Source organism: Mercenaria mercenaria, unplaced genomic scaffold (assembly GCF_021730395.1).
Source record: "Mercenaria mercenaria strain notata unplaced genomic scaffold, MADL_Memer_1 contig_2848, whole genome shotgun sequence".
NCBI lineage: Eukaryota > Metazoa > Mollusca > Bivalvia > Venerida > Veneridae > Mercenaria > Mercenaria mercenaria.
Genome location: NW_026460932.1, coordinates 57 through 72,145, shown reverse-complemented (window position 1 = coordinate 72,145; position 72,089 = coordinate 57). Strand labels below are relative to the sequence as shown.

Below are 72,089 nucleotides of genomic sequence, written 5' to 3'. Positions count from 1 at the left end.
AAAAATGTATATTTGTTTAGCACTCACAAGATAGCTTTTGTGTGCGGTTGCATTAGCTTTATAATGTACGTGTTTGCTTTTCTAAGCGGAACAGGTAGGTTGGAGCCTAGAATCCAAGGGAACGCTACCCCAAAATCCGTAGCTGAACGTAATAGACTGACATGGGCAAACGTGAAACTAAAAAATAGAGTACGCAAACCTTCTGTGTCCGTCGTCTCAAACTATTGCGGGCGTTCTGGAAAGAGACCTCATCATCAATGTAACTTTTCGGGATAACGTTCTATGATATAACCTTTCAGTTTAACTATTTGATCAAAAGAAATGTAGTACTACACCTTTCATGTTATCTTCATGAATTTATTTCGTACTATATATTGACATTCCTGTTATAATTAGATGGCATTTGTAAAACTGTTGGAAACCAACTTTAATTAAAAAAAGTAAGAAACATTTCGGCATGCAAACGTGTACTAGGATTGTTTGTGATTATCTTAATTTCGATATGCTTAGAGGTTTATGTCTCTGCTTTAAGACACAAAGTACCCAAAATGCGGTAAAGACCGGTCCAATATCCTTAGTATCAATAAACATGCAATTGATGTCATACCGTATACAAACATTTTATCACAGATGACTCAATGTACACATACAATGACTATCTTACACTAACTTCACTTCTTAAGTAACTTAAAGAATGAACGATGACTCATATAATGGTAAAGGTAATATCATCTACAAAGGTGTGCTACATTATACACTACAAATCATCATTTTCATAATAGTGAACTTGGGAGTGCCTCTTATATAAACTTTTATAAAATCTACCTCAAAAGAAAGTTGCGACAGCAGGTGTACCCAAACTAAAGATATTGAGGATTAACCCTTTTTTGTAGTTTTAGTAAAAAAAACTCCAAATACAACACAAAACCAGTTTTATTTAAGCTAACTATAAATCAAGTTTATTACAGTAAAAAATAAAATCCTTAATAAAGTTATAAACTGGAACCACCTTTTATTGATCACGGTGAAAAAATATATTTAAGTAACTGTGACTTTGATTTTGAACCAATGACATTAAAGTGATCAATATCTCAAAAATGTTCAGCCTTGACTTGGATTTGATCCGAGACCTATACGTTCCACAGTGCAAAAGGTAACATTGGCCCGACGATATAGACCACTGCGCCATGATGGATTGTTTTCAAGTACACAGGTTTATTAAGACATAATGTTCTGGTGGATTGTTTTCAATTATACAGGCTTATTAAGTCATGATGTCCTTCAACTTGGTCCCACTGACCTCAGGTGTAATCACAACCTTGATTTATATAAGCTACCTACAGGTCAATTTGAATGTCAGTATACCAATGCTAGTTAAAGTTATTGGGCGGAAACTGTTTTTATTTTTAGCAACAGTGACATTAGCCTTAACCCTAGTAACCCCAAGTGCAAACTAAAACTCTTATCTTCTGGCAAAATTTCAATGCAATTGGTCATTCCTAACTCGAGTTATTTAACGAAAACGGATGTCATCCGACCGGCCGCCATAAGACATTCGCCACCATAGAAACTACCTCGTAATGTTAAATAATTTTCTGAACAGAATTCTTTGTCCTTAAATTCAATATGTTGAAGTGTTTTATTCGTTAAACATGATAGGTAGTCTAGAGAATACTTATCCATATTCAGAAATCAAATTATCTGTGCCTGGATTAGTTGTGAAATACCTTTAAATCGATAAGGTTATTCTTTTTGAAAAAAAAAAAAAAATGCTTACCGAAAATTTATGAATTTTAAAAGCTGGCTGAACTTCTTAAAGGTTACAGAGATACCCAGACATGTTTTATTAATCAATATGGTTATCAAGACCTAGTTACAAAATGTACAGATTACTGTATAGAAAAAATAACTTTTGATTATGATATCCAAATGCCTATTACCATTTATTTAATTTATTTTTTAAGTCGACATTGATGCCCTTCGTCAAAAGAAGCTAAAGAGTACAATCATTCAATTTGACTATCTACTTCTCTCTGATCTATTTTCTTGTCATTTTGACTCATTATGCCCCTCACTGGGTTCAAACATCTCTTTGGGCGTTGAATTATATGGGAAAGCAATTCAGCAGGCTAACGGAAGGATTATGCCGTTGATTATACTAATGTGCCCGCCCATGATAAAATAAAAAAGGGCAGGTACCTAGAGTCTTCCTCCGCCGTCGAAACCTTGAATTTCGCCTAATGACCTATGATTGTGCCAGCGTGAATTATTTAATGTGAGATATATTGCACGAGTGAAGTAATGTCAATCTAACAATCGGTTGACTCGCAAATGCGCTAAAAATTAAAAAAATAGAATCTATTTATCAGAGACATATCGACTATACCTCGGAATTATATTTTTGTCCGAGTTGTTGTTATATAATATGTAGCACTGTGGCTTCGCGGTTTCGATTTTTTAATAAAGTTGATGCAACTTGATTTATCATTTCCGAGAATTCTGGAACACTTAGTGGGTAAAGGTACACTCCTGTGTCACATCATTCGAACAATTACTGTGTAAGTATACACTTCTGTGTCAATTACTGAAAAAATAACAAAAACTGTGTAAGTGTACACTTCTGTGTTACATCATTTGAAGCATTACTTCGTAAGTATACACTTCTGTATCACATCACTTGAAAAAATACTCTGTTTAAAGTACTCATTTGAGTGTCACATCACTGGAGCAGTTACTGTGTAAGTGTACACTTCTGTGTCACTTCACTGGAAAACTAACTGTGTAAATATACACTTCTGCGTCACATCACTGGAAAAATACTGTGTAAGTGAAAATTTCAGTGTCACATCATTGGAACGATAACTATGTAAGAGAACACTCCTGCGTCTTATCATTGGAGTAATAACCGTGTAAATGTACACTTCTGTGTCAAATCATTGGTGCAATAACTGTGTATGTATACACTTCTGTGTCACATCACTGGAAAATTTACTTTGTAAGTGAACACTTCAGCCTCACATCATTGGAACGATTACTGTATAAGTGTACACGTCTGTGTCACGTGACTAGAGCATTTACAATGTAAGTGTACACTTCTGTGTCGCATCAATGGAAAACGTACTGTTTAAATGTACACTTCTGTGTCGCATCACTGGAAAAATTACTGTGTAAGTGAACACTTCTGTGTAACATCAATGGAAAACGTATTGTGTAACTGCACACTTCTGTGTCACAACACTGGAAAAAATACTGTGTAAGCGAACATTTCAGCGTCACCTCATTGGTGCGATAATTCTGTAAGTATACACTTCTGCGTCAGATCAGTGGAACAATTACTGTGTAAGTGTATACTTCTGTGTCACATCTCTGTACACTTATGCATCACATCCCTGGAAAAATTACTGTGCAAGTAGACATACCGTTCACTAGAACGATAACTGTATAAGTGTATGCGTTACGTCAACTGAATAAATACTGTGCAAGTTAACATTCTGCTTTACATCGCTGGAACAATTACTGTGTAAGTGTACACTTCTGCACCACATCACTTAAGCAGGTACTTTGCAAGTTAACATTTCTGCGTCACATCACTGGAGCACACTACTGGATGTACATGCCATTAAAAGGCTCAAGAAATTGGCCTTAATATTTTCAAACATTTTCAACAGAGTTTTAACAGGTCACCATTAAAATTCACCACTTACTTTTTACTATTTAATGGCATTTTCATGACCATAGCTTTAATGCCATATATTAAAAAGCCATGAAATAAGTCAATTAAAACCCTGGTAAATTATACCTTGTTAAAATGACCTTGAGGGCCATGAAAAGCTGCTAAACATAAACCATTAAATTGATTTAAAACCCCATAGAAATTTCTTAATTGGCATTAAATTAATGAGCCATTAAAAAGTACCCCTTAATTTCACATTAAATAGTACAAACTAAGAGGGCCATTATTTTTTTAAATACTCTATTAATGGCTATTAATTATTAAGAATTAGTTAATTGTTTCGTTAAATATGTCAGATTCAATTTTAATGAGTTTGTAATATTGTTATGTAATATCAAATTAAGGGCCATGAAAATTTACAACAAGAACTAGACATCATTAATATAATCAACTTCATATTGAGGTTGGCTTTATAGATTTAAACTACGTATTACTACACATGTAATAGTATCTATACTGTACTGTTTTGTAAAATAATAGAAAGAATATTTGATTCATTTGTTCTCATTACTTTGTTATTTAAATACGTGAAAAAGCCTTGAAAAAAAAAAAGCATTTGTCATATTGTATCCTCATTCTGTCATATGTTCATATGAAATGAGAAAATAAATGGATAATGTAATGTATTGTGTCGTACTGAGAAGGGTATACATGTACCGGTTTAAAGGTTTGAGTTTAAAGATCAAGTGACCATGTGGGTAGTTTTAACTAACCAGCATTTCTATTTTGACAAACATTCTGACCAAGTTTTTATTGTTACAGACATTAGGCGTCATTCGCATTCAAAAAGCCACTGTTGATGACAATGCCAGCACACAACGGGCGATCACAATTTAGGTCTCCATCAGTACTTAGTGCTCAGGTACGTGCACTTAAACAGCTTAGAAATGTTTGAGGGATTGCATCACAAGTAGCTTCCATAAATCAAGCGTACCACAATCTTTGATTAATTGAAACGAAGAAGCCATTGGTCTTAAGGGGGCGCATACTGCTACATTCACAGTTCATGCAGAAATGAGGAAAGGTGCTTATTTAAGAAATTGATGGTTTGAAGATAAAAAACATATTCTTAAATTGATATAAAACTGATGGACACCTGTAACATTCAGTACTTTGTGAATACGTATGTTGTACTATAAATGTAACAAGTAAAAAGGCCTTTGTAAAAGCACATTCAACACATATAAAGCTTTTGTATAAGGAAAAACAGGCTTTTTACAGTACCACAAATAATGTTGTAGGGATGAGTTTTTCTTTCTAAAGCACTAGGTTTGATTAAACATATAAAAGTTTAACGTCCCGTGATCTCAACTCGGGATGGACGCCATCTTTCTCATTGATAAGAAATGTAAACGAAACAATCGGAGTGGGGTCAGCATTGCAAGGGCATAACATGACATTCTACATAATGAATACCTTAGTACAGATATCTAAGATGCTACACAGGTCTGGTGGGTTAAAAGCATAACGTTGTTCACTTGAAATTGATCTTGAAACACTGGTTAATTAATTTAGTATATTTACATGGTTTTTAATTTTCCCACGGCTTCTCGGCGATTCACTGTAAAAGGAATTACTGCGCTGGACAAACGGTAACTCTAGTAATCGACGGAAGACAACTTAGGTGTCAAAACGTGTATGACTTTTTAAAATACCGGCGTTATTTATAATTTATCAAAAAACAAATCCTATTAAGAAAATTCGTCTTTAAAATCTGAAAATCATTAATTTCTATGGACATTTATCAAAATATATTACTTACAGTGGACTATTTTGCGAATCGAACTCATTTCCGCTTTCAATTGTAAGGCACTTCTGTTATACTTTTTGACAACAATAACAAAACACAAAATTAATTAATAAAGTCACATGTAAACCGACTGCTACTCAGATCAGTGTAATTGTAGTTGTTATTACAGTATCATACTTGTTCATTATACGTTATGAGATAAAGTTTTTCTTGAACTGCAATATCAATTGATTACGTTTAGATGGTATAGCATTTACAACTTGTCTGATCCCCTTTTTACGTGAATGACAGCAGTCTCGTGCAACTCATGCAAACAGAGTTATGAAAAGTATGGTGGAAAATTCAAGAACACATTATAAATGACATTAAAATGAGGATAATTGTATATTCGTCGAGCTTTGATCATTGACATTCTTGCTGTGTATTATAAGTATCATAGTAAGTTTTGTGAGTGAGATAAGAAAGTTACTTTTGCACATATACACATTGATGCGACTTCTCAACCAAATTCACACAATTTTTAAGGACTCTTAAGACAATAGCTTATCAAAAGTTTGTTGAATGTGTTTTGATATTTAAGTGCACTATAGTTCATGAATACCAAGTTCGAAATTAATATTAATAATTGAACCATCTTTAGTCCATTATTGCAAGCCACTCGACTTCTGTAAAAATAACTGTTCAATGTATTAAGGGGAATATACACTTTTAGTTTTGGGATATGGCCTTCCTTGACCACCATATCTTTTCATATCCACTACTTTGTAAACAAACTAAATACTGTGTTTAAGCTTACACATGCAAAATGAAAATAAAAACGGTGAACATATTTCACTTTGTTTTCTTTAAATTAGAATCTCTAGGATATTAAAAATGTTTTTGCACAAAAATATTAATTCTCATACCCCACCTACTTTTTTCTAATTTCAAAGTCTGCGTCCCCTTAAGTGAAATTTTACAAATCGCAAACATATATTATTTCTATTATTTTAGCTTGAAAATGTCATTTTGACTATAGTGAGAACAGAATTTCCTTCTTTATTTAAAACCGCACTGTTTGTAAATAACAATATTATGGCCTCTTGTGTTCTGTGCTTCCGGGAAATCTACCCTTACCTTTTACCTTTTGTGTTTAGCTAATATGAAATAAGGCAATGCCTCAATCGGGAATCGTTACAGTCCATCAGCTTGCCCAGAAATATGCATTTGTATCCATATAAAGGTAGATTTTGGAATAAAAAACAATACTTGCCCATATTTGTACTGATGTGCAAAACGTTGTGGTTTGGACTAGTTATGTGGACGCTTATTACGCACCATCTTATTTCTTTTGTAACTATTTAACCGGGAATTGACAATTAAGATAATGTGATAAGCTTTCACATTCAAACTGTATTAATTAGTGTTAAACTGCAACTGTAAGTGTCATTATGTTAATGGATATACCGATAGACGATAACACTCGCTCATTAGTACAATCCATTTCATTTCAAAGTTTATAAATGAAATGTACGGGTTTTTTTTAAATGTTTGTATTCGGCAAAATATTTAACTCGTAATGGTGTGGAGAATACGAGCTGTTTAATTAGTTTTTCGCTAAGAGATATATTAAAATTACCTTCAACGTCGTTTACAATTCATTTAACATTCTAAATATTTAGGATACAATCAGCTCGTGGAAGATATCAAGAGAAAGAGATGAAAGATCATCATGTTAAAAAAACAACAGGAACAGGAAGAGAAATAATTTCTGAAATCATACGGTCTATAGATGTGAAAATATCTAATGCCGAAAAAGAAATTAAAAGTAGAGAGAAGGAAAGATAGATTAACATAGGAATGGTAATACGTATAGGAACGACTGTGTTTCCTAATGATATATTAGCGGTAAACATGTCTTCCCTTTTGAAATACACTATATGTATCATATGACACTTTTTTCCCTCTTTCCACTATTATCAATTTTATATTCATCTTTGACATTCCTTATTCCATCTAGTACCTTAAGATTTATTTTCAATCAATGACCCGATCTGGTCAGTTCGAACAGATACGATATAATATTAGAAAATATTCCGCAGAAACTATATAAATGTCGTCTTACTGAATGAATCAGCCCACCAGCCGACGCGTACGGTTTTCTGTATATTAGTCTATTGGATAGTTTAACTAAAATTGTCGACCAGATGAAAAGAAATAAATGGTAGAAATTTTATCAAGGCTAGTGTTACGGTGCATGCTATAAGAATTTTTTTCCTAGTTTATTAAGCTATTGACAATGTTTGATTACATCACATGATTTTGAAAGAGACAAAAAACTACTTTTTAAAATAGTTTGTAAGATTTTTCTAATTTGAACTTAAGACGTCAATTTCTCCAAAGGCTTAATATTTTGCATTCTTTTTGATAGCAATGCAGCTTATGTGTGCAAACTCGAGCGCACATTTTTGTCAATTATTTCAGAATTAAGATAATAACATTTATTGTTACTTTAAATACAGTTTTATTCTGTAACAAAGCAGGTATGTTTTAGCGATATCATCGTAAAGCAACATTTTTACGTTAAACAGAGCATATCACTGTACCGAATTTGTTCGAGAACCAAACTATACATATATTATCCGAAAATTTCGTGACGTCATCCCAGTTGAGATAATGCTAACCTCTATGAAACAACATAATTCTTTTAATTTTCCAACCCGCCATTATTCAACTATCGTTTTATTAACATTGTTAAAAGTTATATATCAGATCAATTGTTAAAGGCATTTCTAATTATACACCGAGAAATGTGTTGTTTTTTTACAATCTACTTGCTCTTTGAAGTCGTTGTGTTATAGATACTGTTCAATGGAAGTGATTTGATATGACCAGACATCATTGATCCAGCTGCATGTCATAAGTTGTCGTTTTGAGATCAAGGTCTCGTTGCATCGGAGTCACTGCAATAAATAAAAGCAAAGAAAGTATACCAAACGTAAGACAGATGGGATAAACGTTATTGATAGAGGAAGTACGGTGCTCGGAATTGTGCTTTGCTTAAGATTAATATGGTGTCAGACTTTTATGATATTACGAATCCTTTCAACGAACTATAAAATAGCAGACAAACTCGTTAAATGCTGGCAAAAGCAGCAGTTTGTGCTTTTCTGTGTTTCTGCATTAATTCCTATGTTTTAGAACCTTTTCCATATTTGTGATATAACTTGCTACAGGCACACCTTATAAAATTTATGTTATAGTGTGATAGCTGAACCTTCGTTAAAAGTCATTTCGGGTATCTTTGAACAACATAACTTGTCTGCATTTGCTTAATTATGATAAAGTCAACTTAAGAGGATATTAAAACCTGATGCCCTTATGATTATCCAGGAGAAAATATTAATCAAAATCATCACTGAAGACCATTTTAACGTGATAAGATTCAACAGCTAAACTGATAGACTTTATTAATTGAATCAAGGCCTTCCGGATTAAAAAAGGAAATTCCATTTGTCCTTTTTCCGTGGGAACACTGTAACTAAGAAGAACATTACTTAATCTCCAACTAGTATTACTAAGTCTTTTGAAACATAGAGGAACATTCCTCTATGTACAACATATGAAAGATAGAGGGACATTATCCTCTTCAGCTAATAGTGTTTTGTAACATAAAGAAGCATTCCTCTGTCTGCAACATATGACATATAGAGGGACATTAAGTCCATCTATAGGTGTTTTTGTAACATAGAGGAACATTCCTTTATTTTTATGGTCCAGTACTTCTAATAAAGTTAGTGCTTCTCTATATCAAGCGGTTGTGTCTTTGTGTTATTCTAATAAAAAAGAACATTTGAACTGTTTTCTATATCAAGCTTGAATATAACATCAGTGTGAACCAGCGATTGATTTTAATGAATACCACTTCATTTAAACAGTAGGGTAAATTGATATGCAGTATCCAGTCTTATCACAAATACTTTAACAAGTTCATTACTTTTGGAAAATTGAAAGGAAAATTACCAATATTGCACTAGAAACGGTATGGAACCATAACTAATCAACCAAAATTAAACAAGGCAGTCTGAATGACAGCTATATCCCCCGCTATTGTTATGGAAAGTGAAAGAGTTTATGGTATTGAGTGGAACCATTAAGCAATCCAGTTGTGACCTTGACCTTAAGCTGGCAGGGGTGAATTTCACATTCTGCACACTGTCATGATGAGGGAAATATTACAGCCAAGTAATATTAAAATCTTTCAGGGGTTCAAGAGATACAGAGCAGACATAAAATGGAAGGTTCAAACCTTTGACCGTTAGTTGTGACCTTGACCTCGAGACCTTATAGCTGTCTTGATGAGGTGATTAATAGACCCAATTTACTTGAAAATCCTTCAAGGGTTTTAGGACATGCTGAGCGGACACAAAATAGAAGGCTCAAACATTTGACCTTGAGTTGTGACCTTGACCTATAGCCGACATGGCTGACACATGGGTTCTGCACATCGTCACATCGACTTGATATGGTGATCATTTGACCCAAGTTTCATGAAAATCCTTCGAGGGTATTAAGAGATACAGAGCGGACTTTAAATGTTACGTGTGTTTGGGGTGTTCTGTGCTTCGGGGAAATCTACCCTTACTTTTTTGATGATCGTGTTTTAAATTTCTCACGATGCAGAAAAAAAAACTTTTTGCATATTTCCCATTTTTTTCGAGATTTTTTAAGAAGTTGCGTCTCAAATAGTTCTTTGCAAGAAACTGCGTAGACCATATACGGTCACGGTCAATGAAATCAAAAGTAAGCATGTGATACAGTTAACAAAAAAGTAAACATGATCCAACATTAATTAAAGTGAATTCAAAAACAAGAACAAATATGAAATAACATGACAAAAAATATCAAAAATTTGCCAATGATACAATGTATTTAAAAATTCAAGTCATTTTTTTCAACCAAAGACAGTAGATTGAGCTCGGCTTGGCAGTGAAAACGCATGCTCACGCCGAAAGTCTCGCTTTTTTTACCTATGCTCGCGGAAATTAATGTCGATTTCATTGCCAAGCCGGATTCAAACAATGTCAATTGGTTGACAAAATGGTTTGAGGACAACATTGTTTTGAATATCATCGGCAAATCCCGGAGATAATTTAAAAAAATTTTTAAATCGAAAGTTGTTGGTTATTTGGTGACTATAAATTAATGAACTTCAAATAGGAGAAATAACGGACAAATCACGACGGATAGTAAACACTCCGGCTTTCTGTCCAGCCGCAGAGTACCTGTGATTGAAATGACAAGAAACGAAATACAAATTAGAACTGTATTTTATTTTGCGTTCCCCAGTGAACACCATATGTTACAGTTTCACCTTTTACTATGGTAGTCTTGAAACTATTGCATATGTTATTCACTAAGGTATTTCGAGCTTAGTAATACACACAAATATCCCTGTTTTATTATAACCCAATAGAAGTGTCATGTTTGCTATATACTAATGCACACAAACTCAGCTCAGTCCAGTAAAATTAAAAAATGTTTAACTAGACGGCATTATGACAAATGACAGTTGCTTGAGTCCAAATTTATCAAACTTAGTGTAATTATGTCATTGCCAAAAATCAGACAGTTTAACATTTTCATCTCTTTTTCGGTAACAATTTATATCTTCGATTTTTGTCATGATTAATCAAAGATCAGGCATTTTTGTACCGATTAAACGATGTGGAAATGTCGACTGATTCCCAACACTACACTACGCTCGCCAATGCAAACTATTTTTGATAAACATGTGTACCACCCTACTGCCGAGATGATCCACTTTGATGATGGATCGTATAATATTCTATTTAAAGCCTCTCACAACATCGAGCGATAGAGCAGATACCGATAGCTTTAACTTTGGGTCATATGAAACATAAAATCATAATTATATCCAAACTTGATAAAGGTTCGTATCATGTAGCAATTAGGTTTTACGTGTTATAAAGACTAATTCAATATTCGCAATTTTGAATAATAATAACTCAAAGGCCATAAGACACTGGTCAAAACAGGCCGTTGGTCAAATGTTCACATTTACTTCAATTTTGTATAAACATGTCAAACTTATTTCTACCCTTTTTCACCCTTTTTATTAGAAGACTACAAACTTGTAAACACAACTTGTGAAATAGTTGTGGAATGAAAATAACGTAGACAAGAATTTTCAACTTTCGCAAAAGTGAGGAGCGTTCCACCCTTTTTATTTATTTAGTAGACTGTAACTTTATTTGTTACAAAATATATATTGTTGAAAGGGAGGGATATTCTCAAAATTGTCAGAAGGGAGGAACGTTCCACCCTTTGCATACAGCTTAATAGATTATACACAATATTTGTAAAAATAATTCATTGAAAAGACTTTTTAAAAACCTTTAATCGTAAAGGAAACGTGTTGTTGAAAGGCCCTTTAAAAATAGTTGTGGAATGAAAATAACGTAGGCAAGAAATTTCATTTTTCGCAAATGAGAGGAACGTTCCACCCTTTCTATTAGTAAACTATAGACTTTATTTGTTACAAAACATTTTTTGTTGAAAAGGAGGAATATTCCTCCCTTTGAGTGTCTATTATGTTAACAGAATTTACAAGAATTTTTAAGTTTTGTGGAAGGGAGGGACGTTCCACCCTTTTCGTTGATATAGATTTTAAGAAAAATCATACTGTTGAAAGGCAGGGATGATCCTCCCTCTAAATAAGTTACGTAGGTATGAATTTTTTCAAGAAAGGGAGGAGCGTTCCATCCATTTTTAGCTCACTTTTTTGTAAAAACATTTCAGCTTATGTTCAGTGTTTTTATGTAAACAAATTTGACATGAATATGTTTGTGAAAGGGAGACATTGTTTAAAGGGATAAATATTACTCCCTTTATATGTAAAACAGAATCAACATGAATTCTCAAATTTTGCAGAAGGGAGGAACGTTCCACCCTTTGCATTCGGTTTAATAGATACTACACAATATTTCTAAAAACAAATCATGCTATCAAAAGGAGGAATATTCCTCCCTTGAAAATAGTTTGTGAAATAAAAACTACAAAGATAAGAGAAAATTGTCTTAATTATGTCTTGGACATCCACAGACCAGAATGACTTTTTCCAGTAGTATGACAATTACACCATAAAGTGAGATGGAAAATCCTTGATAACCGGCCCAGAAAAAAAAAGAACTTGATGGGAAAGTATTAAATTATATTGGACGCTGTTATATTTACTTTGTACATTACTTCAATTCTGTTTCAATAAATAACACTCTAGTCATTGAGCGAAAACTGTGAATGTCGTATTTTTGAGACCAATCTGGCCTGCTTATTATCTCTTAAACAGCACCCTCGCATATCAAAATAAGATGTTTGAAATCATATATGCGTATCCATTTACATGTTGAAAACTTAAAAGAATAGTTTTTAGCGCAGACTGTATCCTGAAATTGATTTGATACAATAAATATCTATAAGCTTTATACCTCTCTCATTTAATTAAGTAAAGAAAAGTAATTTATTTGTTCGGACGTTGTATTGTCGAAACTCCTTAAATGAAAAACAGTTGATTTTTTTCATAATTTGAATATTCTGGTGTGTGGTGGGGGTGGGAGGGATGGGGGACGCGGGGGGGGGGGGGGTCGATAAATATAACTTTATAAAGATGTTCATTATGGAAATTTTCAACCTTTAATGATGAAAATTGCACAGACGACCTTTGAAATCGTTAAGGTATCAAATGTCTAGCAAGTCAATACTCAAAACAGAGCGTTAAAATCAATAATAACAACTACATACAAAACCGGTTTATTAACTGTTATTGGTAAATGATAATACATAGACTGACGTGTATGTTACAAATAAACAAAAAGGAATTTACATACTATTAGCTTCTTCATTTAAAATTGCAAATTTATCTGTATAGCCTAGCCTAGAATTGTAGTTACTGACAATTTCAGTGTTAACAATTGGGCCACATGCTATTAACATATTTTTATGTATACGTTTGAGAGGAGACAAATGCTCATCTATACATTATCACTCTCATTACACATTTACACATTTCCTATGATAGCATCAGTTCTGTAGAATGTCTTGGGATTCATTTGTATCCTAATGGGTTTCTGAAGATGTTATAATAGGCATTTCTAGCCTATCCCGATGCTGACTTGGATATCGTATGCCGACTTGGGGATTTTCTCAAATGCATCATGTAAGTATACGCAAGTAAAGATTACAGGGCTGTAGCTAGCGGTAATTTATTTCCAATTATCATTAACCATTGTTTTAGAAAAAAAGTCAAATAGATTTGTTACTATATCTAGCTGAAAATATAGCATTTTTACTTTTTTTAATCGTTCGTGTCTGAAAATAAGAGACACTAGTATGTTCTCTGTTTGTAAGGTTCCTCAACCCATGTTTTAAGCTCAGTGCTTTGCAATACTTTTGTACATAATATTTTTGCGTTTTATCTAATTAGAACAAATTTATGTTTAAATGAATTCAGTTGTTGGTATTATTACCGACATTTTAGGATTTTTATATTTATTAATCGAAAAAAATGACGTGAAATTAAATATAATGATTGATTTGTGATATTTCGTTATTTCGATCTGTCGCAGCGATACAACGACACACGTAGTCCTGCCAAACGTCGCCACGCATAATGTCACCCTGCCGAAAGTCGTTATGGGGCCCCGCCGAACGTCGCCATGCAAAACGTCGCCCCGCCAAACGTCGTTATGGCGCCTTGACAAACCAAATGTCAATCCCGGTAAAACGTCGGTATGGCGCACCGCCGAACGTCGGCCCGCCAAATGTCGTCCAGTCAACCATTGTTTCCGCCTTCAGGAGTGGCATGAAAGTATTAATTATATTGGAAATAAAAGATTGTAAGATTTTAATTTTGATGGAATATGTGCATGTCATTTATGAAGTGTTACCAGAGAATATTGCGCAATCTCACCACATACCCCTCCCCAAACTTTTCCACCACCACGCTCTTAAATTACACAATTTTTCCTTGAATAAAGATAGAGGGAAATATGCTTGCGTTCGCGCGTTTGTCTGCCCAATCGTCAGACAAGACTGGAACTGATCTCCACCAGGATAGAATTTGAGTGATGTAAAATTAAATTTTAAATAATAAAATAGTGATTATTCGTCACTTCCAAAGTGCTGAAATTGGAAATTACAATGGACTATTATACCATGGTACAAAACCTGTCTTTTAACAAATGTTTAACTTTCGATAAAGTAGTTTTAAACTGATAATATTTTTAATTAACACATGTATATTGGACATTCGTGTTCACTACCCGTAACACAATCCATCGGTCTCTATATTGGTATATTTGCACGTGAATTCCGCCCTATATATACTGCCACTGTGTGAAAAGAAAAACTACGGAAGTATCTGGGATATATTCATAAATTCTGAAAATGGCTATAGTCAAATCAGTGCTCATTGCTTGTACGGAACTTATTTTTATTTGCCATGTTGTAAACAGTTTCACGTTCGGTCAACACTGTCGTAATCAAATAGATACTGGAGCGTTTGTAATAAACTGTAGCAAACATTGTGAGTATCTTTCAGTTAGTGGACTATTGATCACACAATCCCAATATATTACCATAGATCGTCACCACTATGATCAAGATGCACACTCCGTGAAACTTTACGCTAGCTTTCGTCCAAATATAAGTAGTGTTTTTGTTCTGTGCCTTCTCAAATGTGGTGACATACAGTCAAACACAAGACCTGCAGCGGAAACCGTTACTTCTTATAGACAGCGACAAGCAAAGCATCCATGCACTGTCTGCAAGAAAGGAGTCATAGCTACCAGCAAAGCAGTGTCTTGTAATTCTTGCCAGCTGGATACATCACACCAAAATACCTTGATAGACTGCCAAGGAAAAATACTGATTTATGTTTTTACTGCGATATGTGTTTATTTAAGTTCCTTCCAGGAGAAAATATATTCAATGACATAAGATCAGAACTTCACTACTTTACCTTCAAATACAAATAATGACAACCTTCAGTGTTTCGGTAGGAACGGCTTGCATTTTATCCACTAGAACGTTAGATCGTTGATACCAAATGTCTGAAATTAAACTTCTTGCACAAAAAGTAAAGCTGCAATTATTTCACTTACAAAGACATGGCTAGATAATTCAATTCAGATGGAGAGCTTGCTGTTGACGGATATTGCATTGTTCGGAATGACAGGAAACGCAATGGAGGCGGAGTATGTGTGTATATCCGAAATGATTACGCATTTAATGTTCGAAACGATGTACGTGAACAGTCTGAAGAATTTTATGGATAGAACTGTTTTACCGAAAACAAAACCAATTGTTGTTGGAACATGTTATAGGTCTCCTAAGCAAACTAATTTTACAGAAAGATTTGAGGAAAACTTGTTAAATCTCCACTCAGATTGTGAAACAATAATTTTAGGAGACATTAACATTTGTTTTTTCCAGAAACGAAGTATTTTATATAAATCATATTCCAATATTTTGAAAATTTTCAATCTAGATCAAATTATTATCGATGCCACTCGGGTCTCACAGAATTCTTCATCACTTATCGACCACATTCTATGTAACAACAAAGAAAAGATTTTTCAGTCTGTGTTATACCTATAGGAGTAAGTGCCCCTTTTATGACTTTCTGCACTAGGAAAGTGTCGAAAGGACTTTTTAATAAGCAGAAAACTGTTAAAGTCAGGTCCATGTGAAATTATACTAAACAGAAATTTATACAAAATTTGACGAAAGCTGACTGGAGTATTTGTTTTTTTTGTTTTTGTATTTGTTGTTTTTTTTTTTTTTGTTTTTTTTTGCAACAAACGTGAATGACGCATGGTCGGGTTTTTAGACTGTTTTTCTAAAAGTAATGAATAACATAGCGCCTATTGAAGAGGTGCGACTAAAAAATAGAATAGAACCATGGATGGAATCAGAAATACTTGAACTTATCAAATAAAGAGATGTTGCTTTATATAAATTTAGGAAACATAATTCTATTGAATGCTACAAAGAATTTTGTAAATATCGTAATAAAGTACAATATTCAATCAGATCTGCATAATCCAATTATTTTGCAAATAATGTTTAAGAATATAAATTTGACTCAAAAGGTCTATGACATCATTTGAAAAAGCTAGGTTACAAATCAAAGTCGATAAATAGTTCAAACATTGTTTTAAATATTGACAATGAAGTTTGTCATGATTTTGTCAAGATAGCAGATCATTTTAACATTTTTTTTTCACTACTGTCGCGTCAAACTTAGTGAGCAAGCTTCCAAGTCCTGCAAATTTGTATAATACATCCTCGCAAATTTTTAGATCATTTTATGGAAATACGGGTGAACCTACTTGCTTTAGAATTAACCATGTCTCAGAAAAATGTATCCATAAAGCATTAACTTAGCTTAATGCACTGAAGAGCACCGGTTTAGATGGTATTCCGTCTAAGTTTATTAAAGATGGGGCATATGTCCTTAAGATTCCTATCACTTACATTGTATATATGTCTATGGATTCCGGTATTATCCCTGATGACATGAAAACAGCTAGGGTTTGTCCTATATGTAACAAGGCAGTCTGAAGGACAGCTAAATCCCCCGCCACTATTATGGATAGTGAAAGGGTAAAACTTTGATTTTAGCTGTGACCTTGACCTTGAACTGACATGGCTGACTCATGAATTCTGCACAACGTCTTGATGAGGTGATCATTTGACCCAAGTTTCATGAAAATCCTTCGAGGAATTTAGAAGATACAGAACGGACACAAAATTGCAGGCTCAAAACCTTTGACCCTTAGTTGTGACCTTGACCTTGAGCTGGCATGGTTGACTCATAATTTCTGCACATCGTTTTGATGAGGTAATCATTTTACCCAAGTTTTATAAAATTCCTTCAAGGGGTTTAGCGGACACGAAATGGAAGGCTCAAACCTTTGACCTTCATTTGTGACCTTGACCTTGAGCCGACATGGCTGACTCATAAGTTCTGCACATCGCCTTGATGAGGTGATCGTTTGACCCAAGTTTGATGACAATCCTTCAAGGAGTTTAAGAGATATAGAGCGGACACAAAATGGAAGGCTCAAACCTTTGACCCTAAGTTGTGACCTTGACCTTGAGCCGGCATGACTGACTAATGGGTTCTGCACATCGTCTTGATGAGGTGATCATTTGACCCAAGTTTGATGAAATTCCTTCAAGGGGTTTAGGAGATATAGAGCAGACACAAAATGGAAGGCTCAAACCTTTGACCTTGAGTTGTGACCTTGACCTTGAGCCGACAAGGCTGACCCATGGGTTCTGCACATCGTCTTGATGAGGTGATCATTTGACCCAAGTTTCATGAAAATCCTCCGAGGAATTTAGAAGATACAGAGCGGACACAAAATTGCAGGCTCAAAACCTTTGACCCTAAGTTGTGACCTTGACCTTGAGCCGGCATGGCTGACTCATGGGTTCTGCACATCGTCTTGATGAAGTGATCATTTGACCCAAGTTTTATAAAATTCCTTCAAGGGGTTTATGAGATATAGAGCGGACACCAAATGGAAGGCTCAAACATTTGACCTTGAGTTGTGACCTTGACCTTGAACCGACAAGGCTGACTCATGGGTTCTGCACATCGTCTTGGTGAGGTGATCATTTGACCCAAGTTTCGTGAAAATCCTTCAAGGGGTTTAGGAGATATGGACCGGACACGATTTTGTTACGGACGGAAGGACAGATGGAAGGACGGACGGAAGGACGGACGCAGACTATTCCTATAATCCCTCCGCCACGGCGGGGGATTAAAAAGTCTTCCCCGCTTGAAGTAGGTAACTATAGACCTGTAAGTATTCTTATGGTTGTTTCTAAAATTCTGGAGCCTTCTGTATACAATCAGTGTTCTGAATACTTACATTAGAATTCCCTTTTATACCAGTTTCAATCAGGTTTCAGATCCAAATACTCTACCAATACCTGCCTTATACATCTGTTGGATTATATCAAACAGAATAATTCTGAAGGTTTATACACTGGCATGATTTTACTTGATCTACAAAAGGCGTTTGATACCGTCGATCATACCATCCTTTGTAACAAGCTAACAGCTACGGGTGTTCGGTCAATAAATTGGTTTAAATCTTATCTGACTGACCGAACTCAGATAGTTAATATTAACAAAGTTTCATCCGAATCTGCCGAGGTCACATGTGGAGTCCCCCAGGGAAGTATCCTTGGGCCTTTACTCTTTCTTTGTTACGTAAATGACATGCCAACGTGTGTAGATTAAGACTGCAAGCTTATATTATATGCCGATGACAGTGCGATATTGTTTGCCCATAAAGATCCCCATATTATTTTAGAAAAATTAAGCAGAGTTATGGGAAATTGTTCAAAATGGTTAATTGATAATAAATTGTCCCTACATCTAGGTAAAACGGAGTGTATGTTGTTTGGTTCTATTAGGAAGCTCAAGAAAATTTCCTCATTTAAAGTTGTGTGTAACGGTCATGTAATACCTTCTCAAAGTAATGTTAAATATCTTGGTTTACGTATTGACAATTTTTTACACGGGGAGAAAATAGTAGACTCAATAGTGAGTACGGTCAATGCATGGGTAAAATTTTTATACAGACACTATAGTAATTTTAGTATTCAAACAAAGAAAACGTTGACAAGTGCATTAATACAGTGTCCTGTTCGGCGATATGTTGAAAGAAGTCAAACTCTTAAGGGTCGAAGATAGGGCTAAACAATTACGACTGAATCATGTTTACAACATTTTTCACCGCATTGAACCGAAATATCTTAATCAAAATTTTTGCAAAGTTTCATCAATTAACAACCGTACCAGATTTAGTAAATTTAACTTTGTTGTTCCAAAAGTAAAAAGTTTTGGTGCTGATACTTTTTATTTCAACGCAAGAATAATCTTCCTGATTTTACTAAGGCGAAGACAAATAAGCATAGCATTAAACAGGAAGTGAGGAAGCATTTATTCAAGTGTGCACTTTTAGGAGAAACCTCTGATACCATCTCGTACTGAGACATTCCTGAAGATAAATATCTGTATTTTTTCCTGTTTTAATGTTCAAATATTGAAGTCATTACTGTGATATTATTCGGGTCATAAGTTTTTTAGAAAACGTTATGTGTTTTAATTATATACGAATTTCTTACCAATTTATTTGTAATGGTCACACATTTTAGTAGTGGAGATAATGATTAAAAGTATATCTACCTTTTAAATAAGTAATTAATTTTACTTTGATGGGTCATCCCAGGTATTAAGATCATACCTTTTTCTATTTAGTAAATCATAAAATATACTGACGTAATCTTTCATGTACCAATTATGAAGTAGAAATCTGTTTTAACATGTATATTATGTTCTAATCAAAACATCTTTCAATCTATATGGGCTATTGTTTACATATATTTGAATGCATTAGTTTTATTTAATGTTTTATGATCTTATGCCTGAATAAATTTGAATTGAATTGAATTATCTTAATCCAGATTAATAATATCTGACATGTGTTTACGAATCGAAAAAAAATATTCGTCCCGAAGGTACCTGCGGGGTAATGAGGCTTGCAAAATTACCGCCCATGCGCAGGTGGCCGAGGGACGGGTATTTCCATCCGATTTGTAAACATATAACTGATATTTTTTCATGCCTATCGTATACATGTTAGCATTTTATTCTAGCAGATTGTTTTTCTTGCATACCGTATTTTACAAATAGCAGGTAGAAATACTTTCATTGTAGCACTCTTTCTTATAGTAGAGAATGAAAACAAAGCGCCGAAAATTAACGTCGGTACGCAGAAGTGACGTCATGATGTTTTGCGTTACGCACAATTACAAAGTTTCACTTTAGTTTTATCGTTTGTAGCGTAACGTTATGTTCTTACGGTAAACTAACGTATTTTGAATCAAAAAATATACTATAAGGAACGCAGAGAAACTATCAAGGTACCTGCTTTTTCGTATTTTACATAAACAACATATTATCAGTGCATTAACCACTAGTTGTCATTAACATCACGAGAGTCATCTGACAGGGGGGGGGGGGGGGGGGTGCCAGATGGGTTTTGCCGGCATAGGTAATATCACCGGAAACGCCAGCCCGGAGTGCAAGAATATAAATTTGACTAACATTGGAAGAACACATCACCCTTTACTCACCGAGATGAATTGTCGTGCGAGCGCTAGATCCCTCTCCGAAAGGTCAATGCTACACTTGAGTGTGTGGGTTTGGCAAAGATTACGGAAAGCATTATCCGAACAGCAACTTTAGCACTCGTAGAGAATATCTGTTTTACGTCCTTAATGATACGTCTAGAGCTTTGCAAAACACAGGCCCTGAAGTCAGGCGGGGCGACGTTTACTAAATCGACGTTCTAAAGTGAGATATTCATCGGGGTGGCAGTCGACGAGGTATTAAAACGACGTTTGGCAGAGCGACGTTTGATGGGGAAACATTCATAGGGGCACATTTGGCGGATGAGACGTTCCGAGAGGCGACATTTGACTGGGCGCCATAACGATGTTCTCCGGGGTGACTTTTGGCATGGTGACATAAATACGTATATTGTTAAGCCGCTGCGACAGAGCAAACACGATACAAAAAGAATGGTAGCAGAAAATACAATGATATACACTAATACAGTGATTCCACTGTCCTTATGTGCTAATACGGAAATGATATACGGTCGGCGCATGATACGAAATATTTAGCATGGGTTTGAGCTATATGACTTGCGAATGTTGGTCGATCGGCCTGTCATGTGACTTCACCATATGGCTAAGTGGCATTTTGCTTAGACAGTACGAAATCTGGAGATGGAAGGTGCAATGCATGTTATCGCAATCCAGTTTTGTCATAGAATTGTTAGATGAAATCTCGAGATACTAAATCGAAATTTTGAGTATTAGATATTAGAAAATCCAATTTTCGAGTTATTTAATTTGAAATGTCGAAGTAGTAAGACGAAATTTCGAGTAAGGTATATCAATGTCTTCAAAATATAGGATAAGAAATGTACGCAACTCGAAATTAATCAAGAGTTACATACTTTATGAAATAATACGTAGCTGGCATTAATGCCCTTTCGTGTAATACAGCCTTTTCAATAAGCCTGAAATTCTATTGTTTATTTATTTATTCTACGTTTCTCCGTTATTTCACATTAGTTTTTGATTGTTTTACCTTTATCTTTGTTGAAAACATGGTTACAAAAGTCAACATTCAAAACGAACCCCTATTGATATCTAATATCACTAAAATGCTCGGGAAATTCATATACGAGGGCAACTTCACTCTAAAACGTTTAAAAAACTAAGCGATGACAGATCCAGACTAAAATATTAACCACCAGATTGGTATGAAATAAATGAATAAAGTCGTGGCATTTATGGTACTCTTACACTACGTTATATCACTTGAATATTTTGAGATGTCCCCTTACACAGGTAAACAGGTAAATACGTCCTTGATCCGGTATTATACAACTCACCAAAAGAGATAAAATATCTATTTTTAACCTATTGAAAATTATCGATTGCAAATGGGTTATTGCGTCTTTATTGCTTAAGTTTCGGTTTTAAATATTGACGACTTGTTTTACCTGTCTTTTATTTTGATAGTGAATCACAAATAAACAATTAAAATGATTGATGAAGAGGATATTAATTTCATTAAAGTGTTTCTGTTTCTTATGAAAGGTGGAACACTTTTATTTCGAAAACTTGTTCTAGCTTTAGTTGCTAAATCTGGAAAACCTTTAGAGGATATATTACAAGGACACCGTCAGTCTTTCACTGAGACATCTGTTCATGGACATTTGACAAAGGTACAATTTGAAAAATTGTTTCCAAGAAACAATCAAGCAATAGACATCTATCAGTGGGATATTTCATTGCTTACTTTCGTTTTATTAAATGTGTTTAGTGGATCGTTTACATCCCCGGAAATAGCAGCGATAAAAGTAATACGGGATAAGAGAAACAATGTCGTAGGACATGGGTCTGATTCAAAAATATCAAAAGTTGATTTTGAGTGTATTTGGCCTCGTATAACAATGGCCATGAGACAGTTGTTAAGAATGCTAACACCCGGTGATCAAATGGAATACATAACAGCAGAGTCCAGCATAATGCTTCATCCTTTTCAACCAGATACCATCAACCAACTGAAGGAGATTCCGTTTACAGATACATTCACTCAAAGTGTAGTAAAGAGTATTTTGCCAAAGGTCATTGAAAAGTTAAGAATAGAATCAGATGCAGAAAACCGTAAAAGTAAGTTCATTAAATCTAAAATATTAGTAGTGTGTCTTGAACCTTCTACTGAAAAAAAAAACTAAATGTATTTCTCAATAGGTAGTCTAGACTATTAGAATAGCTTCACTGTACGAAAATGTGTTTATTGTGTTATTTATAGCTTTGAAAGCGTTTACAGATTTGAACCGAATAATGTTACATGTATATCAATATATATTTTCATATCAGCGAACTCTATATCAAAACTGATAAACTTACCATATCATACCAAATGCAAAACATATTACAACACAAATGAATACACGTGTTGTACGAATGCTTAAATGCTTCAGGCATAAATTATATCTGAAGAAAATCATACCTTTAAGGAGCTAAATTCTAACTGGTTTATATACATAACCCCTTTGTAGAGAAAATCAAAATATGATAAAAATAGATTTCAACACTTGTTCTCATACTTACATGACTTGTACATAGTTAATAGTTACGATAACACACAACTTGATACACACTTAAAGATTAGAAAAACTAACTAAACAAATCAAAATTGCGGAAGTACATCACCCGAACATAACTAATGCATTTATCTACTTTACGCAAAATCGAGTAAAAACTTTAAAATACAAGTTCCGTACTATGTAACAGCACAAACCTGAGTAAGACTGATATTTAGATCTTCTTAATTTATGGGTAATTATACAGAAATCACAAGAACTGTATACCATGTTTTTTGATGTCTTTGGGAAAGCTTCCAACAAAAGACACTGATTTGGAAACAGCACTTAGATGCATGAGACTATATCTGCCAAATTATTACATCTCCAGATTTTTATTACAACAGTTCCATTATAGAAGGTAGGAAATGCTCGCGTTTCGCATAAACGTCATATAACCGAACTATCTCAATGGAAAACGGAGAAGTTTTCTTAATCCAGTTAAGGAGGTAGGTTACCTTTATATTTGTATGTGCGCATGTCCAACCGGAAGCTAACGTGACGATTTACGACGACGTTTACGACAAACTAAATGTGTTTGTTTATTCATTCTTCTGAAAACAAATCATAGACCTGTCTTCGATCTGACGCTTTATGGTTTAATAATGCAGAAATAATGAATAAATTGCCGCAGAAACGCTTCAAAACAATGTTGCCTTAAAATGACGTCATTGACGTCATGACGTTACGTGTCAGTTACCGCGCAAAATTAATAGCTTTTATCTTGAAAGTACGTAATTCTGTGCATTTTCTTTATTCAAACTATTTTCAAATAACCATTATTTGCTGAAATATTTTTTATGAGTCGTTTGCTCTGAAAAATAATCAATATTTTGCTTCTTTTATGTAGTTATATTGAAATGTTATGCGGAATGTAAGAAAATGGATAATGGTAACCAATGTTATTTGGAATATAGTTGGGTGAGAGGTTACTTGTTACGGCCATTTTCAAATAAAAAATCTAGCAGTTTGATTTGTGATACCTATTTTTCAGGTTCCGTTGATAATTTGTTACTTATGTACTAAAACTGAGATCTAAAAGTGTTCAAATTTCAGTAGAAAATTGTGGTTTCTTGAATTGAATTGATGTTACCATGGAAACGAAGCCCGTGACCTATGTATCTAAATGTAAAATTCAAAAGCGTTGACACTAGTCTATTTAAGAAACACAGCTTCGGCTTTTTATTTTCATTTCAACAATATCCATGAGAATAATAGTAGCATGCTGAACGATTTTTCCATGAAAAATGCCAGACGATGGGTACTGCTGTAAGTATTCTAAGCTTTGAAATTTGTTTGAATAAATGCAGATAACACGAAAATATAACTAACGTTAGAAATAATATGTTTTAAAGCTACCTCAACTAGAAAGATAATCTTATTCAATATTATTTTATAAGAAATTACGAAAAAAAGCAAGATATAAGCCATTTTAAACATCTATGTTGCCATGGTTACTTTAAACTTTAAGTAAAATAGGGTACCATGTATAGTGCTTGGTATTTTGCTAATAATATTACCCAGATATTCCATGTTGGTCATTAACAGAATGGCACTTAAGCCGTCGAAAACCCCTATTTTTATACATAATTGTTCAAAAATGAGAGAAAATGCGTTACCATGGAAACACGAGCCCCGCGACATATACATTTTAAGCTTATATTAGAAAGCTAACGTGCATGCTAGTAAAATTATAGATTATGCTGACGTGTACGGATATCAATGAAACTAAAATACACTGAAAAGTGTAAAATATCCGTATTTTCCTTCTTCTTTCAATATGAAATACCTTTGGAGGGTCATGTTCTTCAAACCTAGATAAAAATTAAACTTGAAGGGACAGAGACAAACGAAACTGAGATTTTAGCAGTTAAAACTTCATATTACACGAAATACAAAAAGATGCTGCGGTTCAACTAATTTGAATTTACCCTTGTAACAAGGTAACCTACCTCCTTAAGCTAACTTTAGCATTATCAATAATTCATAGTTAATGTTTTAAGAACAATAACGCATAACCGTACATAATTGTTGATAATTAATAGCTGATTGCACTCAGGAATTTCAAAACTAGTTAAAGTTCTCCATTTTCATGAACTTAAAATATGCTCGATTTCAAACTGTGAAATTTATGTAAAGTTTTCGTTTTCCTTTGTTCCAAGATTGACCAGATTTGTTTTAAGTGCATGGTGACAAGAACTGTTGACAGGGCATAGACACTTTAACATAAACAGCCGGAAAGAACCAAAATAATTTTCATAGCACTTCCATATACTGCAGTTGCCCGAACTATGCACGAATAGCTTTTTTCCTGTGTTTCAATTAAAGAAACATTTGAAATTACATTAATGTGGACTCATACTTATGTTTACGTTAATATGTTTTAAATTATAAAAGCCTGTATTCGTTTTAAACAATGGTTCACGAACGACATTGGGAAGAGAGCTATGCTGTCATATTCTGTCATATCCTGAATTCATTGACCAACTACTGCATCATTTGGAGAAAAAGTATATACGTAAATGAAGATTGTTAATATCATTTTATGAAATAGTTGCCCGGTAACAGATTTGAACTCGTGATGACAAGATTAAATAATTACTCGTTCAAACCTTCAGGAAATGAAAATTTATTCCGAAGACTTGAACAGATTGAGAAAAGGCAAGATGAACAAGGACAGCTACAACATACACACGGAAATAAGATAGGTATATCTTTACTAGCTATGTTTTAATTACATTACTTCATTACGCCATTTAGTTGAGATTTTAAACACTTATAAGGCACAATGAAACACGATCAAATGAGTGTGTTCAGACGTATTTACTAAATCAGTTTATATGGATATCTTTTAACCTTGTAATATAGTAAATAAGATATGTTGACAGGTTTTGCTTTTTAAAAAAATACAATTCGCCATTTAATTGCGATTTATAACTCTTATTGCGATTTATAACTCTTACTAGACACAACAAAATACAGTCTACTGAAAAAAAAAACAATGTGTGTTCAAACTAAATCAGGCCTACTGAAGAATTTGGTAAAAATCGACATTATCATCTTTCCTTGTTTATCGAGATCAACTCTGTACATCAGTCAGAGTTACTTAAACACGTGATCAAAATATCACTTTACGAAGTGATTATCTGAAATTTATAACTAAAGGAAAAATTAACCCATATATATTGCCAATTCAAATGCGGCTACTTTTGAATTCCACTCTGTTTTGAGTCATCAGAGAGTCATAAGAATTAACGAGAGTAATCATGATAAAAAGAACAGTTGCACGTCGGGGAATTCGAAGGAAAACGTTGCAAAACTGGGTATTTTTCGGTATTTTCAGCAACTTTTATGGACATTTTTCAAATGCTTATGAAGTTTTGAGCCAAGTGGTTGAGGTTTTCCCAGTAAGTTGGATTTTTCAACTTTGCAAAAATGGAGAGAAATATACTACGCGCGGGGGAAAAACCCCCTACGCGCAGTTGCTTGAAAATCATGGGGTCATTTGGAAAAAAATACCGGTTCGTGTGAGTTTATCATCGGAATTGATCTCAATCACGAATCTGAGTGATATATGTCAGAATGAAAAATATATAAGGGAGATTACTAAAGATAGCTTGTTGTCATCTCCGTTGTAGGTTTCGGATGGTCGAACCTTGACCAGATTATTTTTAAAGGCACTGACCGATTTGGCTAAAATACTCTTTCGTTCAGACTGAAGTTTTATCATATAATGAACATTCAGAATATGAGTTGTTTTTCTCTAAACTATATTAAAATATCCAATCAATAGAAATAAAACGATGACCGCGCCGGGAATCAAACACTCGACCGCCCGCGGCAACAAAGACATTTCCCCGTCGTCGTAACAAATAGAGCTATAGTGGATGTAGATCTAGACTAAGTCAATTATGATTTCAAAATATAGCTATTTATAATCGAGACAGCTGACTAGGAATAAAAGTGTAGCAAATGCTTTTCGATTTTCATCATGAAAAGTTACTACAGTAAAAAAACATTCATGTGTTTCCGGAACATATAGTTTGTCAGTAATTAAGTTTTAAAACCATCTTGGTAAATTTAGCATTTATTTCCAGATATCAAAAAATATTTTATTTGTTGTTGAACAATCAGTCCCTTCGCATCATCGCGATTTCGTCATCCTGCAATCGCGTTTACATCGCACCATCGTTGTTTCATCATCGTTCCATCGCACCGTCACGTTTTCGCCATCGTGCATCGCGGTTTAGTATTAATTGTCCAAACGGGACACTGACGTAGCCGCTCAGCCAACGGAGAATCATTGACAAAATCAAAACGCTACTGTATTTACTTGATTTTATGTTTTTTCTTGTTTGATTTTTTCTTCTTTCTTCACTTCTTAACGTCATTATACTGTGCGCTAACTATAGCTTGGTTTACAGATGCACTTTTAATGATGGAATGGTGCGTTATTTAGGTAGTATTATTCAGTACGAAAGTGGTTCTTACCTAACTAAGGCAAAGTAAATTATGTTGATTTCCCTGACGAGCTTATAGATCGAAACATCAAACTAGATTGCTGCCCATGTGATCGTTCTATGTTTATCAATGTTTACAAAATATAGCTTGTAACGGTTTATCAACTGAAAAAAATATCACGTGTTCCCGTAATTCTAAAATGTATAAACTGATCAACTATTATGTTTCGTGTTAATATATGAAACAGTTGCGGCATTTTGCCTTTCGGGTAATGTGATAAATTATTTTACAAATCACAATATGCGAGTTGGTCGCTGTAATGAACTAGGCTGATCATTTATTAATGATTTAATAATGATACGTTTGAATGTATTGCCTAAATTAATTGATTGCAGTTTATGCTTATTCCAAGACAACATACGACCTGTACACTTTTAACAATAAGTATAAATGTATTTATAATTGATTAAACCTTTGTATACGATATAAGAAGTCACTTTGGGATATTGAAATATTCTCGACTCTGCTCGTCTACCTGATTTGGACAAATCACTTCTCTACAAGTGATTTAATCAGCTAAGCTGAGCATTTATTAAGCTGATTTGATAACAATGATTATGAATGCATCACCTTTTGAAGTGATTACAGTTCATACTTGGTGCACTTTTGGATTGTGAAAGGGTCAAACAACGACCCTTGTAAAGAAGGACAAAACGACCTTGAGCAGATAATTTGTTTAGCTGATTTAATAATAATATCATCTTTTTAAAGTGATTGCAGTTCATGCTTATTCCAACATATTCACTGGAACATTTTAAACAGTACCAAGTATACATGTATTTATAATGAATAACCATTGTATACCGTATAGAATGTAATGTTGACAGTTTGTCGACTTTGCTCATTTACCTGATTTGGACAAATTACTTGTTTAGAGATCGTAAGAGATATTAAGTCAACTAAGCTGATCATATATTTAGCTTGTATAATGATGATAATGCATCACCTATTTAAGTGATTGCAGTACATATTTGCTTGAACATATCACATGAACACGTTTTGCAATGATTCAACCCTTGTATACTGTATAAGAAGTTATTCATTTGTCGTGTTTAACGTCGCACCGACACAATAGTAGGTCAAATGGCGTCTTTCCAGCTTTTTATGGGGTTTATAACCCCAGTTGTACCTCCCTGCATTATTTCATCACGAGCGGGCACCTAGGTAGAGCCAACAGCCTTCCGTAAGCCAGCTGGATGGCTTATAAGAAGTAACTTCTGGGGATGTTGCAATATCTTTGACCTGTTAGGTCTAAAACAATTTTAGACTTATCACTCATCTGACTGATTAAATCAAATAAGCTAATCATTTATTTGGCTGATTTATTAGCGAAGATAATGAACGAAGCATATACTTAAAACAATAACTGATTACAGTTTTTAACCTTACATATGAACTGAACACTATTATCGACCATGCGCGGATCCAGCCAGTTTTCTCTGACGGTGTCTGACCGAACCCTGACTAAGACAAACATGTGTCTTTATACACCTAATAATTTGGTGTACCTTTTTTGGATGCTAGTCGTTAACAAGTATAGGGTTGTCCATAAGATTTTGTTGAATTAGCTGGAAAAGAAAAATAGCCGACATGCTAGGGGGTGCGGTAAAAAATTTTTTTTTTATTCAGCTGTTAATTTACTGCATTGTGAGACATTTTATAAGCATTTAAGAACTCCCTTTTCTACTGCAATTTCTAGTGCAATATACCCTTTATTTCGTGTTTTATGAGCTAACCTGCTGAGTTGAATTAGGGGAAAATAATAAAAGTAAGTTTTTTTAAATGTAATTTCTTTGAGATAATTACGCTGAGGTCGTATGTAGCAGCAGCCACGTACACTTTGAATGCAGTCCTGATGCTGCCTCTCCGAAAATAGCATTTTTTTCCTTCCTCTCTTTTTAGCTCATGATGAGCTTTTGTGACTACTTAATGTCCGTGTGTCGATGTCCGTCAACATTTTCTAAAAAAAAATCTTCCTCTTGAAAATCACTGGATAGAATTACACCAAAACTTCACAGGAATAATACTTGACCCACTTCCATGCGAACTCTGGTTGCCATGTCAAACATACCCTAGCATATTAACTAAAAACATATATCAACCATGCGCGGATTCAGCATATTTTCACAGAGGGTGTCCGACCAAACCCTCACTATGACAAACACGTGTCTTTATACACTAAATAATTTGATGTGACTTTTTTGGATGCTAGTCGTTTACAAGTACAGGGTTGTCTACAAGCATGTTACGATTTTGTTGAATAGGTTGAAATAGAATAGTAGCCAACAAAAGGAAAATCTTTGAAATCTTCTTATCCAAAACGACATACCTTATGGCTTTGATATCTGGTGTGGAGCATCATCTTGTGGTCCTCTACCAAGACTGTTCACAAATTATCCCACTAGTATCAAACATGGCCCCGCCTTGGGGCTCATATAGTATGTGTAAACTTATATGAGGAAAAGTTTGAAAACCTTCTTGTATAAATCAACATGTTCTTGGAGTTTGATATTTGGTAAGTATAGCATCATTTAGTAGTCCTCAGCCAAAGTTGTTCAAATAACCCTCCTAGGGTTAAATATGGTTCTACCCAGAATGTCCCAAGTTTAACATAGGAAAATAGGAAAAATCTTTGAAAATCCTCTAGTGTGAAACCACTGACCTATGTCTTTGATATTTAGTTTGTAGCATTGTTTTATGGTCCTCTACCAAAATTATTGAAATGATACCCCTGGGGTAAAAAGAGGCCCGCCGTGGGGTCTCAAGTTTTACATGGACTGATATAGGAAAAAACTTTGAAGAACTTCTTGTATGAAACCAGCCTTTGATATTTAGTATGTAGCAATGCCTTGTGGTCCTCTACCAAAATTATTCAATTATGCACCTGTGGTAAAAATGTCCCTGCCCTGGTGTCACTTAATTATTATATAAGTTACCATGGATATAGAGGAAAAATACTTAAAAATCTTCTTGTCTGTCTGAAACTAAAAAGGCTAGACTTTTGGTATTTGTTATATTGCATTGCTTAGTGATCCTCTACAAATATTATTTATATTATTATCCAGAAGTGAAAAACATGTCCCGCCCAGGGGTTCCTAAGTTTTACACGGATTAACATAGGAAAACAACTTTAAAAATCTTCTTGCATGAAACTGCAAGGCCTATGCTTTAGATATTTGGTATGATGTATTGTAAAGTAGTCCTCTACCAAATTGTTCAAATTATGCCATTGGGGTGAAAACAGGCCCCGTCCGGGGTTACTTAGTTATTAAATGATTTATACAGGAAAAAAATATTCAAAAACTTATATGACCCTATTTCCTAGACTGTTTCATTATAATTACCTGACGACTCTAATTTATACGATGCCACTTTACTGTGATCTTGATCTGATGACAGCCTTGAAATTGGGATAATATGCACAGTTTTGCACATCGATCTTAAAACTGACTTTCATTGACCATAAAAGTGACCCATTGACTTTTTTGATATTTAGGCATCAGTTTGACATTTGACACATGTAGCTTATATTACTCAGGTAAACGATCCAAGGTCTTCATGATCCTTTTTTCTTTCTTTTATTTTTAGCCCCCCCCCCCCCCCCCCACACACACACACACACGTCCCTTCCCCGCCGCCAGCTTTGCATCTGCGCAGGACATTGATACATTCATGATGAACAACCTTTATATATACTGTACAAAAAGTTACTTTGGAATGTTGAATCATTCACGACTCACCTCATTAACATATCATAGACAAATCACAAGGGACATTTCACTTATTTAATCATCTTCACTGATGTTTTGTTTACCTGATTAACTAGAAAATGAAAACCTCAGATAACGTCCGTATGTAATTATTCTTCTTCAAAACAATGTTATTGTCTGCATGTACCAAGGCAGTTGTTTTTGTTTTCCGGTTCCATTTAATGTATAGATCTCAGACCGGTTGTCTACATTAGTAACAGACCGCCAGAAATTCGTAAACCGTGCAAGCATGTTTCTTTTATTTCTTTTCTTTGATTCGAAAATGTATAATAATATGTAACTGAAAAAAACAAAAACATTTTTATCGGTACTGTAAGGAAATGTAAAGGCCGTTTAGTCGTTTAGTTTCTGAGCAGAACTTGCAAATAAAATTAAAAGAACATCTTATAGCCAATACGAGAACGCGACAATGTGCGCAATTATTCACAAAGCTGGAGTTACACAAAGTACACAAAAATATCATTGAAAATCGCATAATTAACTTTAAACACAAAGATGCATATAAAAACATTTTACATCTGGAGTAACTCTTGTAAGACTCAAATTTACATGCAATAGATACAGTTTTCATTACAATGACTTAATGCATCTTTTATTTTGATACAGCTTTCAAGAAGCAGATTCATTAACTGATAGATAAATTCGTTCTGTCAAAGGCATGGTGCAGTAAAGTTATACTGAGACTGATCCCATGTAGAAACGAGCTGTTACTGAATGCATCTTGTTATCCTAGGTTTACAAAACCATAATTGTATTTTGTAAAATGTCTCATATAGTTCTTAAATGAAATGCTTGTTACAAAACACTTTAAACATTTTGCATCTTCAGTTTGCATTTTTGCCAAGATCTTAAAACTGAATTAATATTTTTTTTATATTTATTTATTTATTTATTTATTGGTTCTTTTTAAATCAAGTTTTGCACATTAGATGCTTAAGTTATTTTTAACATCACTTGTACGAGCTATATACATTTGTACTGAGCTATGTTAAAAATGAGAAAATTATTTCCTTTGTTTCCTGAGCTGGGCTGTTTTTGAACATTACTTGACCAGGGGCCATATTCATAAAGCATCTTAAGTATAAGAAATTGATTATTTACTTAAGTATTACTTAGGTTAGAATTTTATTTTACTTAAGTATATTTGTTATTCATAAAACAATTTAATAAGTAATTCTTATTTTTTTATTGTGGACGAAAACATTAAAAAAGAACATTTATGTCAGACAGATACATGTACAACATGCACAATTATGTTTAAATTGCTTTTATCTGAAAACAACACTTTAATCGTACTCACCACGCTATTTTATTTTCTGACTTAAGTCACTTGTTACGTATTTTAAGTTTTAGTTGTTTTTTTGACTAGAACTTAAGTTGAAATCATCACAATCTTAAGTAAAATCTTGAACTTAAGTCAAAATTTATACTTAAGATGCTTTATGAATACGGCCACAGGTGACTGTTTCAATTGCTTACTTGATTGAACCAGTACACTGACAGATTTTTTCTTTTGGAAATCACTTGATCAGGTGATTATTCAAAACCATTTTCTTTAATTTCTCGGATAAGCATTAGTGTTAAATTATATGGGAATTGAATGAAAATCACTCATGAAAGTGTATTTGACTGAAAACTAACTTACAGAAGTTATTTTGCATGTACTGGTAAAAACTTTCAATATAAATTGTCTTTTTGATCTCTGGCCAGATACAACTTATTGGACACATTTGGAAGAAGTTAATAATTATAATTGTTTACAAAGGATATATTTATATTGGTTGTGTGAATGAAGATAGAATGTTTAGGTTACAGTCCTCTACACAACATACAACGTTCCTGAAAATATCCGTTTTCCAGCATTGAATCCGGATTTCATGCTACTGTGAAGCTTATGGCTGTACTAATTGAAACAGCCTTACATTATTTGGTACTATATGGTCCATATAGTATTAACAATATCCAAATCAAATCATTCCTTGGAAGAAATTGGGAGTAATTTAAACAAGTGATCAAAAAATCTCTAAACCAAGTGATTAACTGCGACTTTTAACTACAGCTCAAATCAGCCCATATATTGCTTATTCAAACGCGACTACTTTTGAATTCCGCTTTATTTCGCATCATCAAAGTATCGTGAGAATTAAAGATAAACAGCGCACCTCAGGGAATTCGAAGGAAAACGTTGCAAAACTGAGTACTTTCCGGTATATTTAGCAATTTTTATGGACAATCTTCAAATACTTTTGAAGTTTTGAGCCAAGTGGTACAGGTTATCCCAGTAACTTGAATGTTTCAACTTTGCAAAAATGGAGAGATATTACACACACGTTCACTGTCATAACACTGATCGGTAAATACGCATGCGCTAACAAGATGGTCACAAAAAAATCCAGGGAAGAAAAAAATCAAATTTTATGGATTTATAGATAACTTCTTGTATATAAATGGAATAATTTAGGATTACTGTTGAGTGTGGACTTTTATCAAGGCCCAGAAAAAGTGAAAAAAAGCGGAAAAAATCCAAATCGTCGCCAGATACGGAGCAACAATCGTCAAAGCGATTTTCAACAATGGCTCAGGTGGGCGCGAATAATGGAACACAAAATGGACATTTCAATCAAATGTTAGCAGGTCAGAACTTTATGATGTCAAACCCTATGTACTATGATAATAGTAACAGTAACAGCCAGTTTATGCAAATGAACTCTGCTTCTCCTGCATTTTCTCCTAACAATACACCTTCATCGCCGATGGCCAATACACATCAAATGGACATGCTATCTGAGATCTTACAACGTCTCAGTTCAATGGATCAAAAATTGACTCAGTTAGATACAATACAGTGTTCGGTCACAAAACTAACGGGACGCATTGATATAGTTGAGCAGACGATCAAAGGTTTTGAGGTCAAATTTCAAGAAATCGAGAGGAGTCGTCAGTTTGACAGTAATGACCTCGAGGAATTCAATAAAAAGCAACGGCAAATTGACTCTTCGTTGGCTAATCTGCGTAAGCTTGAATCGGAGCAACGTACTAAAGAACAGGAATTAAAAAGAGAAATTACTGATCTTAAGTGCAGAAGCATGAGGGACAATCTGCTGTTCTTCAATATTCCAGAGGAGAAAGACGAAAACTGCGAGAACAAAGTATTAAACTTAATAGAGGCAAAACTGGGAATTGAGAATGCAAAAACCGAGATCAAGCTTCAAAGGGTCCATAGAATTGGTGCATTCAAATCTTCAAAGATTCGACCGATTGTCGCAAAATTTGGAAGTTTTCCAGATAGAGAGAAGGTCAGAAAGTCTGCGCGATTACTGAAGGATACATCATATGGAATCGGGGAACAATTTCCGCCGGAAGTTGTGGAAGTGCGCAGAAAGCTTATTCCGGTGATGAGGAAAGCTCGGTCGGAGGGGAAGGAAGCGTATCTCAGCGTTGATAAGCTGTATATTGATAAGCGGTTGTACAGAGGAAGTGAGTAGGAAAATGTCGAGAGTGCTATTAAGTGTTGTTCTTGGAATGTAGAGGGATTAACTATAGCTAAACGATCTTCAGAAGATTTTCTCAAACTTATTAATGAGTATGATATAATATGTTTAACTGAAACTTGGTCGGGGAAAAATTCGGATATTGAACTGAGGGGGTATAGTAACCCCATTCATTCATATAGGCGTTTTCAACACAGAAGGGCAAAACGGTGTAGTGGCGGAATCATCGTTTATATCAAAGACAATATACGCAAAGGTGGAAAATTGTGTAAAAATGAAATTGATTGTATAGTTTGGCTGAAATTTGATAAGAATTTTTTCCATACTGATGAAGATGTATATTTAGCAGTTGCGTATTTTCCACCAGAAAATTCGCCATTTCATGACATTTACGATAATGATATTTTTCAGCAATTAGAAAATGATATAGTTTATTTCATGGACAAAGGTAAAGTTTTCCTTACTGGTGACTTGAACAGTAGAATAGGTCAGAAAACAGACTATATTGAACATGATTATGATTTACAAGGCGATGGAAATCAGCCCATCGATACACCGTTACCCAGGTGTTCACGTGACTTTAAATCAAATAGGTTCGGAGATTACCTTTTAGATCTGTGTAAAGCTACAAATTTACGGATCGTTAACGGCAGATTGCACGAGGACAAAACAGTGGGAAAGATCACGTGTATGACCCATAACGGGGAAAGTGTAGTAGATTATATGTTAACGTCCGTTTCTAACTTTGATTATATAGACTATTTTGCAGTAAAAGAATTCAATGAGTTCTCAAATCATGCTCCACTGTCCTTTTCATTGAAAATAGAAACGCATCCCCAGAGTAAAATGAATTATAAACGAACCTTTTATAAGTGGAACCCAGAGTATGGTGAAGCATTCGTAAATGATATAAGAACTGATATAGAGAATTTTGTACGTTCAGTACACGAAGGCATAGAGAACGGCAGTGATGTTGAAAGTCTTGTCACGCTAATTACGCAATATATCACAAATAAAGGTGATAAATACTTCAAAAAAAATGTTACTGTTAAAACAGTAGAATTCGCATCTGTAGACTAAAACAGGCAAAAATGGTATAATGACGAATGTAAAGGTAAATGTCAGTTATATAAAAATGCTGTATTTGAGTATAATATATGTAAAAATAACTTAACAAGACAAACATTTTTAGACAAGAAGAAAGATTATAAATATTGCTGTAGAAAATATAAAAAGGAATTTAAAAGGCAATTAAGTAAGAAAATGAATGATATGCGTCGATACAGTCCCAGAAATTTCTGGAAAATGTTCAAGAAAAAGACTAGTAGTCAACCCGCGGATAATATTGAATTAAGTGAGTTCTTCCAGCATTTCCAAAATTTAGCGCAAACGGATGATGTGACAGAAAACGAAGAATGTATGGAATTCCTTAGGCAATTTGATAGTAACGGCATAAACGAGAGTACATTTTCCGAACTTGACTCACAGATCACGAAAGAGGAAATTTTAAAAGCAGTGAAATCACTGTCTACAAATAAAGCATCTTCATTTGATAATATCATATATGAATATTTTAAATCAAGTATAGAAGTAATCGGTGAACCGATTCGGCTTTTATTCAATTATATTTTACAGCAAGGGAAATTTCCGCCTAGCTGGTCGAAAGGAGTTGTTATACCATTATACAAAAAAGGTGACTCCAGTGATCCAAACAATTATAGAGGTATAACTCTGATTAGCTGTTTTTCTAAGCTTTTTACTGTTATATTAAATAACAGGCTAAAGAAGTGGGTAGATGAAAACGATATACTTACCGATGCTCAGTTTGGATTTCGATCCAATTACAGTACTGTCGACGCTATTTTCATATTGAATTCTCTTATTGAAAAGCAATTGAAAGATAAATCCTATTTAATGTGTTGTTTTATAGATTATAAGAAGGCTTATGATTTAATAGACAGGAACTGTCTATTGTATAAACTGATAAAATCTGGTATTGATGGAAAATTATTGTCCGTTATTCGCTCAATGTACGAAAATATCAAGTTATGTGTACGACACATGAATACGTTGTCAGACTTTTTCAATTGTAATCTTGGTTTATTACAAGGGGAGATAACCTCTCCGATTTTGTTCTCGCTGTTTTTAAACGACATTGAAGTACATCTGCAACAAAACTTAGATGCCGGCATTACATTAGATCAGTTGTCAATTTATTTACTATTATTTGCAGACGACGCGGTGTTATTTTCTTTTACTAGAGAGGGGTTACAACAGTCATTGGACAATTTAGAAACTTATTGTAAGAAATGGAATTTAAATGTGAACGTGGAGAAAACAAAAATTGTCGTCTTCAGAAAAGGGGGCAGATTAAGGGAAAACTTTATATGGTATTATGCTGGTACGGAAATAGAAATTGTTAGTACTTTCAGTTATTTAGGGGTTGTTTTTTCAAGCGGTGGGTCTTTTATTCATGCCACGAGAACATTAGCCGGAAAAGGTTTACGCGCTATGAATTCTCTATTTAGTGTTACTAGAAATATGGAAGTACCTGTAAATATAATGTTTAACTTGTTTGATTCATATGTTTTATCTCTGTTAAACTATGGTTGTGAAATATGGGGATTTTTAAAAGCAGACAACATAGAACGCATCCATAAAAAATTTTGCAAATGGCTGTTAAATGTAAAAAGATCAACTAATACATTGTCTTTATATGCTGAACTAGGTAGATTTCCACTATATGTTAATCGTTTGACTAGAATTATAAAATACTGGTTGAAACTATATGGTTGCAAACAAAATAATTGTATCATAAAAACTATTGTAGATAAACAAAGAATGGAAATACTTTCCGACCATAATGTTACAAATTGGTCGTCAAAGGTACGAAATATTTTGCAAACCTCAGGGTTTACAGATGTGTGGTTATTTCCAGAATCAGTTAATATGAATGTCTTTATACCCTTGTTTAATACTCGACTGAAAGATATATATCAAACAGAATGGCACGTTGGAGTGGAAGCTTGTTCTTCATTGTTTCTTTATAGACATATCAGTACTGGCATATCCCGTGCTTATTACCTAAATATTATAGAAATCCCAAAGTTTAGAAATATTATTGCAAAAATAAGATTAAATTCTCATAACTTAAATATTGAAACTGGGCGCCATAGAAATATAGAAAGGAACCAACGAATATGTATTTTATGCAATTTAAATGCTTTGGAAGATGAGTATCACTTCATATTAGAATGTCCATTGTATACTCAGATTAGAAATATGTATATTCCGAGGTTTTATACAACTCGACCTAGTATGTACAAATTGGTATCTTTGTTAAACTCAGAAAACAAAAGTTTGTTGACAAAACTGGCACTATATTGTATCAAAAGCTTTAAACTCAGAAATGATACTTTGAATACGTAAGAACGCTTGACTTATGTTTGTTCTGTATAGAATCACTCTCGATATGTATTATTTATTATCATTTATAATGTGATTGTAATTATTACATGCACCTATATTTATGATTTATACATGATTTATTGTGACTGTCATATTGATGTTATGATGATGAGCTTGTATGCTTAAATCAATAAATTCTGTTCTGTTCTGTTCTGTTCTGTTCTGTTCATAACCTCATCAGCACGCATATGTTCCATAACACTGTTTTGCATTTCTACACAATTATGCTTCTTTTTCGACTTTTGTATTTATTCATTTGACTAGATTGTTGAATAGTCGAGCGTTGCCAACTGTCCTCCGACAGGTCTTGTTTTTAATCATTCCAGTCTAATGAATACATGTTCACCAGAGGGCTTATGTATACACAGTAATCACTATATGCATTTATCAGGTACTTCAAGATTTTCATTGTTGAAACGACGGTTTTAATAAATTTTACGAATTGCACAATAAAAACTGTGAAGGCTTAACACAAGTTTTATCATTATGTAGTCATCTTCAAATTCACAATAAATAAATTACTTAGATTATATGGAAAACTGGACATGTAATGTACAAAATTGCAACATTTAGGTTTCTTTGGTGACAAACAAGACAGGAAGTACGATCCTGTGATAATGTAAATTTTATTTGTGATTTTTTTATGATATTTGGTCGGCAATATCGGGGTTATGTACAGTCATCCTATTATGTGGCAAAAATAATCAAGAAATCGAGAAAAAGTAACTTTTGTAAACAGTGGGAAAATGATTTAATCATGTTGATATGAAATCGGATTTGCAGATTGATAATGGTTTTGTGCAAATAAACCAGATTAAATTTGGCAAAACCAAGCTAATAAGATGACTTACTAGTATCTCATGGAAAGGTGATTTCAAAAGTTAAAAAACAGTTAAAATGAAAGCAACTCAATGCGAATTATATTCAGATTTATCACAAATTATAATTCTTCTTGATCACTTGATTAGGTGTTTGTAGCACATCAAGGGATGAAACTGTTGTAATTAAACGGAACTTTGGTTGCAAAAAAGAGTTATGCCCCTCTCTCATTTAATTCTAGAAATGACTTGTTTTAGTGATTTGTGAACGTTGAAGTGATCACTTATCTAAATGATGTTGATCTGTAAGTAAAAGGGAAGCAAATCTTACAGCTAAACAAACGGGCAAAAACAATCACTTTGTTCAGGGATTTTTCTGATCACTAGTTTAAGTAACTCCCCTGACTGTACATTGTTGTCTCCCTTAGACCCTCTAGCTAAATACCGATCGCTATCGGATATTTTTAAGCGAGTGTTGCAAATCGTTATGGTTCGGCTATCTCCGTTCATCATATCACGGGAGGTGATCATAAATTACAAGGATTATAGATTAGAGATCTACTGTAAAACGTAGGAAGGGGGATTCATTTTACACCAATTTTAAGTTTTAAGTAAGGGTAAAACAACAAATATAATCATCTTAGTTTAATTCTGTTTTTCAACAATGTAAAATACAGAACGGAAAAAAGACACAACGTTATTTTGCTCTTTCATTTCGCACAGTATATGAAAATATGATCAACATTATATCATTTTCTATTTTATATTTTGCATTTAAAACTAAGAAATAAAAACAAATACAAATACACAAAATCATGTATGTAAGGCGAGCACAACATACATGTACATGTAACTACTATTTTTTTAACAAAGAAGTTTAAAATATTTTTATAGATCTTTGTCTTAAAAAATAGAAAGCAGGAAAAAATTATATTTTGTTTTATATTTACAGTGCTTACAAACTTGATATTGTTCATGTTCTATTATTATAAATAGATGACAAATATGTTTTTCTTTGTTTGTTTCTCTTTTTTTACATTCAATGGAATCTTAATTGAAATGAAAATTTAACTAATTAATCAATTCATTGTATTTAATTATATTTAACTTGTTAAAATTAATTTTGCTATGCAATGAACATTTGAAAAACATATTGTCACACACTTATAATAAAACAGAAAAACAAACTAACAAATATACTTGACAATGTAAAAGGTATCTATTTATGACACCAGAAACTGTTTAATTGGAAGTGTGACCTATTTGCCCCCGAGCCAGTCATTACGTAATAAAGAATGTGTGTGAATTATGACTTCCCAAAGTTTCTCAAAGGGTACTGACTGACTTATTTAATAAAAATAAAAAAGTGGAAAACCAAAGAACAAAACAAGCGTTCATCTCATAGAAAAGAGTATTTTAGAAAATATTAAGGATAATGTGACACTAATGTAGTAGAAAGGTTATTCATGATAATTATCACGTATATTATTACTATAGGTACAAGGAATTACAGATTTTTTATTTCTTTTAACACCTATACCTGCTTGAGATTAGCTGTGCGTACATTTAATTTCGATTTATCGCACAAAGCTTATAAATACAATGCCTACAGAAGGTGAAAGCATTATATAATATAGAGCACCGGGAGTACATAATCATTTTCAGAAGAGACAATAAACTAATATGTAAATAAACAACAATTTTTCACAATGTTGTCAGAAAACTTTTATAATATAATTTATTTCTTTTACGTTAAGGCGAACCTTTAACATGGTTCTATGTATCTATACTTTAGTATCGAACAATTAACCTGTATTCAGGAAAAATAAATACTCTAAATCTAATACAAGAAAATACTAAATTGGTGTCACATTATCCTATATATCTAACATCATTTGTTGTTGATAAGAAAATGAAAAAAAATATTGATAGTGTATTTTAGTGTCGTTCATTAAACATGTTACAATTTTCAGAATGCTCTTAATATAGAAGCAATTACCGAGAAGATTATTGTCTGTGTAATAAAAAGGCCTGGGGCCGTATTCATAAAGCATCTTAAGTATAAGTATAAGAAATTGATTATTTACTTATGCATTACTTAGGTAAGAAATTTATTTTACTTAAGTATATTTGTTATTCATAAAACAACTTAATAAGTAATTCTTGGCTTTTATTGTGGACGAAAACATTTAAAAAAAAAAAAAAAAAACAACATTTACTTAGCCTTAAGCTGAGCTGAAATCACCACAAACTTAAGTAAAATCTTCAACTTAAGTCAAAAGTTATACTTAAGATGCTTTATGAATACGGCCCCTGATCACCCACAGTCCCCTAATAAAATTGTGTTGATATGCAATAACCTTGCAAAAAGCTGTTAATTGGTAATAAACGAGTATCGAAAAGTGCTTTAATATGGCTGTTTCAGAGGCTCCGAAAACAATTTTCTCAAAATGTTGCATTATATAAATTCTTCATAACATATATATGGTTAAAATTTAAACTAAGGGGTACAATACAATACAATATTAAATTTTCTTTATTTTGTCAAGGTTGCATATCAGTAACTACAGACTATATAATAACTATAACAGATTGAAAACCAATCTTTAATAATATTCTGTTGTAACCATCAGCTCCTTCTGTATATCGGCAGCTTAACTTCGGACGAGTTCGTGCGTTTCCGCGCGCGTTCGGTAATACCACAATAAAGAAATTTTACAAAAAATCACCAACTTTTAAACGTCTAGGGAAGCAAGAAGACATTAAAATAATTTCAAAATAAAAACATATAATAAAAAAAATAGTGTCTGTAGAATACTTCAATAGGATAATAAATATTCTCAAATTATGAATAAAGTGGCTACAGGGGAAAGAATAAGATACGTATCACAGGTTTTTGCTTATTTTATTCAGTAACTATATGCCGTAAACTGAGACTGATAGTCGTGTTTTGTAATCGCCAAGGGAAGCATTAATTCTTCATTGTATTTTTATATCTGTGTAAAGAAAAACGAATGACGAACACTTCAAAAGGATAATAAATATTGTGCGTTCATTCTAATAAAAACAATATTTGTTCAAACATTTTTCCTTCTTTGTTTCTATTGGAAAATATCAACCAGATAAAAATTGATATCGCCCAGCCAGGTGATTTCAAGGTGGCAATTTTACCGATAAGACGGCAAATTTAACCTGATTGTTGATCATGGGCTATAAAGTGTTCTTTTTTTCCCTCATAATACAGTTTACTTAGATGACAGGCGCTTAAAGCTCGATCAATAAATACAAAATATGATTCATGTTTATACCCACCCAATTGCTGTACTCTGAAACTTCATGTGCTATGAAATACTACTTTCTACAATCTCTTCAAGAGAAAAAAAAACGTATAATATTTTATTTACTGAACTTCAAATCAACTGTAAATAGACTGGCAGATTTTTTTTCTATGATAATAAGACAAAATGCACTGACCACTGGCACCAGAACAGAAAGAAAATGTCTAGAACTGTACATGTTATACCCTACCCCTAGGTACTCTATAAGAACCATGGTCATGAACGGGAAAATATACTTACCCATTTCAAATTCGCATTTAGTGACTAAAACGCGCAGTTCGGTAAATGTGTACTATTGATATTGAACAAGAGAAAATTTAACTTTCTTTGTGTACCTGTCATATTTTGTCAATATTTTACTTGAGAGAAACAACGCGTAGTTTTTCAATGTTTCACAAAAAACTGCGTTGAACCTCCCTAGTGAAGTTCCTGTCTAGATTACAAAACCATTCTGATTGGCTAATGTGAAAATGTATGTCAGTCGTTGTCTAACTACACGTGTACGACTATATGTGTATATGCAACATTAATGTGCAATATGAATTAAGTAAACAGTACAGATGTATACAAATGTATGACTTCAATTTCAAAATCGTATCCAAAATGAATTTCATTCATCATTTCGAGTTTTATTGCAAAACTGTAAATAGTTTGCATTGTGTTTTTGTTTGTTTACATTTCGCCTAACATGTGCACACTGCTGTGACCTCTAAACCGGATGTTCATGAGGGAAGTTCACGCAAAATTTTTTCTGTAACTTGTACGAAAGTATAAAATATGTGGAGTATCTCTGCAATATGAAATATTCTTGCATAAAAACTTCTTTTTTTCACTGGATCCGCCCATGTATTAACGGGAGAAAAACCGTGTGCAAACAAGGCAATTCACGTGCTATTAATACATGGTTTTTAGTTTTGAAATGCTTTGCCAGGGACGTAGGTATGTATTTCTGCGCAGACTGATATCTGACATGTGCGTCTTGTTTCTTCCATAATAACCTCTTCTTGTAGCATTATAGATACAATGTAATACGTTCCAACCCCAAACGTACTGCCCCCCCCCCATCAATGTACGCACTAGCTTCTCTTAGAATGTACTCCTGTTACAAAGCGTGTGTTCAGTTATTTTGAATAACCGTGAAAGAATAGATATCGCGTGAAACTTGTGCTATTGTTCGATTTTAGGAATCATATTAAGGACGCTCGCTACAGTTTCGTAAGTCTTTTCTCAATAATAGATTTTGATGAAATGTTTTGTATTAAAAGATCATGTTATGATATATTGAAAAATGAAATAAAAATATTAGGTCACCAGCTTTGTTTCAATTTAAATTGTCCCTAGATATGGTGCTATTTTATCATTTTTCAAAATTTCAATAATCCTAAAATATATTTCAGTAAAGTACAATAATCAGCATTAATTTGATATCTAAGCATTTTTGTAACGGAAAACAATATATCTAGTTCAAATATGCTCAAAGAAATCAAAAGAAAGTGATTTTGTAAAGAAAGGAATACTTGTTCAGCAGATCCAAGGGCTATTTTTGCATATTTTTGTCAATTTTAAGTTGGTACTTCTGCTATTTTATCGAGTTTCACATAATAGAATTTAATCAAACTCTGCACATACCTTTGGTTAGTCTACCTAATCTAAAACAAAAAGAAAATTGATAGGTCATCATATTAGATTTCGCTTAAATTAAATTACAACGAGTAGGGGTGTGGAGGGCATTTATACAACGCAGGTTGGTACGAAATACTCTTTCAGTGTTTGAGCAAATGACTTAGAGATATATCAAATTATCAAACGGCAGATTTCTTAATAAGCGGATTCTAAGGTGTTTCTGAAGCATTTTGATGGATAGAACGATGAAAGTTTCCGCCTTCTCCGAACAAAACCTATAGTTTACGAATACGGATGTACGGTATGGGTACGGCACAGGATTAGAAACAGCTCTGACTCAATGCAGAGTTGAAGCGCCGGTATAAATTACAGACTCCAGTATATGTCGGATTGAAGCAATTTGAACTAAAAGTACTTTAAATGTATATATTTTGTAACCATGGTGATACTTACTCTAACCTTTAGTCAGTGTATTATACATATTATACATTAAACGCATGCGAACATACAATAATTTGAGAATTTATGCCGTACGCGACATTAGATAATTACTTCCAGGCATGCGCAGAAGACCGCTCCAACTCTGCAGTGAGCTACATCGATTAGAAACACAATCAAATTGGCACGGTGTTGGGGTAAATATCGACCCTTCCGGAAAAACTGTAGCGAGCGCCTTTAATGACTTTTGCTAGTATCAGTCGATATGCTTTTACCTGACTTTTCGCAGAATTCATATATTAATAAACCTTGAAAGCTAGTCAATATATTCGTACTTATCCGTACTCTAAAGGTTATTATTTTTAAATTTGTGTTCCTGTTTACCAAATTTTAAAGTGATATCCAAAAATATGGGTAATGTTATGTTTGTAATAAACACAGATAAAAATAATCGGTTAAAATCCTTCATTACATGCTTTTGGAAGTGTTGTTGATTTCTGGGCCCTGGTTGTGGATATTTAAAACATGTTTACCGTTTCCAAGAAAAACCGAATGGTAAAGAAAAATATACCGGAATCGTCAGGTCATCACATATGAAAACAATGCATTTAGTTATCGTGTAATGCGATTGTTTTGTGTATTAAAGTCTCCAGAAAACCTTAAGATATGTTTGTGACCCCGACCTTCGGTTTCAGTCATAAACAATCCCGCGGGCTTCTTCAGAGTTAATGATAATTTATATAATCGTAAAGATAATTTAGTGTAAAGCAATACATTGTTTTTTTCAAAACGATTTAATTCATTTCTGCGGCCTGTTGAAATACGCTCTAATATATGTATTTGATAAATCATTTGTGTAATAACAGTAACAGCAAATAAAAACATTGACACAATTTAAACTTACTTAGAGAAAAATACATTTTTTCAGAACCTGCAAATCAAAGTAAATGCGAAAGTTTGTATAATATCTAATAATACATAAATACAAAATGTAACAAAATGGAAGTATTTATAAAAAAAACTAAAGTGAAGAAAAAATAAGAGTTAAGACAAACAGAAATAAATACAAAACATAGACGATATTTGCTTGTTTTGAGTGAATATGGACAATTTCTCACTTAGAAGTGAGAAAATTTCAAATATTTTCATGAGCACGTAGCGAAAGTGAATTTGTGAAATTTTCTCACTTTGAGGTGAAAAAAAACAACAATTTTTTTTTAATGCTTTACGTTGAGATATGCATTTTTGAACACATTTTAATCTCAGCGCGGGAAACAGACGCGCGTAAACGGACATGACGTCAGACGTGTTGTGACGTTAGAAAGACGCACATAACATAAAGTTCCAATCTTTTAAAGTTTATGCACAATTTACATGTAAACGTAAATCGGCATTTACAGTGATATGCAGTGCGTGATATTGATTTTATCTCACTTCACTGATTTTTGCTCGTTTTATGAAAATCAGAACTGAGATCTACTTTTAAAAAAAAAAATTCTATTTCAGTCTTTACAATATTTGTATTTAAATTAAAATTTGATGTTGAAACTGGTTAAGCATTGCTGTTAGCTCCCGTTTGTGAACATATATGCGTTTAAAGAATATGGTTCAACCTTTTTTTCTGTTAGTACCCTAATATACAAGTTTCATTCTTGAGTTGCAGCTTAAACTTCACAACATTTACATCTAATTATTTTGTTGATAACAAAACAAGTTAAACGATTTTTTAATCATACCTTCTGAGTCAGAAAAGAGAGATAAGATAATTCATTTAAGTGTATTAGTCGTTTGTTTAGCTGCTCATACATTTGATCAAATTTTATTTCCGATCATTACTTATACTATGTTTTGAATTATATCTATGCTTGATTCGTAGTCACATATATTCACTTAAATTAATGTAACACGAACAAAAAGAAAACTTACAAAAACATGCATTTTTGTAGAAACTTCAATTTAAATGCAACTTTGACTACGTACAAAAATGTATAAAGTATAACTCTGCAACCGATATTCAATATATATAAATTATTTATTTATTTGTTTATTTATTTATATATACACAACATAGTACTATTTTAGCTCTCCTGCTGAAAATGCAAGTCAATACAGGCAATGAAGGAAGCAGAAGTCAAGTGCAAGAACATATACTTGAAGCATCCAACAATGTTATATCAAATGATCCCGATGTAGTTAATTCCAATGATGAAGTTGCATCAGCTGTTGAAGACCTGTTTCAAGGAATGGAGGAGCAAGGTGTTAAGGTTGTAAAGGCAGACGAAGGGTCCATACTTTTAACAGTACTGTGTCCTGCTATCAAGTGTATGAAAGATATAGTACTTTATTTGAAGAGTCCACAGATACAACAGAAGTTAACATACATCGAGAAGACAGTTGATAAATACTATAAGTGTGAAACAAAGATAACAATTGACGTAGATCTACGTAGTCTCGAGACAGCCATCAACAGATTCGGTAACATCCTATTTTAAAGAACCTAGTGAAAAAAGTGATGATACATGTTTGAATTCAGCTGCCCCCTTCCCTATCAATCAAATTAAATCTGATAACAAAAGCAATCATCCATTTATGCATATTTACTTTTTTCAAATACTAGATATTTTCAATTCCTAATATCTGGTACATTTCTTATTTTGAACGAAATTATTTCTTAACAATTACAGAAAAGGAAGTAGATGTTGGTGCAGTTTGTCTAACACTTGAGTGCAGCGGGACTGTTGGAGTGAGGAATGCATTTCAGATGTTTGAAAATGGCGAATCGACAAACACGCTTAATAAATTGTCAGAAGCGCTTTCGCACACAGTGGGAGAAAAAGTAGAACTTCATACAGGAATTGATATAGACAAGTTAGAGGATGATATAGAAAACGTAAGTAACACCCGACTATTGCATGCAAACATGTTTTTCAACACTATAGCTATGCCCTCTGTTAACTAATATATATTTTTTCTTTTAACAAACTGATCCAAAAGTCATGTCACGTCACTGAATGAATCTGTGGTTTGCTTATACATCTATGTATCATAATAATAATAATATATCATCATGTACAAAAATTTAATTCTGAAAAGAGGGCAAAATCTTTATTTCCGGCAATGTTTTTTGTTTGTTTTACATGCACGTGGATGCAAAAAGTACCAACTAACACTATGTTAAAATACTATTTATTTCATCAATAAAAACAGTCAGAAGCAGCAACTGCACTGTATCAAAATAACGCACTTAGTCATTGCAATTTTTACAGCGTAACGCCACATATCTCATCCGTCTGTTGTTTATTATTGACGTCACCGCACGTCGAAGATATCTATGACATTTTAACGCTTGTATATGCTGAGAGCAATTATGTCAATATTTGACAAATCACCTAAGCGCTCTGTTCTGCATTTTTGTTTTGAATTAGAAAATCATTGTAAGAGATCAATGCAGATGGTAATAAAACATACGGAAAAAAGTGAACAAGAGGCTTGCATTCAGGTGGTAAAAACGTTTCTTGGATGACGGTGAGTTACTAGAGGATCGCCAGTGAACCGGAAGACCTACATGTTCACGTTCAGACAAAATTTCTCTCTAATGTCCAACGCCATCAATAATGATCGACGTTACATAGTCAGAGTTCTGTGTGAGGACTACGACATTAGCTATGGAACTGTTCTAAGAATATTACAAAATGGATTCAACATGATGATATAGCTGTACGCGGACAAGTATCAGGGACATTTCTGCTGCAATGGAGGAAAGAAGAAGATGAGTTACTTAAGTGTATTACAAATACGATTGAAACATTGGTCTATTGTTATGAGCCCTAGCTTAAGATGCAATCCTGTCAGTTGAAACACTCCGTTTCGCAACCAACAAATAAGGCTTTGGAGAGCAGACGTGGGAAAATGCTCATTGTGATTTTGATATGTTGTATTATCTTTCATTTGATTTTATAGCTACAGTGAAATGACTTTTGGATCAAACCTCATATCATGAAATAAAGTCACAAATTATTTGGCCTTCTTAATGCTGAAACCTTTGAGGGGAAGGGGCGGGGAAGGGATGGCGTAGTACAATTTTTGTAATCTCCTTTGACCCGATGATAAAGGATCATAAGATTTTGCACACACTTTTATAGCAACAAGTAGTTAATCATATGACAAAAGAACAATTTCATAACTGAAATGTGCAAGAAACATGATAAAGACGGCGATCTAGAAAATATGACTTTTCTATATTATTCGATTTTGTTTGGGTAATCTGTTAAACATAAAATGTGGATTTTCCATTTTTTTTAAAAGAACAAGAGATGTTTTCATAAAATGATATACAAACATAATGTTACAGTAATATTTTTGTCAATTTATACGAGTTCTTTGTCCGTCCATCTGTATGTCCGTTACTGAAAACAGATTCAGAGAATATCTTCAAGGTAGAGGCAACTTTAAAGAAACCTGATAGGATTGTGGAAAGAATTATAAAAGTTTTGTACCTCTTAGCTCAATAGGCAGAGCGTTGATCCACGGATCGCGGGTTCGCAATCTTGATCCTTGGGCGGGGCATATGTTCTCCGTGACTATCTGATAAACGACTTTGTGTTTGAAATAATTAGTACTCCAGCTCTGATTCATGTGGGGAAGTTGGCAGTTACTTATGGAGAACAGGTTTGTACTGGTACAGAATCCAGGAACACTGGTTAAGTTAACTGCCGACCGTTACATGACTGAAATACTGTTGAAAAACGGCGATAAACACAAAACAAAAATGTACCTTTTTATGTCAATTTTCCGGCATGCTCTGTTTGTCTGACGGTCCTTCTGTCACAAAACGTTGAACCTGCTATAACATTATAAATAGCAAAAATCTGTTCATGAAACATGGTTACTTCAGTAAAAGCACATATTTTCGCCGGGTCAAAATTTCGCAAATTTTGAGCATGTTCGCGAGGTTTAATTTCTGGGAAATTGTAAAAATGATATCCTACTTGAATTTGAATTATGCTAATTGTAAGTATTTACACGAGGATTGATTTTTGCGGTATGCAGCAAATGCAGCAAAATTTAAACCCTCGCAAAAATTTATGCTTTTACAGCATTTGATTGTGCGATGGCTTAGCATTCCCTTTGTATATTCATCCTTGTTTTGCTTTCCCTCTCCTACCTTCTCCCCCGCCACTTTTGTACTCGTTACCACTTCCTCTCTCCCTCTATCTATATTTGGCACAAATTTGTATGTACTTGTTAGATTGTTGGAGCAACCCGTCTGTTATATTTTTCCGTTATAGCTTTTTTGTTGTGGACCTACTTTGCAAATGCGTGGCTCTAAGGTTGTGTTTAGTGCTCCGTGTTTCCGAGAAATCTACCCTTACTTATTATCTTTTAAGTTCATCTGACTGACATTTTGCAATCAATTTTAAACTTGCATTTCTATTGTACTGGCATAATATCTCGGTTCCTTTCGAAAACTGGCCAGATCTCATTAAGGGTTCCAGAGATATGACCACTTAAAATGTCAAGGTTTGCTATTTTTGGCTTGTGAACTCGATAGAGATCACATTTTGCAATCAATTTTAATTAAATTTGCAAACAACTTAAGTCCTGATAATACTTTGGTTCCTTTCGAAAATCAGCTTGATTTCTCTTGAGTTTTAGAGTTACTGTCCCTTAAAGGGGAACAATTTTCTGTTTTGGCCCTTTCAGCCATATAGAGGTTTCATTCATGCTTTGATCTGATACAAACTTGCAAATAATGTTTATCTTGATGATCTCTAGGCCTGGATCATATGGGATCGAAAACTGGGCCACCCGGTCAAATCAAAGAAAAGTTTGTTAACACTCTTGAGCTCATGTCGGGTCACAAACTAGGTTATCAGGTCAAATTAAAGAAAAAGCCTTATAACAACATAGAGGCCACATCTTTGACCGTATGTTCATGAAACTTGGTAAAAACGTTTGTTTTGATGATTCCTAAACCAAGTTTGAAACTGGGTTATATGGGGTCAAAAACTAGATCACCCTTTTATATCAAACGAAAAGCTTGTTAATACTCTTTAGGTCACATTTATGACCTAATCTTTATGAAATTTTGTCAGAATGTTTATCTTGATAACTCCTAGGCCAGTCTTGGTCTAGTGGGGTCATTTAGGCTTTGATTTAATACAAACTTACTCATAATGTTTATCTTGATGATCTCTAGGCCTGGAGTATGGAGTCAAAAACAAGCTCACACGGTCAAACCAAAAGAAAAATTTGTTAACACCCTTGAGGCCACATTTATGAACCTATCTTCATGAAACTTTGTCAGAATGTTTATACTGATAAATCCTTTGTAAAATTTGAAAATGGGTCATGTAAGATCAAAAAATAGGTCACCCGCTCAAATCAAAGGAAAAGCTTGTTAACACTATTTATGGTATCTTCATGTAACTTGGTAAGAATGTTTTCCTTGATGATTCTCATGTCAAGTTCGAAACTGGGTCACGTGGGGCCAAAAACCATGTCCCCACAGATCAAAGGAAAAGCTTGTTCGCACTGTAGAAGCCACATCTATGACTCTATTTTCGTGGCACTTGGTCAGATTGTTTATCTTGATGATTAAAAGGCCAAGTTAAACAGGTGAGCGATATAAGGTCATCATGAGCCTCTTGTTATTCATAGTGTTCAAAGTTTGGTTCAGTCGGTATTTCCAGTCAAAATAGACCTTTATGCACGCGCATTTGTCAGTGTTTAATTCTGTTAGGATGCAGGCCAACACATAATGTAAAACAACAGCATAACTAGTACTGCCTCGTGATTACTTCAGTTTACAATACATTGATCCGTATCATACAAAACATTAAATAATTCCCAAAGGAAAATAATATTTGGATTTTTTAACAAAAAGGGCAAGAATGACATTCGAAATAACTACGCATTTTAGATGTCTACCAAATAATTTCGAACACAATAAGAGTTGAATTCTTACGTAAAGCTTTACTTGTAAAGAATTTGAAATTTTGTAATTCCAGGTTCGCCACCATTTTCTATACTTTGTATCTCAACATGAAGAGGAAAACTAGACAAAAACAAACAAGAAATTCTACCTTCCCCTTGCAAAGAAAATTAAATCTAACAATTAATTTATAACAGCCTAAGATACAAGTTAGGAATACTATACAATGTTATGTGTATTCTGCTTGTTGACAGGTGATGTTCACTGAATGCTTCATTTTCATTTTTCAAGAACCAAGATATTTACACAGAAAAAATATTACCATATAAGCATATATTATAAAACCACAAACATAGCGGTAACACACTGAAAACTGACCTAGCTGTTAACAGACTTTAAACTGACATAGCGGTTAACACACTTTAACCGACCTAGCTGTTAACACACTTTAAACTGACCTAGCGGTTAACACACTTTAACCGACCTAGCGGTTAACACAATTTAACTGACCTAGCGGATAACACACTAAAGTGTTAACAGAGTTAGCGGTTAGCATCACTTTAACAACAGACAAGCAAGCAATGGTTCGATATACTGTCAACCGACCTAGCAGAATACATCACTATAACAACAACATACAACTATCAAAAGATTGTAACATTAACTCTGACTTATCCCACAAGAACATGCGCCTGCCTGCTCGCCCAGTCATAGAATTTTCCGCCACAATAAATTTGAAAAATTTATTCCCCCAAATTCTAATGATCTCTACTACAAGCCTAATTTAAGTTGTCTTAGAAACCTGTAGTCCTTGACGACTTATCTTCAAGACTTACTAATATACAGTGTATTTCATACGACGATGACTATAACATCTTTTATCGCGCATTATCAGATTATCAGGTTTTTGCCGTTAGGGTAAAGTCAATTATTTTGCCCAATGACTTGAATCTGCCGTTAGGGTAAAGTCAGTTATGTTGCCCATTTACTTGAACTCGACTTACTGTATATATACTCATACCTTTTTTTGTTTTTTTTTACAATGATACATAATATATGGATGTACTGACTGACATGACAAAATATAAATTGTCTACCGCACAAATTAGGCCTTGAATATTTCTTGCGCTCCTTTTCTGTTGTAATTTTCTGTTACTGGTTCTTTTCCATGCAAACAGTTAAAATTTAAGAAAGGCAATGATTCAATAATTTCTGTTAACTAATGCTCTTTAGTAAAATCCATGTTATATATTTACCATTGATGGTGAAACAGTTTATATTGAAATAGTCAAACCACAATGCAGGCTTCAAGATCTGACCTGTCACTTCTATGCTATATTACAATCGTTGCCCTAATTTATTTATTTATTTATTTATTTTTCTAACAGAACTAAAATGTGGAAGGTCTGTTTTTTTTTTTTTTTTTTTTTTTTTTTTTTTAATTACAAATAATTACGGACTCATAGCGTAAAAGACAAATTGAAAATATCGAAAACATTTACAGAATTTGTCATGAAAATTCACATGAGTGCCACACTTAAAACATTAGCATTTCGAGCCTTACTCTTGTTTAGTTGCTAACAAATATTATTATTTGTAGACTAGAATGATTGTTATTGCCGACCAAAATATGTATATTAAATGCTAAAATTGGTTTCCCGAACTACTGGTCTAATCTGTTTCGGGACTATTTACCCTTGTCAAGAATATGATTTTAATCATAGTTCGAATATTTAAACTGGTATACAGATTAAGATTTTATATGTTTGCAACACTAGATTAATAAATTTTCTGGTTTCCTCCATATCCCTTAAAGCTTACCTTTTTTCAAAAATTATATATCATTATTTACGCTGCAAGCAGGAGACCACAGGAACCAGTTCTTTGTACAATCATCCCCATTAAATGTGATCAGATTATAAAAGTGTGCACATGAAAGGCACTTAAAACTGATTTTGCAAGTTATAATACCCATCTTCCAAGATATAACTTATTAAATGTTGGTATCATGTTAAATATAATTGTAATACTTTAGCTGTTAAGCATTTTTCCACTATAACAAAATTAAACCGACTTATTCCCATATAGGGTTTATTACCTTTATGCAACTGTTTTAAAACCAAACATAGTTAGCCAATTGAACATACCTTTCTGAATGAAAACTTTTTTTTTAAATATTTCAGCTGAAATATATGCAACCATAATTAATGTTATCCCATTTTTCAATCCAATCAAGTGCAGTGTTTTTTGTGCGGTCATGAAGAGTTTCCTCAGTAAGCAAATTTGTTAATACTTTATTATCCCGTTTACATGAATTGCAGCTACATGTATATTAAGCTAATTTGTAACATGAAAAAAAAAATGGAAAGTCTTTTCAAACTTCACTGTGCGAAACATTTCAGCTTCTTCCTGCTTTTATTTATAAATATGAAAATTGATCTGGGCAGCTACTTCATTAAACCATGCCATCCCACTTGGCAGTATTATATGCACTGTAGCTCTAAAATATCTACCAAAGAAACATAAGAAACAAGTATCATGCTAAATATTTATTAATTAAAAGAATTGGCTTAATAACTGTAGACATAATTACTGCGTGTACGCAATTACCATCCCTACTTCCTAAAGACCGATTACAATGATTTATGTGTACAATTACTGACTTCAAATAAGATTTACCTACTGCTTTAAATTTACACATACAAAATTAAATTATATGAGCTGCGTCAAGCTAAAGGTCCCTAATATAAACGATGTTGTTTTATATAAATGACGTCACTTGTACGTTTCAACATGGCGGTGTGCCTTTTTTAAATTTGAGCGAATTCATGCAATGATGCCTCATTTCAGACAAGTACTTCGTTCAACCTTTTTTTTCATATCTTCTTTAATCTTTTCAAAAACTTTTAATTGAACACTTCTTCAAAATGCTTGCTCCTCCGTGTTTATGTCACGGAACAAATAACGATCGAAGGGTCATCGCCTTCTATATGCCTTAAGATATTGCGATCTATTGATGAAAATCTCGTTCTCCGCTATATCATTTAAGTTGAAATCTGAAAGTTTTATTTTATGTAAAGAAATGCATGTACTTATCAAGTATGCAATAATGTAGAAGTGTCATTAAAATACTATACTTTTTGCATGACGTGACTCATGTGAAATTATAATTTAGTATAAGCCGCTAAATTCTCTATCACATGGATTTTACTAAAGGCCTAGGATATGCAGGAGGTCTAATGAATTAAAATTAGAAACTTTCATGTTGACATTTGTTGTACCTTCTGACCTTAGGCAGAGAACTGTGATAAGCGACATTTATATCAACAATCACAGCTGTTTGTTACTTTAATATTAATACTCGTATATCCATATTAACATTTTTTTCCGCCTCTAGAAAGAGTATACCATTAACAATTACTTAAATGAAATTTAAATCCATACTTGCCTGGCAATTACACTGTTAAGTTAGTGTATTAAAATAGAAAAAAGTGGAAACTTCACAGGTCGCTCAACACGACAAAAACGAAAATGTTGCAGGCTCGGTTTGAGCCTGTTCATGGACGGTAGTGGAAATGCATGCTACCGCCTACGCCCTCGAGCCCCGGGTTGAGCAGAACTCAACATTTACACATGTTAAAAGTACAAAAAGCAATTTAGAGACATCCGCAGATGTATTCAAACGGCGGTGAACATGGAACCTTCAATGATACACGTGTTGAGGTGTGATATTCCACGAAGAGCGGCGTTTGGTCCCCAGATGAAATAATGGGTTTGCCCCAAACGAGAAAAAAATGGGCAGAACTAAACAAACCGGAATTTAGGAAGGGGATCAGAGGTTATGGAGCCTGCGTATCACAGAAACTGTCAAAAGACAAAATTAAAAAGCAAGCACCATGTTAAAATGTTTAGGGTATATCTTGGCTTGAATATATAACAAGCGTGTGCGAGTTATCTTTCCTGTGGCTGTGGTAATTGTAATATACTACAGTAAACAACAATTGTTGAGCCAAAACAACTTTGACTTTAGATAGATAATAGCACCACCTAACATACTTATCTAACAATATGACCCATGCCTATCCCACCTAAGACAAAAAATCTACATTTTTCCAACAGGTATTTACCAACGAGACTTCGCGTGTTTATCTGACATGCACTTTTTCGGATAGACATATTCGGACAACTCGACTTGAACGACAACTTAGCACACTTTCTCGGGCACGGACTTAAGAGTATACATTTTGACTAAATTGTTGCATGTAGAATGATTCTACTGAATGACTGTGTCACCAATGTAATAAATTGAGAACGACCCCCGAGAAAATAAGTCCCCTGAAAAATACGAAATGACGTTCTTCATCAATTTCCATCAAATGATTGTTTTATACAGCTTCGATAATCTTAACGATGTTATTTCTTGGTGCCATGCCATTTTCAGAACCTCAATTGTGATTTTACAGTACGAACAAACCAAATTTGCGAGGTTGAAATTACCTTTGAAATTCTAGTTTCCGCCTCCAATATCCAGTTTCACGATAATCTAAAGCGTTTTGTACAAATGCCAGACCAAGCTGAATATTATACTTGAAGCAAAATTACGATGTTGGAAGATATATTTTGAAACCATTACATTTTCTGTTGGTTGTACACACCTTCTGACAATCGGCTGACCAGTGGTCACACACTAATGATTACTGGAAAATGCCAGGTGTATCCAAATACTAAACTTAGATTGGTAACCTTGGATACACACCAAGCTTGATGCGCCAAAATAAACATTATTATTTATTAATAAAATAATAAGAATTATGTAGGAATGTGATAAATCAAACAGTTTGATAAATACTACGCTTTGCAAAATTTGTTAGAGTTTGGAAATTTCCGTTGCAACTCTGATCCATAAATGGATTAATATAACATTTTTACACTACACCACGCCTATCGTGTAATATGTAACCCAATTGTTGAATGTGTTGAGCGCGCCTACTGTTCAGCAAGATGTCAGCCTCAAAACTGGTACTGTCGAAGGAATTTTAGAATATCATGGAAAAAATGAGATGTTCGCTAGTGAATATAGAGTATAGCAGACTATACCAATTGGATTATACAGAATTCTGCGAATATTTACAAACTGAAATTCCGCAACTACAAAGATCTGGAGTAATGTGTGGATCAGCTTTTTAGACAAGGAAAGCACTTTTGTAGGTCTGACATCAAGAAACTTCCATAGAATTTTTAGGATATTAACACATTCTTTTAAATCGGCGACCCCAAAAATAAAAATGTCGACGAAGGCAGTTCGCCGCGCCCAGGTCCGAAACTCCAACGACCGAAGATACAAGTCCGTTGTGTAATAAGAGGTCCCTGCTAGGACTTCAACGTAGATGAACACAAACACGAGTTCGTGTATAAAAGTCCCATTGACTTGGAAATAAATATTAAAAAACGCGAGGTTCGGAATAAAGAAATTGTAACTTCAGAAGTGTCTAGACTATATGAGGTGAATGGAAGGAACTAAACCATGTGCTGACGGCTTCAACAGATAGATCTAAAACTATTTGCCCGAGATGACATTTACGCATGGGACAATTCTAAATAAAAAGGCAAGTACAATAGTCTACGGTATTTTTTCGGCGCCGTCAAAAATGTATTATATAGTCCCGCATAAGCGCATGACTAGTCAGTATATAAATAGGAATGCTTATCATATGCTGTAATATTATTTAATTTGATTGCAGTGATGATTATGTTTTGAGCGACAGTAACACAATCATATATGTTTTATCATTTTTGTGTTTGAATATCTGTCACTAATGTAAGTGCTGTTTAGATTCAAATGAAGAATAGAACTTATAAGGCAACCAGAGACCAAAGATCTTTCTCAGCGGGGATTTTATTTACACTGTGTTGTTCAATTTGTTGAAGATAGGGTAAGAGCGAGGTTGACATGCCCTAAACGCGTTTAAACCCCCAGTTTCCTTTATTTAGGTTACTGATCGTTCCAAAGCGGTGCCCCTATTTTCTATAGGTTGTTTTGTCTGTCTTTTATTGTGTGTTGCGTATGTTTTCTTGTTTGTTGTAAGTTGTTTTTCCTCCGCCCCACACCCCCGTTTGCCCTCTCCTTTCCCTTGCATTTACGCTACTTTTTGCATCCCATCCCCTTTACTTTTAGTAAGTTTTCGTGGCTCCTCTTTATTTTGGCAGCCGAATCCCAAGACAGTACTTGATTGTGTTGCTTGTTCGTTTTTCTATGTTATTCAGTTTATCGTCGTTGTGTGTTTGTCTTTGGTTCATGAGTGTCTGCGCTATTGTGGTTTACGTTGTAATGCGACTGTTTTTAAAGAACATGGCATTCCCTTGTATATTTGTCCTTGTTCAACTTTCCCCTTCGGATTCCTCCCCCACACCTGACCCCATTTCGCCCCTTACCATTTTCTTTCCCTTTATCAATATTTAGCTTATATTGTTATGTACTTGTTGGATGTTTGAAGCAACCCGTCTGAAATATTTTTCCATTACAGCTACTTTTTGTTGTGTGCCTACTATGTAAATGTGTGGCATTTTAGTGCTGTGTTTCCGAGAAATCTACCCTTACCTATTATCTGCTCTAAATTTAATCTTGGAGGATGTAGATCTACTTAACATGTACATGTACATGCTCAACTCAACTGTACCAAAGAGCTATAAAAATGTGTATGTTATATTTTTTTACTGAACACACCATGCACTTAATTTCTCTTCAGGTTAACTGTTTTTAAATCATGTTATCTCGATTGCGACTGCATGACACTTCCCAAACTCTAACCAATTTTGAGAAGCGTAGTAATTGGTATCCATAAGTTATTAAAACATTTGATAATCAAGAATTAGCATCCATACTGTAACTTTTTTTGTTTGTTTTGGGTTTAACGCTGTTTTTCAACAGTATTTCAGTCATGTAACGGCGGGCAGTTAACCTAACTATTGTTCCTGGATTCTGTACCAGTACAAACCTGTTCTCCGCAAGTAACTGCCAACTTCCCACATGAATCAGAGGTGGAGGACTTAATGATTTCAGACACAATGTCGTTTATCAAATAGTCACGGAGAACATACGCCCCGCCCGAGGATCGAACTCACGACCCCGCGATCCGTAGACCAACGCTCTTACCTACTGAGACACTGTAACTTAGATTAAAATGTAACACTAGTAGTATCTTTCAACACTATAACTATTACACGCATGTAAATGTTACAAGCATCGCTATTGTACTTTACATAAACATTAGTCACTTTTCAGCAAATGTATATTATGCAATTATCTATTCCAAGTCTGTAATTTCTGATACTCCAGTATACACCTTCAAATTCATTGTCCATGGCTGTTTTCAACCTAGACAGAATACCTAAAATAAAAGAAATAAAAATATTTATTTGCTTTCTTTGCAAAAATGTTAAATGTTATTTTTTTTATAAAAAATACATCTCTATTTTGCTCTCCCATTTAAACATTTTGAAAGGTAGATGCAAATTACTGGAAAAAGAGCCATCATTAATTGAAATGAAATGAAATCTTGAATCATAAAGATAAAAAAAGATCAAACGTTCTTAGAAAAACAGCTTAGTCTTTCAACATTTTGGGAAGCTTAATGCTTTGGCCTGTAATGCAATATAAAGCAACTTATCATACTCGTTTTGGGTTATTCAGTGTTTCAAGACATACAGTAATACTCTCTGAAATAAAAAGTCGAAGAATAATTTATGACATAACAAATATGCATAATTGTATGAATCATTAATTAATCTAATTACAGAGGTCATATCCATGATGTTTCTCATATCTCGAATAAGAAAATATTTCAACTGCAAGTCTCCAACACTTTAAATGTCTAGAATGAAAACAATGTCTTCATATGAACAGCATTCATCACACTATATAGGCTAATTTATGGCAATGTTATTAACATTTCTGCAAAATATGACTGAACATTGTTTTGATATTCATCAAATAAAATTCACACACATGTATTCAATGAATACACACCTTTCTTCAGGTTGAATCTACTGTTGTAAACAAATCAGAAAACAAGAGCTGTCACTAATGGTGACAAACGCCCCCCGCAGCGCCTTGACCTTTGACCTGGTGACCTTGACCTATAACCTGGTGACCCCAAAGTCAGTAGGGGTCGTGTACTCAATAAGTACTATCATCATGTGAAGTTTAAAGGTCCTGGATGTATTAGTTCACGAGTAAAGTGCCTTCATGCAAAAAGTTAACGTTGTGACGAACGAACTAATTAACTAACGAACGAACGAACGAACAGACGGACAGTTGAAAACTAATATGCCTCCCTCCGGGGGCATAAAAATGATGCAAAATGTTAACACTGCGTCTATAATAATAATAATAATAATAATATTAATAACTTTATTTTAAGAAGGTGACATATTAAGAGTACATAGTATACATACAACTTATTTCCGATATGGCCTTCTACATAAATATTAAAACACAATATCTACAACAATAAGAGTATCAGTAACACAATTTTAACGACAAACACACTTCATAAACAAGCTCGATTTGAAATGATTTTACCAGTAGAATAAAGGACATCGGACATTATGCTAGGGATTTTACCCTAAGTTCAATGCTATTTCTTGACTTCAGTAGCTGATAGTTTTATATAACAGCTTCAAATACTGATAAATAAGTTATATTCCTATCAAACTGTCACAAAAATAGTTTTATTTTATATTCGTTTTCTTGAAATTCGAACAGTTTGTAACTAAGGGTCATATTTTTGAAAAATTTAAAATGTGTATTTTTAGTTAAAATAAGTATTGGTATTTAAGGTATGTCTACTATGAATAATTTAACACAATAAATAAACTGATACCATGCAGATTATCAATTTTATTGACATTTTTCAAAATAAACGAAACGGAAAAAATAAAAGTGGAACAAAACATTTGGTCCCTAACTGTACTTCAGTTATTTCCACCCGAGTGCCCAGGATAACACTGATGCATTGATCATATCCTATTGTTTGTTTTCTATACATCTATTGCTATACTGTATTTATACACATGTACAATACTGACCGGGCATTATGTGGAGGATTATTATTGAATACATGCAGTGGTGTAGCTGGCCATACATTGGCGTAGTTGGCCTTTCTCAGTTGAAACGGAGGGATGCAGGAGACTGCCTATTCCACTATGGGTTCAGGGATGCCTTACTTTTAGCATTTTATATCAGTGGAACTTCACTAGCTAGTATCAACATTTATATAAATATTCTTGGGGTGTCTCTGTTAGATCTTTGAGGTCCTTACTAGTATTTCGGTTGGCTTCGAAATAAGTTTCAGACGTGTGAGCGAACTGATGTTAATTCTGGGGGTGTCTGTTTTAGTTATGGGCAAGTCAGTATTAGTTCTATCGGTGTCAGTGTAAGTTCTAGAAGCAATGAGGTTAGTTAATGAGATGGTGCCTGGTGTAGTTTTTGTTAGGGTATAGGATGCTGGATCGAATAAAAGCAAATGTTGCTCTTAAAATGCATTCTAGGTTCGCTTCAAGTGTGTCCTACAAAAAGTAAAAATTGCACCTAAGTGGCACTTTTCCCATAAAAGCTCGTCTGTATTTCTTTGTCAAGTTTACGTTGAAGACACATAATTATGTAATATGTCGATGCCACTTGCTTGGTTCTTGACTTATGACAGATGCAGTTGTCTCAATCCTGATAACACTCAATCGACGGACTTAGACTGTCAAGAGGTAACAGATCTGATTGAAAAATTCATAAGATATGCTTATAAGGATCTGTCTGCGTTCTAGCTTCACTTTCTATGTCCCCTATTTATTTAGTTTAGTGTTTTCTGTGCTTGAAATATTTACAAAAATGAATAAAGCTGTATATATGTAAGGTTTAGGAAACACATGCAATAAGTGTCAAATATTTATGTAAAAATTTATTTGCTGACACCCTGTACGTAGTTTTTTTCAATTTTAATTTGCCACCCGTGACCAAGTGCCATTTTTGCAGCATACGTATATAATAATTATTTACAAAGGCATGTGAACTATTTTGTTGCGTCACTGGTGGGAAAGATGTTTAAAACGTAAAAATGATTTATGTTCATATTTTAATAGAAAAGAGAATGAGAAATGTCTACAAAGTCTTTTTTGTTCGTAAACTTGTAAAATGAAGTCGCATTTATCAAGAAATGGTCTTCAACTATCATAACTATGCAATTTCAGAAGTCTATCCCTATGTCACGTTTTCCTTAATCGGATAGGCAATCTGAATAGGAAAATGTCCGAGGTCCTTAGTGTAATTCATTTTGCATACATGTACTTTCATCCATCAATATCATGAAATTTAAAAGATAACCTATGCGACATAAAATGCATGATAATTGATAAAGATTTGAGAAAAAGTAAATGAATAAATAAATTTTAAAAAATCTCAGTATTAGTAACGTTGTTCTTGTAATAAATAATCCTTAATTTTTCATTTAAACGTTAATAGATTATCTTGCAGTTTGATGTTTGATGGAATGGAATTCCATAAATGCGTGGCTTTGTATGAGAATGTTTGTTTCAAGTAGTTTGTTCCGGGCTTCAACAAAGAAAAATCTTTACGAGTCGAGGAGTGAAGATTATATCTATCGTTATGAGCAAAAGATAATAATTCAGACATATATTTTGGTAAAAGGTTATGGTCCGAGAGCTCACGGACTTTTATTGCAACAATTGAGGCCAAAAGAAGTTTAAACATTTTTGGAAACAATATTTCATATCCTCCATGAAAACCCATTTCTTAAGTGTCAAAGCCGTGCCTATCTATATTTTGTTCACTTATGTTTGTGAGAGGGGAGGTAAAACTCACTTGTAAAAATTTAGGGAGTAGGGTAAAGTTTACGTCTACTAGTTTTTTCACTGTTTAATTACAGTAGCTATATGATTGTCAGTAAATGTATATATGTCAACCAATGTCAGAAAAAAAGAAAATCATCAAAAAGGAATGAAGGGCAAACTTGATATTTAAGGTCAAAGGTCAAATGTATGTACAAATCACAAAATTGGCATATTTGAAATTTATTTTTATTCTTAAAAATTAGTTTGTTATCATAAGTCACTCAGCTTTATATATGTAATGTGTATATATCAGTCAAAGTCAGAAATGCAAATCTTATTGTAAAACGTCAAGGTCAACCCTGATAATTGAAGGTCAAAGTTCTTTTTCATGCAAAAATATGAAAAATGTTACATTTACTTTTTCTAACGTTTTTAATATGTATGCACATTGTTAGTCACTGAAGGTAATTTGTTTAAATGTCTGTATGTCAGGCAAAGTGTCAGCAGTGCAAAGGTAACCCCAAAACTGCCAAGGGTAAAGCTTATATCAAAGGTCAAAGGTCAATATCATGTGAAAAATTGAATAAATAGTTTCCTGTATGAAATATAACAGCTATTTCTGGTCATTATTCGTGATTTATTTTAATGTATTTATGTCCCACACTGTCAGTAATAAAGATATCGTCTAAAATCAGACAAGCTGAAACGTGATATTAAGGGTCAAAGGTCATTTTCAAGTAAAAGAATGAAAAAATAGCTCTTTAACTTTTCTTCTTGTTAATGATACTAAAATGACAAAACAAATACTTTTAAACAATAAAAATTATTACAAACAGGTGATATTATTTCAACATTTTACTCACTTTTTTGACCTTTGACCTTTGATATTATGGTTGACCTTGAATGTTTTGAAATTATTTGTGCATACTAGACATCAACTAACATTTATACATTAAAATGAACTGATATCGTTTACTAATATCGACGAAATATTATCAACAAGAAGAAAAGTTAAAGAGCCATTTTTTTTTATTCTTTTACATGAAAATGATCTTTGACCCTTAATATCACATTTAAACTTGTCTGATTTCAGACGATATCTTTATTGCTGACATTGTGGGACATATTTACATTAAAATAAATCACGAGCAATTACTAATAATGATTAGAAATAGCATTTATATGTTAAACCGGAAGCTTTTCATGCAATTTTTCACATAAATTTGAACTTTGACCTTTGGCAGTTTTGGGGTGACATCTGCACTGCTGACTTTGCCTGGCATACAGACATTAAAACAAATTAACTTCAGTGACTAATAATGTGAATACATATTAAACAGATTAAAAAAGTAAAGGTAACATTTTTCATATTTTTGCATGAAAATGAACTTTGACCTTCTATTATCAGGGTTGACTTTGACGTTTTGCAATAAGATTTGCATTTCTGACTTTGGCTGATATATACACATTTCATAAGTAAAACTGAGTGACTTATGTTAACAAACTAATTTTTAAGAATAAAAATAAATTTCAAATATGCCATTTTTGTGATTTGTACATACATTTGACCCTTGACCATAAACATCAAGTTTGCCCTTCATTCCTTTTTGATGATTTTTTTTTTGCTGACATTGGTTGACATATATACATTTACAGACAATAAGATAGTTACTGTAATTAAACAGTGAAAAAATTGGTAGTCGTAAACTTTACCCTACTCCCTAAATTTTAACAAGTGAGTTTTACCTCCCCTCTCACAAACATAAGTGAACAAAATATAGATAGGCACGGCTTTGACACTTAAGAAATGGGTTTTCATGGAGGATATGAAATATTGTTTCCAAAAATGTATAAACTTCTTTTGGCCTCAATTGTTGCAATAAAAGTCCGTGAGCTCTCGGACCATTATGGTCGCATTCAAAAAACCATGTACAGCCATGTGATAATTGCATCTGTTTTCACAAGTGTGCAGATTCAGATTTTTAAACACGCTACCTGCGATACGATGTTTTGTTATTACACGAATTGCCCTTTTTGTATATTATATGTCTTATCAGTATCTGATTTATAGGCAATCCCCCATACAGTACTGCAATAGTCCATGGTTGATATAATATATGCATAATAATATAACATCTTCATTTCATCGTTCAAAAAGTACGAAATTCTTTTTAAAAGTGCAACTTTTGAGTAAAGTTTATTCACAACATTGCAAACTTGTGCATGCCACGTTATATTATTATTTACACAGATTCCAAGAGTATTTTGACTTGTTGCATTTTCAATTATCGTTCCATTGATAAACAGTTCAAGATTCCTTGCTTGTTTCATTTCATAATTTGTACTTAGAAGCATAGTTTACATTTTGTTTCTTTCCGGATGCAATGACATATTATTAATTTTGCACCATGTGTTAACGAGGCTAAGATTACTTTGGAGCTTTTGCTCTATAACTGAAATGTCAGTGTCGGATTTATGCACAGTGGAATCGTCAGCATACATGTCAATATTAATAGTGTCTGAAATAAGTGTCATATCATTTATATTTAATATAAATAGTAAGGGTCCTAAAATCGAGCCTTGTGGAATTTCAGACTTTACAGTATTTTTGGAATATAAATTTCTAATTTTAACTAGCTGAGTTCTTTTCGACAGATATGATTCAAATAATTTCAGTGAGTTATCTGTAAAGTGATAAAGCTTTAATGTATGTAGTAATATTTCATGGTTGACAAGATCGAATGCTTTTCGAAGATCAAGAAAAACGGACCCTATATATTTACCACTGTCAACATCTTTCAACCAAGTATCAATTAAAAGTGTTAAAGCAGTGTGGCATGAATGTGTAGGACGAAAATCTGATTGTTTTTTCGGCGAACGCCGTCTAAGAACGAATTCTTTACCTATGCCACGTGACTTCAGTTTGCAAATCAAACTACTTGATAACGCATTATAGATAATTTATCAAAATGGAATATTTATGCAACACTCTGCCTGATTGGACGAGAGTGTCAATTTCTTTCACTCTGTTGATTGTGCTACGCTGAGTGAAATGTAGACAAAGCGTTTATCCTAAACGACGCTGTTCACAGTTTTAAAGCTAACTTTGGCTCAGTATATTTAGCAAGAATATTGATATATCTCAAAATAATAAGTAAGTTTAATAAATATGATAAAAACCTGTTCAAATACCAACATATATCAAATTAAAGAAAGAGCTGAATACGGTCTGCGTATCACATGAATAAGGGTGTGATAAGAGTCTTTTATGTAGAGAAGTGCTTTTTAAAAGATTTTCCTTGTTACAATTGTCGTCTGTATATGAAAAGGTTTCTTGCTTTTGTGACTTATTCAGATTGCATATTAAAATGGGTACTTGTTTGCTTTGATATATTTGTTATAAATTATTCAACTGATTTATTATATATGAATATTTTTCTTTAGTATGGTATGCAAATATTGAACTCAGTTGAAATCTGTTTTATTATGTATATGCTATATAATGACTGAATCTCATTACACTGAAATGAAGGTACGCTGCATACAGTTTATCTATGTGATATGACTACGGTCAAACTTTGCTTTTGAAACAGAAATATTGAAATAATTACAATTGTATGTTTTGCTTGACCTTCACCTTTTTATAGGTGTGACGTCATTGTCCAAAGATTCATGAATACGCGAATTTGCATTTGTTAAAGCGGGATCAGTTGGCCTATTTTAGAAATAAATAAAAATAATAAATAAAAAAATCCTTTAATTGATTTTTTCTCATGTATTCTAATCAAACTTGATTTGTAGCATCTTTATTAGGCCCGCAGCCAACTTTGTTCAGCTGGGACATTTGACCCCTCTTAGGGGCTGCTAGAGCTAAAACTAGAAATGCCTTTATACAGCGTCTCATGAACAGCTTGGTGGATCTTTCTCATACTTGGTCTGGAGCATCATTATAAGGTCCTCTTCCAAATTTATTTATATAGGAACTTGGGCCTATTAGGGACCACTATAGCTAAAAGTAGATATGCCTTTCTTCGCATTAACTACTAAAATGTAATGGATTTTTATCAAACTCGATGTGTAACAATATCGTAAGGTCTCCTGCTATTTTGTTACAAATGGGGATAGGGACCAATTTAGCTAAAAATATAAACACGTTTAATGACCTCTTCTCATGAACCGCTTCATGAATCTTCATCAAACTACTGCTGTAATTATTCGTCTAAGGATAAACGAAACAAAATTGCAACCCTACGAAACCTTTGCGAAAAATTAAAAGAGAACCATTTAAATTGTTAAAGTGCGGTGTTTAGTTTTGCAATTTGAAAAATGTTAGATGAAAGATGAATGTTAGATGAAAAATTCATAAACTTCTTTCCTTATTACAATTCGCCGACCATTATTTTTAAAGATATTTCTTGTTGTGTAATATATTTGTCTTTTTGAAATATAATTGCAACTGTGAAGCAATATGCCTTTCAAATATCTTAGATATAGTAGGTAAATTGAGATAGGTCTATAATTACTTGGATTCTGCTTATTCCTTTTTAAGAATTGGAATAACGTAAGCAACTTTTAATTTATCGGGAAAACACCACTGTGTATGCTTTTATTTATTATAGATGTGATGGCTGGAGTTATGAAATCTCCGAAGTCATGTAGAATCTTTGGGCTTATTCCGTCTATCCCAGTAGCTTTATTAAGATCAATTTTAGATATGATAATTTTACTTCCAAAGGAGTAATGAAATCAATCTCAAATTTGTGAAATGATAATTTTTCATCTGGATAATGTTTTAAATTTGAAAAATTGTCACTGACAAATTTAGTTTTTTCAATTATATTCGAAATATTTATATAATGTTCGTTTAGGGTATTTATCATATCAAGTTCTCCGTCTACTACTTCATTGTTTTCTGTTAACAAGTGTATTTGGAATAATTATTCCCTAATTATTTTTATCCGTATTGGATAAATCATTTAGACTTTTCCATAGGAAACTTGGTATTTTGTTGTTTTTTATTGCATTATTGTAAAATGTTTTCTTACTTTTCCGTTTTAAATATGACACTCAGTTTTTAGTTTTCTTGTAATTGTCGAGGTCTTTACATTTGTAAAAACTAATCTCTTAGATAAATTGCCTCTTTTATTTTATCTGTGCACCAGTCAGGTTGACTTTCTTCCTTAATTCTTTTTTCCTTAATCGGCGCATGCGTAAGAAGTATGTTATTCAATATGTGATAATGTAACTCTAAGGCATCATTTGGGTCTGTTATTTTATCAATTGTTTCAAGTGGTGAGTTTGCCAAATCTTTTTTTAAATAAATATATGTCAAATTTATTGAAACATCTGTAAATTATTGTATCATGCCTATTCTTTTTCAAAAGATTACTTTTAGTTGATCTCGTAAACGACACTGTGTAGTGATCGCTGACTGCATACTCGGGCACTATTATGTAAGTAATCAAATATTTCCTTGTGGTATAGATGCGATCAATGATTAACAAACTATTTTTACCAATCCTTGTTGGAGTATTAATGAGCTGAGTCAGTCCAAATTTAGAAATAAATGATTCCCAACCTTTGTTATTGAATTTATTTTTTTTTATTTTTAGGACTATATTTAAATGTTAAAATCTCCGAGTGCATGAATTTCGTAATTATTATGATCTGCTTTACTTAACTGGCGCTCATACAAATCTGTCCATGTCTGAGCAGAGTTAGGAGGTCTGCATGCAAAGTTTAGCAAAAATGGTTTGTTTCTGCATAAATTTACTTGTATCCAAATGGATTCCATATTTTCCGTCTCTAAGTCATAGCGTCGTATATATGGGATTTTATTCGATATATAATCTAGTACACCACCGCCTTTTTTCAACAAACGATCTTTTCGCTCAAAGACGTAGCCATTAATATGTAAATTGCAATCATCGATTGCATCTGATAAGAATGTTTCGCAAAGCCCTAATATATCAATTGGGCATTGTTTTGATAAATATTATTAAGGATATGTTGTATATTTAGATTTACTACATGTAATCCCTTACTTGTATAACAAAACGGCTTTTTATCATTTCTACTATCATCATCCCTCGTATTTGCATAATTATTTTTATGAGAAGAAGTGATGGCAAACTGTCTACTAGCATGTTGAATAGAGTTCCAGTTATTGTTATGTTGACACAGGAGTGTTTGAATAATACCATTTAAACACTCTGGTATGTATTTGTACTCTGAAACTAGTCACTGCCATGTCTTATCAATATTAGGTTTGTGAAGTCATTGTGAAATTAAATGTTCACATAAAAAACAGAGCTGCACAACTTTATAACAAATACAAGGATGTATTTGACGGAGACTTAGGTAAAATGAAGAACTTTAAGGCTAAGTTGAAGTTAAAGCCAGAAAGTACGCCAAAGTTTGTAAAAGCTAGAAGCGTGCCATTCGCTATGAAGCCGCGGACTGAAGAAGAGTTAGGTCGTCTTATAAAAGACGGAGTTCTGGAGAAAGTCGAGACAAGTGAATGGGTAACCCCTATAGTACCTGTTCCTAAGCAGGAAGGCATTAGGATCTGAGGGGACTTCAAAATGACTATCAGTCCATTGTTGGAAGTAGACCAACATCCCTTACCTAGAACTGAAAATATATTTGCGTCACTAGGGAAAGGCAAATCGTTTTCAGAGATTGATTTGAAAAATGCGTGCCTACAGGTTGAAGTAGACGAGAAAAGCAAACAGTATCAGACAATTAGCACACATAAGGGTCTATTCAGATATAATCGTCTCGTATTTAGAATTGCATGAGCCCCAGCAATCTTTCAGAGATTAATTGAACAGGTTGTAATAAAACTAAACAATTGCTGAAAACTGTGTTCCATCTAGTTATGTGAAATTTCAACAATCGCACGCTATTGCAAATATATCAAAACGAACAAGTGTAACAGTTCTTTGAAAATGGTGAGTTTTTAAAGGCGCTTGACTGTGTAATAAAACTAAACAATTGCTGAAAACTGTGTTCCATCTAGTTATGTGAAATTTCAACAATCGCACGCTATTGCAAATATATCAAAACGAACAAGTGTAACAGTTCTTTGAAAATGGTGAGTTTTTAAAGGCGCTTGACTGTCCGACAGTGAGGGCCCATTAGGCAGTCCTTTTCCGGAATTCAATGTTTATATCAGTATACTGATATTTGTTTTGTAGGGTAATATACACGCTATCATTACAAGAACTACAAAACAAGTGTCAGTATACCTTAAATCCAAAACTGGTCCAGTGTCTTACAATGTGGAAATATATTCTGAAGTTACCTGGAGACGTCACGCAGATCAGCTAAGAGCCGCTAATGTAACACCTGCAGAACATTTCGTTCATCCAGTGATTCCACCAACTCAGTCTAAATCATCAGCTGAAAGTGTTCCTCAGCCTGTGGAAAGTTCAGGTCCTACGTCGCCTCAGAAGGCGAAAGTTACGACACCGGAGCCGAAAGATCCGCCTCCTGTTGTCGAATTGAGGCGTTTTTCACGCGCAGGTGAGAAACGTGTGTTAATGGATCTATTAAAAATATCACGAGTGTTAATGGGGCATAATAATCCCCTTTGCGTGATATTGTTTAAGTGGATATAATGTGTTCATTTTTTGTGGTTCTATGTTGAACTTATATGTTTTTGAGATGGAATTAAACTGTGTTTGGTAACACATACTAAACACAAAAAGATATTTCAAACTTGATTTATTAGTTCTAGTCTGTGTTTTCTAGTCTTATTCATTTAAATTTTTGTATTGTTTTCTGTAACTAGTATTTTAAAGTAACATTCTACGACTAAATATTCATTTCACATTTTGAAATTCAACATCATTATTATTCTTTATGCGTATTCTCAGATTAAAAGAATTGTTAGTTTAACTTCTATGAACATTTTAAACTTAGTCAACCCATGTTTATTATTTCAAAACTTGAACTTGATATATTTAATCTTAGTGTGGGTGTGTGTTATGTATTGGTACTCTGAAACTAGTCAATGCCATGTCTTATCAAAAATAGGTTTGTGAAGGCATTGTGAAATTAAATGGCTACATAAAAAAATGTTCGTTGCAATTACGTCCTCAATTTATTCCAGTGTTCATCCACCCAAAATTGTGATATATAATATAAAATAATGTAAACATAACAGCGTCAGTAGATTTGTTTTCTTTTGCTGTCTTATCAAGATGGAGGGTTATGACCAAAACTCAGCAGCTTTAAGGGTTCCTTGGTCAATAAATTAACAGACACCACTTCCCATGCATTCAATTTAATTTATGAAATTATGTCATTAATGTTGTCGACTTAATAAACATCGTCCAGCTACTAGGTTTGTCAGAAACCCTTATGATATCAGATTTACTAGTCAAATGTGACACTTCTGAGTCAATAATTCTGCTCGAATTCCGTTGAAAGAGAATCGAATGAATGCTCTTCTAGTTTATTTAACACAACAAAATGACATTTAATCTACTTACTATATAAATTTCACGTAAAATGGTAAACAATTGTAATTATCCCGCGATAAATATTCTACTTTCGTTTTAACATCCGCATGTTGACAGTGGCGCCACCTATAATATTGCCTGGCAGCGAACACCAAGGGAGGCTACTCGTCTACGCCAGACAAATTTTATGATTTTGTTACCAAAATTCGTTCCCTAGGGACCCTTGCTTTATTTCTGGCTAGGTTAATATTATATGGAATTAACAAATGTAATAGCTGTTATGAATTGTTAATCAAAGCAAGAGTTTCTTACAAGCCAATTTTGCGTCTGACATGTTCAGCAGTTTTAACACAAAATGTCTGTGCCGTTCGTCCTTTGAACTCATTTAACATCAATACTGAGAATGTGCTAATATCAAAAACGACATAGTTCGGCATTTTAAAGTTTAGTTAAATGAAAACTGTCGATTTATAACACTGTCATTTTCTGAAAATACAAAAATAAATAAATAAAAAAATAAAACGAAACAATAAAAAATACTATTGAAATAGTAACGGATGTTAATAATTACAGACTTCAATTAAATGTTTACGCTATATTTTTAGCTCACCTGTCACGAAGTGACAAGGTGAGCTATTGTGACCGCTTGATGTGCGTCGTGCGTAGTGCGTCGTCAGTCGTGCATCGTGCGTGGTCCGTCAACAATTTCTAAAAAAATCGTCTTCTTGAAAACCACTTCGCAGAATTACACTAAACTTCACAGGAATGCTCCTTGGTTGGCCCCCCTGTCAAAAATGTTTAAAGAATTGAATTCCATGCAGAACTCTGGTTGTCATGGCAACCGAAAGGAAAAACTTTAAAATTCTTCTTCCCCAAAAGCAGAAGCCCTAGAGCTTAGATATTTGGTGTGAAGCATTGCCTAGTAGACCACTACCAAGTTTATTCAAATCATGACCTCGGGGTCAAAATTGATTCCGCCCCAGGGGTCACTTGATTTTACATAGGAAAATCTTTAAAGAAATCTTCGTAAAAACCAGAAGCCATAGAGCTTAGATATTTGACATGTAGCATTGACTAGGAGACCTCTA

The 72,089-nt window shown here is 33.6% G+C and overlaps 1 protein-coding gene across 1 annotated transcript; it reads left to right on the top strand.

Moving 5' to 3' along the window:
- Positions 1–22,152: 22,152 nt before the first annotated feature.
- On the top strand, positions 22,153–69,105 carry LOC128552493 (uncharacterized). The gene is made up of 5 exons (XM_053533540.1): positions 22,153–22,814; positions 25,909–25,998; positions 46,840–47,232; positions 47,442–47,647; positions 68,800–69,105. Exons 1-5 carry the CDS (start codon positions 22,184–22,186, stop codon positions 69,103–69,105), a joined length of 1,626 nt encoding a protein of 541 aa, XP_053389515.1. The 5' UTR covers positions 22,153–22,183.
- Positions 69,106–72,089: the final 2,984 nt, after the last annotated feature.

Coding starts and splice junctions, on each gene's coding strand:
- LOC128552493 (XM_053533540.1), top strand. CDS start 22,184: ATGATTGATGAAGAGGATATTAATTTCATTAAAGTGTTTCTGTTTCTT. Junction 25,999..46,839: donor TACACACGGAAATAAGATAG/GTATATCTTTAC, acceptor GTACTATTTTAG/CTCTCCTGCTGAAAATGCAA. Junction 47,648..68,799: donor TAGAGGATGATATAGAAAAC/GTAAGTAACACC, acceptor TATCAATATTAG/GTTTGTGAAGTCATTGTGAA.